The 72089-nt window shown below is 40.8% G+C and overlaps 1 protein-coding gene across 1 annotated transcript; it reads left to right on the top strand.

Moving 5' to 3' along the window:
* The first annotated feature begins 28127 nt into the window (after nucleotides 1-28127).
* EDNRB (endothelin receptor type B) lies at nucleotides 28128-45454 on the top strand. Its single transcript, XM_063336033.1, has 9 exons — nucleotides 28128-28426; nucleotides 28661-29201; nucleotides 37900-38012; nucleotides 38179-38383; nucleotides 38735-38884; nucleotides 39843-39976; nucleotides 40529-40637; nucleotides 42133-42278; nucleotides 42467-45454. The coding sequence occupies exons 2-8, from the start codon at nucleotides 28701-28703 to the stop codon at nucleotides 42262-42264; spliced, it is 1344 nt and encodes a 447-aa protein (XP_063192103.1). The 5' UTR covers nucleotides 28128-28426; nucleotides 28661-28700; the 3' UTR covers nucleotides 42265-42278; nucleotides 42467-45454.
* The last annotated feature ends 26635 nt before the right edge of the window (nucleotides 45455-72089 follow it).

Here is a 72089-nt window from a genome sequence, read left to right as displayed (position 1 = left end):
AATCAGGAGCAGATTTGAAATAGCCATAGGTTCAGACTGCAATCCTGTTTTGTTTGTAGCTTGCTAATATGCAGCATAAATGCAAATGACAAAACTTCCAAGTAATGGAGCATGTTTCTCATAAAAGCCAACACACACAACACTTACAGGCAGAACTGTACTATTGGCCAGCAATATAAACTTATTTAGCTCTTTTGTAGCCAGTTGTCCACTAGATATAGTGGACAAAGCGCCAAAGTTGGTATGGTGGCAATTCAGGGAACAGGAAAGGCAAGACTGATGTATGAATGATGGAAACTGTATGAAGATGCGTGTGTTTACAAGAGGAAAGAGGGAAGAAGCTGAAGAAAGAGCCCACAATAGACAGAGTATCTGGAAAATGTGTAGAATATCTGCTGAATATCTGAGTCTGAAAATATTTTTCACAACAAGCTTATCTGACACAAAGGGAATTAAAAATTTATTTCATTACAGCTGGCTTTCTGGCTTTCAACAAAGTATCTGAAACCACATCAGCCCTGGCTTGGGTGGCCAGGCTGCTTTGGTGGTCACTTACTTATTTTCCCATCAGAGACATTCAAGTTTATCTCAGATTAAAGTTCTACCATAATTAAATTTTATGATCTGCAATGGCCATCTATTCTCATTTAGACTGCTGATATATCACCCTGAACATTCTGACAAGACAGAGAAGGTCTTGAAAAACAGACCAAAAAATGCCGTGGATGTTTATGTACATCATACCATTCAGCTATTGCACAATGCATCAGCCTGGAGATATTTCTATTTATATTTTCATCGGAGATAAGAGGTATTTATTTTTGCCTCCAAGAACTTTTGATTAAATAATACTTGTCGTCTAAACTTTAAGTTCGCTTGGTTTTCATGAAACAATCTGACAAGTAGCTTTTTAAATGTTGAGTTAGACTTTCTTGTAAGACGCCAGAAAAACTGTAAACTGTTGTTAAGTGAGGCCTTATTAAGCACAGCTATGCTCAAACTAGTCTTAAAGTTGGATTGATTTTAGTTACTGGCAGAGACAGCCACCAGAAAAATAAGACTTCTCTGTGTTTCATCTGGAGATATCTGCTCATGTATGTAGCCCTCACTCAAACAAGATATGCAGGGGGAAGAGCTGGGCATGCCATCCAGCCAGGAACATTTTGACTGGTACCAATGTCCGAAATAGACCCTTGTATTTGCCAGCATACCAACACAGAGGGAGCCGAGTGACCCAAGTGAATACCGCTGAGCATGTAGTCACACCACCTTCTCCTCCTTGCTTTGATTACAGTTCTTACGCAGCAGATATCATTCATGCTTACACATTTCCTGGGTATGTATGGCTCCCAAACATCACAAGTTCAGTTTGGCGCCTCGCAGAATGACTTTACCCTTGTTTCCAGTCCCCCCTACTTTGAGAAACATTTCAATCTAACACATTCCCAGCTGGAAGATTCATTTCATCCAGCTGCCAGAAGAACAGCTCTCCATATCTGGACAGAGTCCTAGTACTTGATTATTTCCTAGGGACCATGCAAGTGTCACACAAAAACCATACTTCAGAGTACGAAACTCTTAATACATAAATCTATGTTTCTCAATTAGCAGTGACACCGTCACAAGGAAAACGCTCCAAATGCAGTGAAGAAAAAACCCCTAATGGGGGAATTCTGACAGCATTTGTTGGTGTGCGCACACTGAAACCGGCATGAGAAACTCATTGCCTGACAAAACGCACGAGCACTTCATTTTCTAAATAATTGGTGCTTGGTGAAATATTTGTGCACACTTACCATCGCGTCAGAGATGCCAAGGCCAATTGAACGTCTAAGGCATTCCTCAGCTGAGATGGCAAAGGCCCTCTGCCACGCAACTCGCACTACTGTGGCTCAGAGAAACCTTTTATGTCGCATGTCAGACAGACATAACCGCAGGTATCTGTTCTGCATGGCATTGGTGGCATTCCTTCCTGATAGCAATGGACTTTCATTTAGGCTGGATCTGATGAAGTTATGTGAGCAGGAAGGATATGAAGCCCATACTGAGTGCAGTTTACCATGTGATGTATGCACGGTCTTTGCTTAAAAAAGATTTCAAATATTTCTTGTATCTACGGGCCCCTACTCCACTGCATTGCCGTTTTAGTCTCCAAGGGAGATTTCTGATGTCTTAACATCCGTCCATAATTATCAGGGGGAGGCAATTTGATCAAAACTAAAATACCATGAATATACAACTAAACTGGATTTATAATTTTATTTCATATGATCAGGAGTTCTATTATAGGCAAGAACAAGCACCCTCTCCCTTTATCTCCAGCCCATCACTAAACAAGAGAGCACTCCCTCTGGTATGCCGTAATAGCCCCGTGCCATGTCAGATATGCAAAGCAATCATAAATCCACTTTAGCTTGTTAGTTTACTGCTGTTTTCTATCACCAGACAAGCACAAAGCAACTGGAATGTGTCAGTGAATCTGGCCCTAAATCACGCTTCTTTTTTTCTTTAAGTGGTATTTTTAAGCCGTGCCAAGTAATAACATTCCAAGACACCCAGGGAAGGGAGTTACACCACATTCACTGGCCTTTCTAGCATGGAGATGGCCTGATTCTCTGTAAAGTCCTGGCTGCTTGGCACAGTTTGGGCAAAGCAGTATAAGCCCAGCTCAGCTGAGTAGTTAAACAGAGTGTACTAGAGTAGTACGTACAAGTATATTATTCCTGAAAAAAGTGCACCAGAATTCAAGAATTCATTTTCTTTTTTATTTTATAAATATATTTTGGGGAATTAATTAAATCATAATTTTAGTGGAGGAAAATGTCCCAAAAATTTTCTAGGAGGAATAAGTGTCTTCCCCTTCTTACTTTCCTTTTATTTTGAACTACGGTACATCTATATTTTACTGTTGTTTTATCAAGACGAAAACCAGAGGTACATAAGCGACAGTCGGGAAGATAAAGCTGCACTATTAATCCAAAGTTAAAAGTCAAATCTGCAGCAGGGTAAAAGAAAAAATGCATAGAAGATGCAAAGACTGTGGCTGGGGAGCCTAGAGAGACAAAATGTCTTTCTTTAGCGAGATATGGAAGCACATAAAGTCTCTTTAACACCACATTCCTGAGTGACTATGCCCGTTCCATAGTCAGACTAAAAGAAATGGCAATTGTTCATCCATTACATTTGACAAGGATGCTGCTGTTATTAAAAAAAAATCTTGGTTCTTTTGTGTGTCATTCTATTCCAAAGAAAACCATGAGAGTACACCAATGGTTCATGAGACATCATGATGATACGAGTGCTCCAGTGACCAGGGAATGATTTATAAACATATGGCTTTTAAAACTATGGGACTTATATTGTTTTGCTTGATGTGAAAGAGCAACAATCTAATTCTGTTTTTCTTAAACCATGGATAAACAGGTTTAGTTGCTTTAGATAAATAAGTGGATCAAATTAGCTACATACAAAAAGAAGAAAATTCTCAGGAAAACCAATAGAAATACAATATACCAACCCATAGGGAGCAGCAATTCAAGTAATCTAGGGCAGGAGAGAGAATATTTGTACTGGGAGCCAGTTACCGCATTTGTCACTTGACTCTCCAGCCCAGCAGGGCTTCAAATGCAGACAGCAATTAAAGCTATTTAGGCAACCAAAGGTTACATAGAGACAAATGAGGCCATAAAGGGGCCCTGCTTGTCAAAAATTTTGATTTCTTTTGTGTTCATTCTTCTGCTCTTCTTCCACAGGAGATGTATTTCATAGGTATTTCAGGGGGCTAACTTAGCAGTAGATGCTTTCCTAAGGTAGTCTGAAAGAGAGATAGTAAATTAGGGATGTAGAGGTTGGTACGATTTAATGGCCTGATTTCACCGAGGTTCGAGGATGTGGTCATCTTTTTCCCCATAAGCCTGCACTTTTCCCTGATTTTTACAAAGCTAATTAAGTGCTGTCAAGTATTTCAGCTTATAAGAAAACATTTGGTGCTATGGCTCTGGCTATCAGTCTTTGATACAAACATCTTAAAAGCAGCATGGGAACGTGTTTCACTTTCAGAATACTCTATGCATGGCCACCACATGGGTCAAGAGTCCACCTATTCAAGCTGCAGCAGGGTAGGTTTAGGCTGGACATTAGGAAAAAATTCTTCACAGAAAGAGTGGTCAGACACTGGAATAGGCTGCCCAGGGAGGTGGTGGAGTCACCATCCCTGGATGTGTTTAAGACTCGTTTAGATGTGTTGCTGGGGGATATGGTGTAGGGGAGAACTTTGTAGAGTGAGGTTGATGGTTGGACTCAATGATCCCAAGGGTCTTTTCCAACCTGAATGATTGTATGATTCTATGCGTGTCCTTGTCTTGAGCATGTTACCATGCAGTGAATGCTTATGCCCAGAGGCTATATCTATACTAGATCATAAAATAGCCAGGAATGGTGCTCAGGTCAAGTGTCACAGTAATTTCCTTTGTCTGCGGTCTTCTGAAGGCTTGTCATAGAAGAAGGTGTAATCTGCGATGTGTAAAATCCAGTCACTGGATGTGTCTGTTTGCTAGTTTGAAAATAAAATGCCTACTGAGAAAAGGGGGAAGGAAGTCCTAGAAACCATACTAGTGATCCAGTATCTCAGTTTCTCTTTAGATCAATTAGTTGACATCAGTTGACATCAATTAGTAGACAATCAGATTAGTTAGTCAAATTCTCACAGAACTTTCTGAAATATATACCTTACCCTATTTCACCTGTAACCATGATGTTGCTATTTGGGAAGTAGCCATGGGATAACAGGATCACAGGATAATTCAGGTGGGAAGAGACCCTCACAGGTCTCTAGCCCATGCCGCTGCTCAGTGCAGGGGCAGGTCTGAGGTCAGGTCGGATTGCTCAGGGCTGCGTACAGTTTGAAAACCTGACAGAGATAGCACAACCTCTCTGGTCAACGTGCTCCACTGCCTGACTACCCTCAAGATATTGTTTGTGGCGTTGGTTTTTTTTGTTTGTTTTGTACCACTTGGTCTCTTTCCTGTTCCAATGTACAACTGTTATCTTGTGTTCTCCTGCCATGCACCTGCTTAAAGAGCCTGGCTCTGTCTCCTGATGACTGCCCTGTATGAGGGGGCTTCTGTTAGGTCCCCCCCAAATCCATCTCTTCTCCAGGCTGAACAAGCCTACATCCCTTGGCCTTTTCTCAAAGGGCAAGTGTGCCAGCCCCCCGAGCATCCTGATGGCCCTACATTGGCCCATTCTCAAGATCTGTACAATTGTACATTCTGCGCATGTGGCTGAGAACAGAATTTGGGTGGGAACAGTCCTTTTTAAAGCTATTTAATGCAGTGTGCATTTGAAATACAGTTCTATGATCCAGTATCTACAAGAGTCCTCACTTATACCTGACGTCACACTACAGAGCTTTCAGAAGTTTCTCCTTAGACTTTCACATCACAAATGAGCCTGTCTCCTATGGGACTCCATACTGTATTCCCTCACGCTGTTGGGACTTTCACCTCTCTCCTCCTCTCTCCCTCTTTCTCCTTCTTTCCTTCTCTCCACATCCCATCTTCATTTATACGGAAAAAAATTATCCAAATACCTTTTTTTAATACTTTTGGTAAGAGCACTTTCAAATTCACAAGGCTGTAAAGCTGCAGCACACCCAAAAGGAAAAGCCACTTAGGTTCAACTTTGTTTTCTCTGGTGGGTCAAGGCTTGTTTGGAAGAATAATAAGAGTAATAATAGCTGTAGTGCCCTTGAAGCAAGACCTGGCAATATGTGAGACAACTTGAAATTAAAAAGACGAAACAAAACAGAACACAAAAAACCCCAAACAATCACAGTAATTTCTGACAGATACAAAACATTTATTTTCTGTGACCATTTTCAAATTGTTATCCTGGAGGTTAGTTAACATTTAAAAAGAATTATTACCTTAAGCTGACAGACTAAACTCATTTCTAACATATCTGAAGTTCATTATTAGAATTCAGAAGATTTCAAAGAACTGCTAAAAATAGAAATATTATATTCTTATGAAACTAGTTTTTAAAAATACTCAGTGTTATTACAAAGTATATACTATTTGGCAGCTGGTTGCCCTTTGCTTTGGACAGGGAGTTACAATTCAGCCTTAGGCAGGCAAAATACATTCTGTAATGGCATGATAATTTTGTATTTTTGGTCCTTATTAAAATAAACTCTCAGGTAGTCAACAAAGCAGAGAATGAATCAAGGCACTTATCATTCCATTGCGACTCTGTGCATTCAGAATACTGCTCCTCAGTGCTGAAATCTTTCCTTCTGCTATGTGGACTCTTACGAGAAAAGTGATATACATAAAAATACTTCTACCATGTGTAGCCAAATCTTTAGGTCAGAAAGGGAAAGCATTACTACGAGCATGATGGTCTAGTTAAATGGTAAGGAACAGTGTCAGAAGAAGAGGCAAAATTTCTCATTCCTGTTCCCAGTTTACTCAGTGCGTGGATAAAAGTAAACACAACAAAAGTCCCGGTAGCCGGTGCCGAAGCACATTGAGTTGTTGTGCAAAAAGCATCATCATAAAGCCATGGGCTGTCCTTTTAAAGAAAGAGGCAGAAAAACATATCAGCATGTATAATACATGCCCAGAATACATTAGTTGTATCAGGTCTATCAGGGAACATAGGCAAAGGAATATTCACTTTTCAGATTGCAACTCAGTTAAGCTCAGATGCTCAGCTCTGTTAAAAAACAGAGTAAACCTGGGTGTGGTTGGAAACATGGAAGTCACAGGGCAAATTTTCTAAGGCACTTGAGTATTTCAAGTTATGTGATACCTGAGTGTAGTCTTATTTGTATGCGTATCACTTCAGCTTCAACTCTCCGTTACCCACATAAGTCCTGAGATGTGATCTAGCTCTTATTGTAACCACACCAGGTTTTTTGCTCTTTTTCCTTGCTTCATTTCTTTTTATGGCAGATACCTACAAAATAAGGATACAAATGGTCACACAGCACTAGGAAAACAGCTCCTATCTGACCTGGCCTCCCGAAGTCAGGAGTTCTTTTCAAAGTAGTAATTTCAAAGGAGCAAGATAACTTTAGATGAGCTGACCTTGTTTAAATATCTTGGACAAAACAGAATTTTTCATGCTGCATAGAATCATAGAATGTGTTGGGCTGGAAGGGATCTTTAAAGGTCACCTAGTCGAGCTCCCCTGCAGTAAGCAGGGACATCTTCAACTAGATCAGGTTGCTCAAAGCCTCATCAAGCCTGGCCTTGAACATCTCCAGGGATGGGGCCTCCACCACCTCTCTGGGCAACCTGTTCCAGTGTCTCACCACCCTCATTGTAAAGAACTTCTTCCTAATGTCTAACCTAAACCTACCCCGCTCTAGTTTGAAACCATTGTCCCTCGTCCTATCGCTACATGTCCTTGCAAACAGTCCCTCCCCAGACTTTTTGTGGGCCCCCTTCAGGTACTGGTAGACCGCTATAAGGTCTTCCCGGAGTCTTCTCTTCTCCAGGCTGAACAACCCCAACTCTCTCAGCCTATCTTCATAGGAGAGGTGCTCCAGCCCTCGGATCATCTTCGTGGCCCTCCTCTGGACCCGCTCCAACAGGTTCATGTCCTTCTTATTGTGGGGACTGCAAAGCTGGACACAGTACTCCAGGTGGGGTCTCACGAGAGCAAAGTAGAGTGGGAGAGCAGAGAAGAGGGGGAAAAGCATGCCAAAGCCCATGCCAAAAAGTGGTTCTATCTTACATTTGCTAAATCTTTTCTTATGAAATCTTAATCTATCAAAGCACATTTCTCCAAAGGATTTTGGTTTCAACTACAGTTTTCTAATAAATATCACTTTCCTGAGAAAGGCTTAACTGCTTCTAGCTACAAGCAGGACATGATTCTCTTTAAAGTTAGATTATGACATGCCAGTTGGCTATACCTTCCTGGGAAATACAGCAGACAGAAAATAATTCAAAGTTAGTTTCATCAAGCACCAAATTTGTCTGTTTTGTCCCGTTTGATGAGGGGTCAATAGCCAGTAAATTTGCTCCTTCAGTGCAATAACAAAAGCAATGTGCATGACAGGCTAAAGCATAAAAACCTTATGCAATTTGCCTCAGGATTGTCCTGGCAAATTCCTATCGATTCTTCTTCAAAGCCTTGAAAGAAGGTTGGATAAAAACGTCATTGTTTTGTTCTCCAGTCATGACATGGTCTTGACTCTCATTAGACAATTAATCTTTTACAGAAGTCTAGTCCTCTCCTAGTGGCCCCTTGAAAGTGAGACTAGCATGGGCAGAAAAAAGAGAGCATTATACTTCAGCGTCTTAAAAGGAATGATATTAAGAGAAACAAATCAAAACAACTCAAATTTAGGATTTTTTATTATTATATTGTCTCTCCTGGAACAAATTACAGCTTGTGTACAAAAATTGCTGTGGTCTGGTTTTAGATTACTGCTATCTTTGGGGGCTTGCTTATTAAAAACAGTAAGTATTATATAATAAAACCCACTAGGATACTCAACATTTTAGACTGATGAGGGACCTTTTGGATCAGATTATGAGCTGTTCATTTGTTCTTTTGCTTGTCTTGTTCTTTGGCTAAGACAGCATGACTTGTTTATATGCCTTGAAATGAGCTCGTTAATATAATGTAAGTAAGGATTTAGCCCAGCATACTGTCCTTAGTCAAGGGAAGTTCAGACAGGAATCTACTGGAGTATTCGTTTAACTGTTTTACTGGGTCAGGAAAAGAATGATCAATATATTGGTAGACCCAGTCCACCTGTGTGGTACTTTGATGAGAGAAAAACTTATATGAAACCTCTGCACATTACACATTTGGAACAAACAAGCATTCAGGATTTGTTATGGGAAGATAAAGGCAGTACTTTGTCTCCGGTATTACTGGAGGGATAGAAGAATAAATTGTAAAGATTAATCATGGGGAAAGAAAAATTGCCTGAGATCCCGAAGAACCCGAGTCACTTTTGAAGGATAAAGAATGGAGCACATGGCATCACCAGCACTTTATTAAGAACATGTTCTAACGTGTCCTTCTTGCCTCAGAAATTATCAATATCTAATTACTTTGGTCTCATAATTCTTTTGCCGCTTTCTGCATTTTAGCCACAGCCAAGGCAAAAAAACCAAACCAAACCAACCAAACAACCAAACAACCAAACAAAAAAAAGGCAAAAAAAAAAGGGCACAATCGAATCAAATACGTTTATAGGTTCAGAAGTGGAAACAGAAAGAAACATGCTGACTCATAGTTTTGCATAATAAATGAACTTATAAAATTGTGTACTTAAAAGACCATCAGTAATATGGAGGGTAATCAAGTCCCCTGGACTTATTTAGGCAGCTATTTTTCACTTTTAGCACGATTTTAACAGTAAAAGAGTAAGGGATTACTGGCATTATTTCTGGTGCTAGAAAAGGTTTCCATTAATGTATTGGTAAAAAGCAGCGTGATGTCATTGGGCACAGAAAGGATCTCTCAAATCTTCCAAACTTACCACTTGTCACTGCATGACTTTTCCCCTGGCAGCAAATTGATTACTGCTGCACAGACCCTGCACCATGTGTTGAAAAGGACCTATTAAGGTCTTACCTTAGTGTAATTTCCACCTATTCCACTCTGTCCACACATCTGCATATATTAAGAGGCTAACCCGAATTCTAGTTCAGACAGTAATTTCATACTGTTGAATCACCTAAAGTAGCCTTTCATTCTCTGTAGGGTAGAAGTCTTTTATTGAAGCCTTATTCTAAGGGAAATACTGCACAACCACATACGATGAGATTGCATCACGTCATTTTGGCTTCTCCTTAACTGCCTCCAAACATGGCAAGCATGAAAGCCAGGCTATTCCCTGCGTCTCCACCTATTCCACTTGAACATCGGGAAATGCTTTTTTTACTGTGAGGGTGATTGAGTCCTGGCACAGGTTTCTCAGGAAGGTTGTGGAGTCTCCATCCTTGGAGATATTCAAAAGCTGACATAGTCCTAGACAAACAGCTGCAGGTGGCCCTGCTTAGCGAGGGAGTAGACAAGATGACTTCCAGAGGTCCTTCCAACTTCACCCTTTCTGTGATTGTGTTATCTCCAATGCCAAAAAAATAAAGCTTTATGAGGTAAGACTTTCAAAGTAAGGACGATAAGGAACTGGGTGAGTATAAAAAAAAAGACTGGGACAGAATAGGGGATTTGCATAAGTTCAAATATTTAGCATGAAAGGATATCTCAAGCTATATCTTATTGTAGCTCTTCAGCTTATCCTATTCACCATAAATTTTGCTACATGAGCCTGCTAAACTTCAATCATTTGCATTTGCTATTTCTAATAATTGAGAGCGAGGGAAGGCACAGCAGAACACAGACCGCCTGGACTCCTGCATGATAAACCAGAGCAAAACTCACATCAAACGTGAAATACCTGCCACATTTATATTACACTTCTATCTTTGTGATTTGGTCCCTATTAAACAGCCTGGAAACCTTACCACAGCCACCAGGAGCACCCACACAAAGATACCTGAAAAGTGGCCCCTCCAGGTCTGTGTAGCAGTGAGATTTACCTATCAATGTCAGATGCAGCAGCTGTTTCAGATTCCCTCTTCTCCTTAATAACTGTCTTCTCTGGTAAAGCCATATTCTTCTTCCTTCTGAGTTGATTAGTGCTTCAGGTGAAAAAGAAAAGTCCAAACAATTCTTCACCCTATAGCATATAGTCCTTCTTTTTAGTCCACAGCTCTCAAGAAGCCCTTTTATTAAGGTGTTTCTTCGGCTGCCTTTCAGACAGGATCTTCCTGTGCTCAGTCCTGGATATCTGTAGGCATGTCTGAAGTCTCTATCTGTGTAATCTAAAATACCTTAGATACCTTTTTTTTTCAGCTTCCTAGTTATTTCTTAAGTACATATCTTCTGATACCACTCAAAGATATCTTCCAAGCCTTCATTCACACATCAGTTCAGGGGTCAGCTGCATTTCATAATCCTGGCATGAGTTCATCTCACTGGAGTTCACGGGAGCCCTCTGAGATGGAACCAGAAGATTTCCTTTATTTTCAGCACTCTTGTAAAGGAAATATCTTGCTTAATCTGCAAAACACCTTAAAAGCAAAACCCTGTGCTGTTACTTTCCCAAACAGCAGTTTAGTTCATTAGCAGCTGAATCACATAATTCACTATGGATTCACTTAATGTTACTTTGGTTGAATATTTAAAATCATTTATTACAAAGGTTTGTGACATTTCTGTCAGGTCACATTCACTTCAGACTTGGGAACTAGCTAAGTACTTAATGAAGTGTTTTCATACAGAAAATCATGGGCAAACTTTGGAAATCGTGGATAAACCAACAGATGTCCAAACGATTATTTAAAGGTCATTTGAACTCAATCAAGTTTCGTGACAACCTCGTGGCATGAGTTTGTCTCAAATACTTCCTAGCTTTGACTGTGCCAAAAATACATGAAAATAGTAACTTCTTAAAATATACTGAGAGACACATATCTAATCCTGCAGCAAATAATATCCTGTAACCATTTAAAACCAAAGTTGACCATATTTGATTGGTTTGATTTTGGAAATTATTTTAGTTCAATTCCGTTGGTTTCTGTATGATGGGTCCAACTATGTGTTTCCAATAATCTCACTTTTTTTTTTTTCCAAAGTAAGCTATTTTGTAAAAGTATCTGGAATTAAAATGAGCAATTAGCAATCAGTTATGCTAAAGTAAGACATTACAACATGTTTACAAAAGACTTTATGGTAACTGTATGTCCTCTTTGCATTATAGTTGAACACAACAAAAAGAATTGTTGAAGAAAGAAATGAAGAGAAAAGAACAAGAATAGAATAAAGATGGAAAGAGAAAAAAAGATCCAAGTGAATTTGAAAAAAAAGGAATTTGGAAGGGCATGACTCAAATATCTGGAATTAAGTTAGGAATCAGAAGATGATTAGTCGCATTAACAGCAAACTACCATGATGGCTTTGTTGAAGTCACTAACACTTTTGCAGCAGTTTTTTCCATCTTTAATTAGAATATCTATCAGCATAGAAGTAATGGTTAAAGTTAGATTATCTTTGTGAGATGAAAATTAATGCCTGGAATCTTACACCTTCAAAAGCCTGTCCAATTATTAAGTAGCTTATCTAATCAAAGGATTTTAAAGCACAAAACATCATGACAAGATTCTTTTAATAGATCACAAACCGCCAATAAAAATGTTTTTTCCTCATATGTGTAGAAATAAATCACTTGTATAAAATAGAAATTGCCTGCTGAGCTTTTTATGAAAATAACAGTGGCACTTCAGACAATGAAGCCGAGGGTGGGACTACTAACAGTTATAAATACAACATTAACAACGTCATTGTATTTCCCTTGACTTCCACACTTGTATCTCTGGGGAAATAAAGGCCCTGTTACTTACTAACTTGAATTCCTGTCATTGTACTTTGGGAATCAGTTGCTTGAGATGAAAACCTACAACGTATGCTGAAGGTTATCATATTTGGGGTCATTCACAAGGACTGAAGTATAGTTAAAAAAATGCTTTTTTTCTTTTTTTTTTTTTTTGAGAAAAGTACAGAGAGAGAGACCTGTAATAAATCAAGGTAAAGAATGAAGTATATGATGGCAGAAATTGTAGTAGAAAAGTGAAAAATGTCCCACAGCTTTTGTTTTATTAAAAAATAACCTCACTGTACTGTGATAATCATAATATTTGTTAATGTTTTCAGCCAGTCCAATGCAGTGATGTGTCAAGCTTTGCAAAAACACCAATTCATCATTTCCTTCCCAGTATCTTTTCTTCCCTCCTGCCACTTACACAGTTGAAGTGAGCTGATGACAGGAAAACCTTAAGCACAATGCTTGTCCCCTATTCTAGCTAATACCAATGGGTAATTATCTCTCAGCATTCACTGAAAAATCTACTCTAGGTCAGACAGAGCTGCTGCTAAACTACTTCCATCAAGCTGTAGCATTCCTTTCCCTCCGAAAACATCTCTTTTGACTGCATGAATGTCATTACATGTTAAATTGCATTAGACACATATACACCTTGCATTAGACACATATAGACCCTTCTTTAGTTGGTTTGGAAACCTGTTGCTCATGCAAATGGGTGACTGAGAACCATGGTGGAGCCAAGCAGAGTGTGGGTAAGGAAGGGTTGGATAAATCAGTTTGCCAAAATAATGTCACAAAGAGTCAGTCAGACTTCCAAGGTCCTGCAATCCCAATGCCATCTCAAACATGGTCTCAAGACTCATTTAAAAGAAATTCTTGGAAACATAAAAGAAGATGCAGTCACATAGGAACAGAAGAACACAAGTGCAATTGTCCCAGGCTGCTATGTGGTGCTTCTCCATAACTTATCTGTGCTTGTCAATATTATATACAATCATAGAATCACAGAATCAGCTAAGTTGGAAAAAATCTTTAAGATCATCAAGTCCAACCATAAACCTAACACTGCCAAGTCCACCACTAAACCATGTCCCTAAGTGCCACATCTACACATCTTTTAAAATACCTCCAGGGACGGTAACTCTTCCCTATATTCTACTTCAAGAAAGTCTGAAGTCCTTAAGAGAAATAAGGCAGCACAGTATCACCAGTCATTTATTTTGGGTTAAGATGTTATATATCTTGACAGACAGTTCTTTGTTGTTTTCAGTTGGTCAAATAATTTATAGCTATTCATTTGAAAGGGAATGGCTAAATGCTAGTGTCAGTTAGATGGTGGTATGGCAGCAGCACTTTCTTGTTGCAATATTACTTAATCGGTAGAGTTAAGACAAGTCAAGGAAGGGTTTTTTCAATTCTAGTCCATGGACTGATGCTACATCTATAAAAGTGAAATAAGTAGGCTCGAGGTATTCCCTGGCACGGAGGCTGAATGACATGGAACAGCCAACATCTGTAGTTAAACTCTCAGTTTACAAGACAGAATAGCCATATAATTGTTTGTTGGGATTAGTTCTTACCCCTGCTAACTCCAGAAGCATGTCCAGGTATTGTTTGGGAGGCTAATAACTAGCCACCAGAGCTACGCCATGGACTATGGCCATACTTTAACAGCATGGACCTACAAATTTCTGTGCCTGGGACATTCCCTGGGAATGTCTAGTTTAATTATTCTGCTGTAGCCAGATGTTCTTGGGATCCTAAGTGCTAACTTTCTGACACACCTGAAACAGTCCCCGCAGCGAGAATGAAAAAACAAAAAAGTCTGAAGTCGTCTTTTTTTCTTTTTTCTACCTTTCCTCCCTCATACGCTGCAGAAAAAGAGTAGATTCTAATCAGCTTCCTTTTTTTTTTCTCCATGCTGATATAGCAAGAAAATGCTTTAGAAGTAACCTTGTTTTCACAGAACTATCCTCCAAATAGAACAGTTGGGCATGTTTCCCCTCATCTTCAACAGTCTAGGACCGAAAAGAATGTGTAAGCTTTCTCTTTACTCAATTTTCATTAGTCTGTCTGAGGAGCTGCTTCGGGAAGGTGCTGAGCAGCACAGAAGAAACAAGGAGCTGCACCTGTGGAGTATGCACGTGAACAGATCTCACTGTGTAGTTTCTGTAGGTGTCACTTCGTCAACGTTGTAAGGAATATATCTGTCTGGGGTTTCAATATTTTCCTTTGCCCAACTGGAGAACAAACTTCTGCTGGTGTCTTCTTTATGCATGGCCCAGAAAAAGGGCTCTTGTTGTGACTTGAGGCCATTGTTTCTCAGATCTGGCCAGACACCCATCTTTCCTAGACATTTCAGACTTAGATGCAAAACAAGGATTACATATGCATGCCTATGCAGATGAGTATGCTAGTGGTCAGAGCACATTGATAAATCCGGAACAATGTATTCGTTCTGGAAAAACTGTAGGAGACAATGACTATAAAAAATGCGCATCTGTGGCTACAGCTTAGTGAGAGTGAATGAGGTTATCCTGTTTCAAACAGCAAATAAAAATACTGGGTGGCGCAGCAAAGGTAGGAACCTGTTACAATGAGAAGTAGGGTTTATGAAGACATTAGAAAAGAGCAGGTTTGTGAAACAAGCCAAACTTAGGCCCAAATCTTGTACTAAGCATTGTGAAGCCCTATTGTGGCCCTGTATTTTCCAATCCACATAAGATTGGGACATTTTGGAAATCTTGTAACATAAGTTCATCTCACGAAACTTGCAGCATCCATTGTGAAGTCAGGAGAAGCTGAGAGATTACCCAACACAGACCTTTGGAATTTACTTTGTTTGTCCATCATTATAAGAAAAGCTTTTTGAACACATGCCTTTGATGCCCATTTTACATTGTACTTCCAAACCCATTGCCCACTGTGTCAAATGCAGACAAATTGTAACGTGAATTTATTATATTGACAGAGCTCCAGTGGACACTAACTCTGAGCCAACAATGTATTTCACTTGGAACGAAGTCCAGGTTTCAGGCCAGTTTTCTGGAGGCTGAAGCCATTTTAACAGCAAGCACTTCAAGCACTAACGCTGTTGACGCCAATTGTCTCTATTTTCCAAACTGAGAACCTAAGTCGATGCAAGGCATAAAGGACAAAAAAAAGGGGTGAAATAATAAACATTGCAAACTCCTAGCATATAGTCCCCCTACAGAATTTGGAGAGCTCAGTCCTAAGTAATCCTATCTGAAATGCTTTCATGGGTGTCTAGGAAGGTAAGGCAAGGAAAGGAAAGGAAAGGCAAGGCAAGGGGACAAATCATTTGCCACGATCAAATTCTACCCATTTAATTTCACTGGTGGGGCCTACATGTCCTAATAGAAAAGCTTGGGCCTATTCTTCAACTCTGAGGCCAACAGACCTAGTTAGAGTCTCTACAAATTAACGTTTTCACCTTCCAAAGAACGGTGGCACCATTCATAGTACCTCTTGGGAACAGACCCTCAAGTGCACTCTCAAATGCCCTGACATCATATAAGTAGCTTTTGCTAGCCAAAACCATGCCAGGGACTATGCTAACAACTTAAATATATGGACAGCTGTGGAATAATGCATGAGCTCACATTTTCACACTGTTGGTGTTCTAGCAGGCATATGATGAAATAGACATCTTAATTAAGAGCATTAGTGCACTAAGTTTCCTTTCTTGTCAGTAAGAGAGATATGTCCTTCAGATTTCATGTGGTGCAAATCTCACTCTGCATATGTTGATCTTTTCCTTGTTTTCTAGGGGATCTGGAAAACTAAACTTTAAATACAAATGACTCGGTTAAGTTCCTACATTAGTTGAAACTTAACCAGTCCAAATTTGCCACTCATGTATTTTTCAAACTACTTGCATGGTAATTTAAAGATCTGAGGTCAAAACCTGTCTTCAGTGTTATTTGTGCCTAATCAACAGAGACAGCCTAGGCCATCAAATGCATTTAATTTAATTTTTGTACAGTAATAATTTTTACATTTTCAGATCTTCTAAATAGTTTTAATCATTTTGATTCTCTATATAGACAATTTCAGTTATCAGAGACCATTGCCTTTTACAAAATGTACAAAAAATGTTAGACTGCCAAAGCCTTCTCAATAATGTAGAGTATCCTGTGTCCTTTACTCATGACATATTTATTAAACCTGGATTTTGTCCAGAAAAATATACCACTGGTGCTAATTTATTTCTTTTGGTATCACTGGTTTTAGCTTTAAGATAACTGAATTCAACAAAGATATTTATTCTTAAGGACCCTATCCTGTCCCTCCAGAAGCCCAATGGAAGCTCTATTATTGATTTCCAGAAGAGTAGGATTGGGTCCAAATTATCCGAATCAATGCCAAGGAAAAGTTTGTTTTGGTCTGAGCTTTTGGCTAGTTCCTTACGCCAAAAATAGAGATAAAGGAAATGTTTCCTCTTGATCATGAATATTAACCCATTTGAATCAAAGTATGTGTTACACTCTGACTGTGATTTTAGAAACAGAAACTACAGAACATGCAATGAGATATTATCTAGAAAAAGCGATCTGAATTTACTAGGGGCTTAAATGGTGACTACAGTTACACATGAGGAATTAGCTGGTTAAGAAACAGATGTTAAGAAGAGGAATAAAACATAAAAGAGGCTATATGACATCACCTGCCCTTGAGTGGATGTAAAATTTGTGTGACAAGACACAGAGAAAGATGAGGAATCTCAAGAAACGCAACAAATAGATGTAGAAAAAGCTTGTCTTTTTGACTTGTTTATCCTATCCTAAACCTTCTTCCAGCTAAAACTCAGACACTGGGCTTCATCTCATCTAGTTTTAAACATCTAGAAGCTTGAAAATTAAAACTGAGCTAATCATTACAGTCTCACCAGGCTCAAAGTGGAGGGAATAGTAGATTACCCAGAAGACAAATCATTCAGAGACACCTGATTTAATTCATGCAAAGAAATCTTATAAAAGCTAGTTCAGGTTTAGCATCTTTCATGCAGAGGCCTACCTCAGAAATTACTACTCCCATGCAGAGCACACCTTCCAGCACACTTTTTGTGGGTAAACAAGGAGATCAGGCAAAACAGAGCTCCATTTAGCCAGAATCCATCCACTATTGCCTGGTCATTGCTGAAGGTCTCATTTGCTTCAGGTCTCATTTGCTTCATACTCTTTGAGACACAACACAGCACTCCACAGACTTCCTACGGCCAACCTGAAGAGACTCATTAAGCTATTTAGATAGTTCTCCATTTAGCTTTAAAAAGGGATGGACTTTTTTTTTTCCCCTGTTCCACAGATGCCAATTACCTTACAGTTCAGGCTGAAATGCTCCATTGTTTTGCCAGATGACCCTTTTCCACCAGCTGCTCATCCTCTCCACTATCTGCAGTAAGAGTGGATCCAGCTCTGACTCTGCGAGAGCTTTGTCTGCTTACATTTGAGGTGAGCGGCTCACTAACTGCACGACATTCCTCCCTGTGCAGAAGGCAGCTCCAAAGTCCACCATAACCCCGTCTTCAAGGTTTCCCTTGCAGGAACTTGCAGGATATGTCTGCAAATAGGATTAGCCAGGGACCCAAGGATCAGTGGTATGGCACAACTTACTTGCACACATCTAAACCCTCCTTTCCCTCCCAACCTCCCCCCTAACACACCCACACTGAAACAAGGCAGCTGCATCCAGATTTCTTACTGGAACAGTCTCTATCATGCCTTACCCTCATAACACACCCAGGCGTGTGGTGAATTTAACCCATCCATCAGAAAGAAATGAGTAAGAAATACCTGGAATTACTCTTTCCTGTTTGCCAAATCTTGGTCTTGCACAATAATGTTTAGATCCATAACTCTTCATGGTGTTTAACAGACTGGCATGCCCTTGAAGCAAATTACCTGGCAAGGGGGAGGCAATAAGTGGGACGTGAAGCCCTCAGAAATGACGGTTGACTTGCATTCTTAAGAACAAATTCATCACTCGGCCACAGGTATGGGGTAGGAACCACTGATTATACATTTGCAGCTAACATGAATAAGTTAGGGAAGGAATCCACTTCTCTAGCTGTTCCCTTCATTTTATTCAAGATGCAAGAAATATACCCCTGCTTACTGCAGGGGGGTTGGACTAGATGACCTTTAAAGGTCCTTTCCAACCCAACACATTCTATGATTCTATGCTTCTATGATTCTATGCTTCTATGATTCTATATACCAGTTTCCTGTTTCACCTATTGAGCCTGTTGGGGTTTAAAATGTTAAAAGAGGCAAAGGGGTTGCTTAAAATAGCAACTGCAAAAGGAATGATGAGAAAGGGAGTGGACTGTATCTTTTTTTAACAGTGAGGGCAAGCACAGAGATACATTGGCAGGCTCATTGCTGATCCGAAGTATAACAGCGTTAACCAACCCCGACTGCCTTATAATCAATAAGCAGCAGTAAATCTGCCCCTCTACACTTATCAGCCCATAAAAGAGGTTTATATGTAATGGGAATTAATTTTAACGTTGTTATGTTCGTACTGACAAGATACTTCTGGCAAAGTGGATGTTGCTTACAAAAACTATCATACAGCAGAGAAAATTACAATTGCATTCTTAAATGTTATGGCATCTTATCTTCTTTGCCCTAATTCTCATGGCTTTTTGCTCTTTGCATCTGGACTTCTGGCATAACACAACTATGAAAGAAATGTGCATTTCAGTCAAGTGATTCAAAGGAAGGGTTGCATCAATCTAAATGCACAGGAATCATGTCTGAGGGATGTAACTTGTATTTGACCAGGAAATTCCCACTAAAATAAAGTGTCTTGTTTGCAAGGGCATTCTGTGTCTAAAATAGAGGAAGGAGTGATCCTCATTCACGTCATTAGAGTGGCAAGGAAGGCATCTGTAGTGAGGACAGGGGCTTATGGGTTATCATTCTCTCATATTTAATCTAAAAATACAACTTCGGTACTTTATTTTTAACATAATAGGAGCAAGTTCATTCTGCTGACAATGAACAGAAATAGGGGAAATGGCTCAGATATAATGAAACCCCCTCTGACATTTCACCCAAATTAGAATGACCCTTTTGGAAGCTGCAATATTTGCACTTACTTTTCTTTGTTGTCATTTAATTTTTTTCCTCTAATGCAAACCAGAAGTATAAGTGATGAGGCATCAAGTGAAAGACAGTTATTGCACAATGTCAGCCCTGACTAGAAGCAAAAAAATGTAGAAATGGCCATAGACTGAATTTTCAGTGGGTTAAAGCTCCTTCCAAAAAGTACCCAGAGCTGCATTTGCTAACCCAAACTGAATGCACACTCCCGCTAACATGAGACAATAAAATGTTGTGAATTTCTGTTCAGTTACTTTGCACGTTTTACATGTTCCCATTCTAAAAGACAATTGCATATGAATGTCAAACACACCAGAGAAGAAGGACATGGGGCACAGGAGTAAATTCATGAACCATTTGATCTGCTATGCAGGTTAATGAACACAGGAAGACAAAGGTGTGCTACGGTTGGGTTTGTAGGCCACCAGGAGATTGGCATGGCGGAGTTAGAAATGAGCAATACAAACCAGGAATGGTGAGAAGGATACAAGGCAGGAGAATCCTGAAAACCAAAACATCTACTTGTTGTTTTTCAAGATGCTGAATATTTATGAATTTTAAGGACATTCTCAGTATCTGCAGGCGAAAAACCCTGGAGAATTTATTCCCTGCTTACAAAGAGTCTTTAGCAAGTCATGCTGACTGCAGTTAAGTTTGCAACAAGTTTTGTAAGACTTTCTCACCTGTTTGTATAGTCTTTCTGGAACCTAAAGCTGAAATTTCAGCACAGAATTAAAGACACTATATTCCGCTCACTTGCTATCGCAGCCCTTACCCAACTATGGTGAGATGACTATAAATATGTCCATAAGAAGATACTGTCTTTATGAAGGACTCAGAGGAGGTGCAAGATTCTGCAAACAGAAAAGGAACAAGTTTCCAGAGGTAAAAAAAATTAAACAGTAGAAGAAAGCTTGGCAAATTTCATCTTTGAAGGGCAGGTGAGAGGATAGCAGCAATGTTCGAATATCACTTTTGTCAGAAGAGATATCTGGGTCATGCTGTTAGCCTGCAAATCTCTGAATATGGAGGTCTCTCTGGGCCTTATAATACACTCATGTCATATTCAGATGCTGTAAAGCGGGAGAGTTGGAGAAGAAACCAGAGGGCTGGTCTGAGAAGAAACAGTATTCTGTGGCTGCGGCTTCCAGTAAAGTTCAAGTTCTTCTATAGAAAGATTTCAATAGATGAGGTCAAGGCTACAAAAAGTACATGAGATATTACAGGAAGAGAAATGCCAGAAGCAGGATTTCAATGCCTGGATGAAAAAGTCAAAAAGATCAGGGAAAAGTGAAGAAAGTAGCTATAGAGAACAGTTAACAAAGGAAAGGAGATAGAGCAGAACCTTGCAGACTACACTTGTATCTTATGCAAATCAGGGGAAAATGAAGTTTACACTGAGATAGTGCCATAATAGGGAAGCTTACTTGAAAAAAATTAATTTCAGGTAGCAGAAAGTCTCCAGCTTAATAAAAAAGTGGCAAGGGGAGTTGTAGAGAATTCATTTCTGACTGATGTTGAGGAGAATATGATTTTGCTGTCCTGGAAGCTTAAGAGAAAGAGATATAGATATTCTTCTCTAGCACAGCAGAGAAAGAAGGAAGGGTCATGAAGGGGAGGTCATGGAAAAATGATACCTGAAGGTCAAGGATGGGGAGAGAGCTAAAAACAAGTTAGGGAGAACTTTTCCCTGGAGAAATCAAAATGTAGTTTTGAGCAGGAAGTAGCTTTGGAGAGTTCCTCTTGAAACAAGAATACTCCATTTCCTGGAGATAAAAAATAGATTGCTGTTAGGAGAAAAGAGGTCCACTTCAGAGAATGGTGGCTTGATCTGAGAACAAATACATGACCAGGCACCTAGAGCATCTAAGGAGGCTTACTGTAGATCTGTAGACTCAGAAACAAGCAAGGTGATGTTCTGTTAATGGCTGCAAGTGGAGTGAGTGTCACAGGTCTGTGCAAGCTGAGTACAAGAGTTCTGGGATCCTCAGTACAAAAGAGATATGGAGCTACTGGAGAGACTCCAGAAAAAGGCCACAAAGATGATTCAGGGATTGGTGTAGCTCTCCTATGAGGACAGGTTGAGAGACCTGGGACTGTTAATCCTAGCAAAGAGAAGGCTCAGAGCGGATTGTATTAAAGTAATAAATAAAAAGTAATAAATACCTGAAGGGAGGGTGCAAATAAGATGGAGCTAGGCTCTTTTCAGTGGTGTCCAGTGACAGGACAAGAGGCAATGGGCACAAACTGAAACACAGGAGGTGCTGTCTGAACATCAGGAAATACTTTTTTACTGTGAGGGTGACTGAGTACTGGCAGAGTTTTCCCACAGAAGTTGTGGAGTGTCCATCCTTGGAGATATTCAAACTTTATCTGGACACAGTACTGGGCAACCAGCTGTAGGTGGCCTTGCTTGAGCAGGGCCATTGACCAGATGACTTCCATAAGTCCCCTCCAACCTCAACCACTATGTGATTCCATAAAGAGTAGTGGTGATAGTACCTGTGTCCACCAAACCTACTCAAGTGAAGGACCAGAGACAGCAGCAGCAGATGTCACACAAATTCACAGCATTTAGAAACCAAAATAGATTCCAGAAAAACAAAACAAAACAACTCCAATGCACTTGGGAGAAGAAAGGACAGCAAATTACAGAACAGTCCATTGTGCAGCAACAGAGCAAAAGCAATCCTGCTTTTATGGAGGACTTGGAGGTTGCAAGTCAGTACTTGCAAGGGTTATGCTAAAGCATTATTTTAATAGTGACTGAGCATCTGAGCAAAAGAACCCACTTCGGCCTTTAAGCCCAGATTCCCCAGTGTGTCAAAGTAATGTAAAACATGTCTGGAATGGAAGGAAAGATTTTGAAGCTGGAATCGTCTTGGTAGTATCAATACCAATGTCAGATTTTGAGGCTTCTCCCAGAGGCCACCTTCTCTAAACAAAACAACACCTGACAACAGAATTCCTGTTTTCCTCTGGCTAACAGGGTATGATCCTCTAGCACTAAATACAGCTGTATGTAAAACTGACATTGATAGTTTGAGCCTTTACCATGGAAAGGGAGAAATCGTGTTGCCCAATGACCACGTTTTTTTAATTGGTGGAGGCTAGATTTTGCTGCAAAATGTACAAGATAACAGTAACACGTGCCTGTTTTCAATACCTTAAGGACTGTATTTGATGAGGTCCTGAGAAGACATGCATCTATAGTAACTACAGAATATCTATGTAAAATACAAATCCTACAGCAGTACCTTGAAAAATGTAGTTAAAGTAGCCACCTCAGCAAGCAGCTGCACTGATTTGAGAAAGTGTGGTTTCAGTTCATTAGATCTGGGCCTTGGAAATGCCTACGAACAAAAACGTGGTGTCCAGCAGGACTAGTGTTAGGAGCTTCCTAAAAGGTATCAACCAGCTTCAGTCTTTGCTGACTTGCAGAAGAGAGTGCTCTGACCTTCTCTGCATTGAGAGCTGATGAGCTACCCAGCTGTTTCCATGGACAACAGACAAAACTGAGAAAATAGGCAAGCACCGTTTTTCATCCCCAATCCAGTTCGAAATAAAAGTGAGGAGCTTTTTCAAAGGTCTGATCAGCGAGGACCCGTTTGCACATATAAGATCTTTTTATGTCTTATAGGAGAAAAACTTAGAGGTCAGGGACGTGATGCAAATCTGTAGAAAGCCTTTTCTGGGTCTCTATGAACATTTGAATAGTTTCCAATCATCCACACAAACAGTACTTCTGCCTCTTGGGGTACATGGCATCTAAACACTGTCTCTTCCTTATTTCCCTGGGTAAATAATTACTGCATTCTGTCGGTACAGTTTGGTGAAAGTCATAGAATCATAGAATCGTTTAGGTTGGGAAAGAGCCTTAAGATCATCGAGTCCTCTCAAGGGAACAACGCCCACCTTAGAAACAGAAGTGTCTCCCTCTCCAACCCGAGCAGAAGATCCCTAGGATTAATGTAAATCGTTAGGAAGCACAGCACGTTACAGCCCAAAAGGACTCCCAGTGCCTCATGGCAAGAACCATCTTTTATCACCACTACTTAGGGCTGATCCCACAGTAAGAGATTTGGTTTGGAGCTAATTGGAATGTTCCTCAACAGAGCCAAGCGTGAAGGCAAAAAGGAGCCTGTGGACAGCCAGGTGTTAGAACCTGAGATCTCTCCCCAGCCCTCTTTTACTTCACAGCATGGATTTCTTTATTCTAGCGATTTTTAGCTGAATGGCTTTATTGATGTACGGCTTATCAGTGCAATTTAAAGGCACTACATGGTGGGGAGTTCATTCTATGCAGATGAACGCTGTGTTTGTGTTACATGGCCACACTTGCAGAAAAGCATGGATGAGTGAATCACCGCACCTCCTGTTGAGGTCAGACATTTTGTCTGGAAATGAATTTAATCCAGACTTGAAAGGCTCGCCTGGAGTGATTTCTGCGCAACAACATAAACAATGTATGGTCAGTTATCACCTCCTTTGTACAAGCGCATACATTTCCCAGCAGTTGAAAAATTTACTTTTTTTTTTTTTTTTTAACAACTGATCTTATCTAGGCTTCCTGGGAGATTCTGTTCCAAACTCCTACTACATCTGGAATTTAAAAGTAACCTTGGTCACCTTTATTCTGTTGAAGTAGCGTGGAAAGAAAGTGTCTCTAATCATTTCTGTAAAATTCAGAAATGCTGCTCTTTCAAACCTGCAGCTACGTTCTCAAACCCATTTTGGTAGCTTTTCCCTTAATAGACAGTGGTTCAGTGTATTTTATACCTCAAGTTAATTACATGCTACTATATATTAATTTCAGAACTTTAATTTACCTTGTGATTTACTTTGATGATGCTGAATATGAAGAATGAGGGGAATAACTGTTAGTAAGTGGCATAGTATTTTTAATCTTAGAGTTAGATGGGAAAATAAAATTTCAATTAGCAACCCGTCTGATTTAAAGGCTTGAACTTTATTCCATATAAAAGGAGGACTATGAAAGACAGACAAATTACTTTAGTAAAAGTTTGATTGTCTTTCACTGTTTTGCATCTTGCTGTTTTAAGAGAAAATGTGGAATCATTTACAGTGTAATCTACATTAAAACAGGTATCTGCATGCAAAGTTCATGTTTCATTTGTGATATCTACTGTTATTGTTTTGTTATAACCTTTTATGATAAAATATCGTTTCACTGGTTCAAGAATTAGCTATAATGTCAATACACTGCAGCTGACAGCCAACACTATAATTTATAGAAGTTGGTAGCTTTGTAGAAGAAGAGACAAAGCATAGCCACACACCACACTAAAAAGAATTTCATATTTTTGCATGAATTTAGACTAAGGGAAAAAAACAAGACCACTATCATTCTTCTCCATCATCTGTCCAGTACATAAACATGCGCAGTTACAAAACTGCAATATCCGAACTTCTCGGTTTCTCCAGGTACACCTATTCCTTTAAAGTTGCCGTTGGTAATGTTTCTGTGGTAACTTCTAAAACACAGAAAACTATTTTCTGACTTCAATTCACCTCATGCATCTAATGCGTGGCTCACGCTGAGACGGCTGTTCTTTCTATTCATCCCAGACTTGCCCCAGTTAGTAGGCAAATTTCCACCAGACTCAATAAAAGAATGGCAGATTTCCAAGGCTACTTAGTTACTCAACAGCGTAAAGAGAAAATGAATGAGATTTGCAAAAGTACCTGCAAGTTCGTCACAAACTTCACATCGATTCAATGAGTATAGCATGAATTAAAATATACAGTCCTGCAGTGTGTCTCGTGAGATTGTTAATGAAAGCATTTCTGATGCCATAATTGTGACCACTTCTCATGATCTGTACTCCATATAACAGAATAATCTTTAAAGTTTTTTTGTTGTTAAAAATCATTCTGGTGGGGATTACAAGTTATTTGTCCTATTTACTTTCTGTATGATACTACAAAGGAAAAAAAAAAAGGTCAGAGCATTATCAGTCATTGACGAAAACGTTCCATCTGACTTATAATTAAAGTAGTCACTGGCTATCATTCATAGAACTGCGAATAACCGGTGGGATGGAATGCAGTGGAAGCGCAGAACATAATAAAATGAGTGTCACACAGTCTGGAGGATCTTTCAGCTGGTGGTCCAACTTGCCCTGTTTTGTGAATTTTCCATAGGACAAGGAGTATTTCTGCTTTCTAGAAAAAAATAAAAGCCCAGATACACCATAATCTTATATAATGAATTCCATATAGTTCAGTAAGGAATTTATTCCATAGTTAAATTAGCAAAGGCCACTTAAGGGGCACCAGTCTATTATATTTACAGATGGTTTTCTCTTGTTGTAATCTAGATTAATCTTGTTAGTTGCTTCTTCATTTAAACTACTGTTAATTTGCCAAGATATCCACTATGTTCTCAGTGTTTAATACAGTATTATCTTAATCCTCACATACATTTCTATGAAACTGTGTTTTCCTTTACTTTTTCACTAATTAAAGCAATCATGCACCACAGCAAACACTCTTTTTAATTTCTCAAATACTCTAATCTCTGAAAAACCAGACTATAAACAAAAAGGGCGGTGAATTCAGCTAGTTTTATTTCCTTGACTATCTCATTGTTTCTGATGAACAGTCAAGTTTTTCATTATTGATTGTTCATCGTTACCACCCGTAATTATGGAAGGAGCTGGCCCAGACAAACTGCTGGCTTCCAGAAACAATTTGGATGCTTTGTCACATAGACCCATTTTGTGCAATACTACAGAGCAATTCTGCTTCAGGTACCAGCAGCTGCCTGGAGTTCTGTATATACTAATCTTATTACTAGAATTTCCTGAAACTAAATTGCTATTACTAAAACTTCTGTAGCTGAAGTAAATGGCAGCTATGCTGTTGCTACCAACAAGTAGAAAACCTATCTTGTGGCATTGCGCTAACAAAAGTGTTAGCAAATTTACCTGATTGCAGTCGCAATCTATTTCTTGATGGTCAGGAGCAGCTCAGGAGCATGTGAGACTTAGTAAGCACCTTGCAAGTAAAAAGCATTTGAAGATAAAAGCTAATGCCATGTTCATTGGCAAGGGTTTCTAATAAAAATCAATACTGCTTTTAGCAAAACATGGCTCACTTAACGTATCGCTGAATCACAAATTGAGAGAATGCAGAAGTGAAAACTGAAAAGGCTTTAAGTCTCCGGGACTCAGAATACTGTAGGGTTAATTCAATGCTCACACTTTTGTCACTGGGAGAAGAGTCAGGTCCCGGTGCTGCAAACCACAATCTAAGAAAGCCTGAACCTGAAACGATCGGTCTTCCAGCTGGAGTGTGATCAACCTCCAGCTCCCCTCATACAGTTTAGAAGTGACTCTAAGTGCCTTTATTTCACCAATACTGCAATGTAAAACAGCGAAGAAAAACGAGTGTGCCGGCTAAATTAGGAAATGAATGATTAAATGGGAAAGGTATCTGATATGGCAGACTTTAAAACAACGAGGGAGATGTGAAAAGGGAGATAAATGAGGACGGGGAAAGGCTGTCTGCTACAGTGGTTCAAGAGGATGTTAGCAGGAGATGCTGGAAAGATGAGATAGATCAGACCAGCAATTTTGGGGAAAGGTTTGAAAAAAACATTTGTGTTTCAGTGTTTTTGCCTACGGGTATGTCAATAATGTAGGTGAGTGGGTCACTTCTATAATGAAACATTTATACATTCATGTTCTGCATATGATTTAGCATGACTAAAAAAAATAATCAGGAAGATCTAGGTAGAGATGCTGAAAAACAGCTTTAAATTCAACTCTTTTTAGTTCAGCATGCGATTGTTTCCAACCTTCGGAGGCTGTTCCTCAAAATCCTGTACAAAGTCTCCACAAAATCCAGTACAAATCTCTTCGCTCCTTTCCTTAACACTTGACTGAAGGGCGCAAGGACTGGAAGGAGCTGGCTGAGATCGGCTGCATCGCTGAGGCTGCCCAAAGCGGCACCCAGACAGCCGAGCTCCATCCCTGCGGCTTCAGAACAGTCGAAACGCTATTTCTGCTACAAGAGGAGCATATAAAGTATCGCCTGGTGTGAAAAAGTTTGTGAAGCGCTTTAAAACTCGGCACTAATCTCGGACGCGCTGCACAAGCAGCTTCTCCAGCGTGTGTGCCGTGGATGTGTAAGGGCAGAGGGGGATGAAATCCGGAGGGAGAACCCCGTACCCAGCTACTGGGAAGGGCTGTCGGGTCGAAAGCCCTCTTCCTCCCCGCAGGCATCCTCTAACAACGCCGAAACCTCCCGTAACAACCCTTCTGATCTAAAAAAAAAAAAAAAAAAAAAATGTTTCGAAAATCCGCAAAATCACTTCTTCTTTAGGCTGCCCCTAAGTCCAAGACGAGACGGGCGGGCTGCAAAAGGGGCAGGTCGCCCGCTAGGACCCGAGGTACCGAGCACTTGGCGGCCGGGGGCGGTGGGTGGGGGGGACACCCCCGAGAGCGGCTGGAGGGAGGCAGGGCAGGACCGACGGGCGGAGGGGCTGGGCTGGGGGGGGGGGGCGTGTGGGGAGGAGGGCGCGGGTGGGGTCTGGCCGTGACTGATGGGCCAGATGCGCTTGAATTTTTTAGAAAAGGGGGGGGGCCCTGCCCCGCTGGCGCGGCTTTAGCCACCGGGGGGGTTCGGTGCGCGGCTGACGGCCGCCGGGTCCCGCCGCCACCGCTCGTCCCTCCCCGCCTCCGCGGCCCCCGGGGCGCCCATCGCCGGCGAGAGGCGGCAGCCGGCCCCGGGAGGGGACAGCCAGCCGGGACGCCGAGCCCGACAACCGGCGGAGCGCGTTTCCCTCGCTTGGCAAGGCAGAGCCCCGCAGGCGGCGGGCGGGGAGGATCGTCTCGGCTCCGCTCGGCTCGGCTCGGTGAGGGGGAGAGGAGCGGGGGGACAGAGCCGAGCAGCTCCGGCCGGAGGGGATTTCTCGCCCCGAGCCCGCCGGGCAGGTTTTCATCCCGGCGCTGCTCTGCCGGCTTCACCGCCGGCATTGCCGCCCGTCCCCATCCGGCTCCGTCCCCGGGGCGGCGGGAGCGATGGCGGCGACCGGCGAGGCTCAGTGTCCGTCCCCGCCGTTGACGGCCTGTCCCCTCTCTCCGCGCAGGTCGGCGCTGACGGCGGGGGATCGGCCGTGCCGCAAAGCCATGCCCGCCGCCCGACGGTGGCGGCTGCCCGCCCTCCTCCTCCTGCTCCTCAGCTGCCGCGTCGCTGCCGAGGGCGACGGCTCCCTGCGCCCGCCGGGGCCGGGCAGGCAGAACCCTCCGGCTCCGGGCAAGCAGAGCCCGGCGGCGGCGGCCGACGCCGTCCCCGCGACGGCCGGGACCCAGGGGCTGCGGGGGTCCGAGCCCAACGCCTCCCGCCCGGCAGCGCTGCCCAAGGGAGGCGGGGGGGCGGCCGGCGGGCGGCCGCGCTCGGCTTCGCCCCCCATGTGCACGGGGCAGCCGGAGATCAAGGAGACTTTCAAGTACATCAACACGGTGGTGTCCTGCCTGGTCTTCGTCCTGGGCATCATCGGCAACTCCACGCTGCTGCGGATCATCTACAAGAACAAGTGCATGAGGAACGGCCCCAACATCCTCATCGCCAGCCTGGCCCTGGGCGACCTGCTTCACATCATCATCGACATCCCCATCAACGTCTACAAGGTGAGGGGGGAGCCGGGGATGGGTCGTGGAGGTTCCCACTCCTCGGGGCTCCCCGCCGGCCCCCGGCAGATACCCGGCACAGCCGCGGGTGCTGGAGGGGGGTGGGGGTGGGGGGTGTAACGCACCCCATTTCTGTCTGGGGGACACCCAGGGGCTAGACCTTTTGTCAAAAACCTGCTGGAGAGTGGTGTTCTGGTCAGCTGTTGTCCCAAATGGCATCCCCTCTGTGCCCCAGTGCTAACCCCCTCAGTGGTCCGGGCTGTGAATGGGGTAGAGATGACCGGCTAGAAGTGGCCAGGCTCTGAAAGTCACCTGGAAACAGGTGCTGTCTCAGGGATAAAGGAAATAAATGTAATAGATAAACGCGCAATGGATTTGTCGCTTCGCTCCTTTCCCCCAAGAAACGGAGGAGGGGGCACAGAAGACCCTCGTGCTGCGGGTACCACTCGGTCCCTCCCGCTCAAGTGGGGCAGATTTAGTCAGGGATGTCACATGGGTCAGTACAGTCGCTGGTGGCATAGGGGCTTTTTGCAGGGGGAACGAGTCTCGTTCAAGCTGAGCGATTCGTATTAGGTTTACGCCTGGAGCGGTTGTGAGGCGTGATGCTCTCCCGAGCCGCGAACCCTCTCGCCAGTGTTGCAGCATGGGCAGCCGAGGGGGAGTGAGCCACACCTGCTGCTCTTGCACCTTCTTTACGCTGCAATTTGACTTGATAAGACTTGCCACGGAAGGATTGCAACTTCTGTCTCCTCTACCCAGCTTGCGCTGTATCCTTAGGAATTCGTTGGGCAGTGGAATCCAGGCTCTAGTTACGGTCGGCACTCTTGGGAGGGATGCTGGAAACAACAAGGCACCTTCTGCCTTGACTTTGCAGCCTGGGTCCCTGAGCACCCATCAGTTACTTTGCAAAGTGAACACGAGAGCCTTCAGCTATTCCTTCTCCTCACTTCATACGCGTGTTCGTAAACTCTGGGGTTTCTTACTTTTAGCTTTGTAAAACCACGTTGAAGGGACAGGTTTTGAATTTAGTCTGCTTTATCCATAGTGATTACTCCCAGAAGCTGCTGAAATAGGAGAATCCTGTATCTTTATCCTTTTAAAGCTTTGAAGTATTACAAAGCAGGGGACATCCTAACTGTGTTAAATTCATGAGCCAGATAATTTGGATTACACGAGAGTTCTTCGATTTGGAGTTTCAGTATTTTCCATACTGTACATTTACTCTTGTTAGAGGTGTGTACTCTTCTGAGTGAGAGCGGAATTTATGAAACAAAATACCTTTAAGTTGCTTTGAAAAAACGGTATTTTTGTAAAAAAAAAAAAAAGTTACTGATCAATAAGGTCTTTTTATCTGTTCTGAGAAAAATCAAAGAGATAAAATCAATAACAGCTGCTCAGTACAAGACTTTGCAATCTCAATGACACTATTTCAAAATAGAATAGATGATAATATGCGATAATATACCACAGTCCTTATCTTGATTGAATGTCATCAAGTATATCATTATGAGTAGGTTGGAGCGGGAGGAATAAATGGTCAGACTGCAAGCAGATAAATATTCTACCAGCTGCAAGTCCCAAGATTTTTATTATGCTGTTGGTAATGCTGGGAGCTGAGCAATAGCTCTCAGGTGCTAAATTTCCCACGCTGCTACTCATCTTAATGAAGAGCCCATAATAAAATTATATTGTCCCTTGCAATAGTGAAATATTTGCTGTTTTCAAACAGGACTTTTGAATGGATGTAAGTTTAAAAAAAAAAAAAAAAAAACAAAACCAAAGCAAATCTTAGATATTTTATTTATTTAATCAAAAGTAAGAGCTTGAGTGTGGTTTGAGTTGATGATAACTTTTTATCAGCCCTACATCCCATTTAATTCTACCCGCAGAGCAGTTTAATGAGGGAGAATACAGTAATGCAATCGGAAGCTGGCTGTAATCACCCAGCAGTATGGGGAAAACCAATGGCTAGCAAAGGCTTGGTTTGTAAATCAAGTATATTTAGCAGTTGTAACATGCAATTTGAATCAATTTTTAACTGGATGAAACCGAGCTTCAGAATTGCTACCAGATCCTCAGTTAGACAGCCGCATGAAAAAAAAAAAAAAAGAACGTGAGAGAATTTTTCATGTTAATAAAGTGCCAGCAGTTTACTCAACAACACTTGTAGTGGAAAGTGTGAAAGTGTCTGTGAGCGCTTTCCAGACAGACTCATCCAAGAGAACTCGGAATTCACGCTATGAGCAGCATTTTATTGTTAAAAGTGATAACTGCAAAAGATGTCCCCTGTGACTGTTTAAGTGTGTATGTAAGTAGCTGAAAAAATACAGAAACGAAAATTTACATCTCTTAAATTGAGGGTATCTAAAGAAAAGCAGGTGTTATCTAGATTGTGAGGCAAATGCAGTCCAATGTGTAAGATGTTAATTAGTCCACTGCACTTGATAGATCTGAATATCAATCCATATGCTCAGTAGAAAAGGGCAAGTACAGGAATCTGTCACACAGTCAGGAAACTGGGTATGAAATGGGGGCTTGAGGAGCGTTCAGTTCCAACATGCGGAACCTGGAAGACCATTTCGGTTTTGGGGTCCTGGTAAACGATCTGGCTTTGGCTGAACCCCCAGAACTGCAGAACGGGGAGTAGAGAAAAGTCAATCACTCCGCAGTAAGTAATGTTGTGGCAGTGTAGATTCTTTGCGAAAGTGCTACTAATCGGATGTGAAGGTGGTCCTATGCCCGGTCAACTGCTTCACTGAACAGACCTAAGTAAGAGCGTCTTCATTAATTTGAGGCCCCCAAACAGCAATTAAAAGTGTGAACATAAGGAGCAGAAGGATAGAGTTTAGTGGTCAGTGAGCTTTTTATGTCCTCTTCTGCACTTAATCTTTGGAAAACAAGACAGCGGCAGCTTGTACACACTGTACAGGTCTGCAGTTCTGGAAGGCTTTTGCTCAGTTTCCCAAATCGATAAAGTCGGCAACTCCCACGTGTAAGACACCAAAACAATATCAGGATTGGAAACTCCAAACTTAACATTAACTCTGCCTCTCATGCATATATGTGTAATGAGATAGGAACAGAGATTTTAAAAAGTCATAATCAAATAATATAATAACATGCTTTCTCTTCTGATATATTCTCTGCTGATATATAGACAACATTGTGTAATTTCTATTCTCTTACATTAAATCCAATTTATTTTCACGTTCCAATGGATTTTTAACAGGGAACAACTTATCCTTTGCACATTCTGAACTCTGACTATCAATTTGCTATGACAGAAATGACTGAGGAAGAACATCTGCTTGGAAATACTGTCACAGGTTGCTTTATCTCAGCACAATGGACAAGCAGAGAAAAATTTCCAGGGAACAACAAAACCTGGTCTTTATCCAAGCCAATGATCAAAGGCCAAAGTCAGCTTTGTAGGCAATGATTTTTTTTTCAGTTATGTATTTTAGGGATTATATTAAAAATATAGTTAACATTATGTAGTATTATCAAGCAGTGGAAATACAAGAAAGACCAGATTAGGGACTGCGTATCGCATGCAGATGCAAACCGGCCCCTTTGTTAATCCAGCTGTGCTCTAAAAAAGGCAGGATTTCCATGGAAATGTCTTTGTTGATGACCTTACTAACTCCTGTACTATGAGGGTGGTGAGACATTAGAACAGGTTGCCCAGAGCAGTTGTGGCTGCCCCATCCCTGGAAGTGTTCAAGGCCAGGCTGGATGGGGCTTTGAGCAGCCTGGTCTAGTGGGAGGTGTCCCTGCCCGTGGCAGGGGGGTTGGAACTAGATGCTCTTTAAGGTCCTTTCTAACCCGAACCGTTCTATGATTCTATGATAAAGCCAATCTTTTCCTAGCTTTCCAAAAAAGTCAAGGTGCTCATCTTTAGAAAACGTTACTATTCCACATTACATCTCGTGGCCACTGGTCCTTCTGATGTTAAATGTAACAGCCATTTTATTGGGAGAAATGCATTATTTCCTTTCTTTCAACATCTGAACCACATATTTAAGGTCTTGCGGAGTTCATTTCAGCGTTCCTTACGCAACGTTTATTGATCTCTGACCATATTAAGCTAGAAGTCTATTTTGCTTAGGAACCCTTTATGATCAGCAAATGCACGCACCTTATAGGCACTTAAGGATCTGAATTGTCCAGTGGAGGAACCTGTCTAGACTCCACAGGCAATGGAGGGGTAGTTTTGTTAGACGGGAACAATCTACTCTGAAGTTCAATATGTGGGGTACTGGAAACGACTGGATGTTGTTGAAGATATACATACAGAGTTTTCACAATGGATCTCCAAACTGAAATATTTTAGATGAGGTCAGTGTAGATTTGTAAATTTAGAGTACTTTTTTTTCATTATGTATATACATTTATTGTGCATACATTCACTCAAAAGGTGCATGTGACAAATTTCAAAACGAGTTTTCATCCTCTCATTTAATTTTTTTTTTCTTCTGGCTTGTGTTCATGCTTCCCCCTCTGACAGCAGCACGGCTTTCTTAAGAGCTAATTTTGACGCAGTCCTTTCCCTGGGACTGTGAGATTGCAGAAGCCTTTCACTTTGACAAGACACTAAGAGGTTTCTGTCATGTCCAAGAAGTCTGTATGATATTACTTCATCTTAATTCAGTATTTTTTTTTTAAATGATGCTTTCTAAGCAGAAGTTACTAATAAAGACACAGGAAAAGAGACTAATTGTGTGCCTCATTAAGATTTACGCTGTTTATTGGATAGATCAGCAAAACATTCTGAACTAGGAAGAGGGAATTGTATTTTCTTGTCTAGAGGGAAGATCCCCACCCTGACCTCATAATTATTGTTAAGTATTAATAAGTTTTGTAATGTTGTCTGACTTATCCCTCAGCATAAGCTTAATTTCCTGGGCGAATTTCCTGTTTTGAAAAAACGCTTGTTCCTATGAAACTCTGAAAAAAACTTTAGCTGCGTAACCCCCCTGTCTCGAAAGTACCAGGTGAAAATCTGCTAGTTATTCCACAGATATATTGAAAAAATGGTGCTTGTGAATTGGGCGTACAGTTGTGCAGTTCGTAATGATGGAAAATCAAGCCCCGTCATCCTGTGAACTAGACTTGCTGTGAGTGAACACACAGCGAGGAGGAAAAACGAATTCCTGCTCTGCATTCCCACCTGCAATGTAACCTCGATGTAAAAAATCACGCACTTTGCCACTTTTTCGTGCCTGCCCGGCTGCAGAAAGTCAACAGTAGTGGGTTGGAGCCGTGGCGTCGGCCTTCTCGCTGGTGGCCGCGGCAGCTGAGCCACGGAGAGCGGCGTATCGTGCTCGGCATGCTGGCGTGTTCTAGCAGCAAATTGCGAAGGTCTTTCTGTTCCTACACAACCAAGAGGAAGCAGGGCCAGGAACTGCAATTCACAGGTGTGTCTCTGAGTCACAACATCTCTTGGGGCTACTTTCGTAGCTGTGCAGCTTTCACATCAGTTTAGGCTCAGATCTGTGCCTGGTCTAAGGAAGTCTTGGCTAGGACTGCATCACAGAGTCACAGAATCGTCTAGGTTGGAAGGGACCTTTCAGATCACCGAGTCCAACCATCGACTCGGGTGTGTTGGTATGTATTAAGTATGATTTCATTTCATTCTGCACCATGTTCCCTTTCCTTTCGTTCTATTTCATTTCACCTTCAACACGTTTCTGTGGCTTAGCAGTTAAAACTTTGCCCATGTAAAATAAGTGACTATAAAACATCGGAAAAGGTCACTCAGAATACAGCCAGTGGTAGACTTCTTGGCATTGTACTGCCGAAAATGCAACATTATTTTTCTCTTTGCTGCCACTTGGCAGCATCTCATGACTCTAAGTCGTTTATCATTTGTAAAATAGCACTCTTTGTACAGACACCCTATTATGAATCACAAGAAAATCGTTTTACTCTTAAAAAATTGCATGAGACTACATCTATACTTCACTAAGAATAATCATTGCTCTTGTCTACAAACGCGATGCTCCTGAATACTTTACAATGGATTTTCACCGTACTTTAAGGCAGTGTTTTGAGGTGATGGCAACACAGAGGACAAACAGAAACAACAAAGAAGCATAGTTCAGCAATTAAAATATTCTACTTTTACTTTCTTTGTGTTTTCACACTTTTGCTGCAAAGCATACCATTAAGCTCTAGCAACACCATGATAGAGAAACCTATGACTCATGCATTAAAATGCTCAAATTTCACAACGCATCAGCTGCAAGAGATAAAGGACGTGTTTTTCCAACACGGCGCAGACAGCTGTGTGTCCATCCTGCCCCCGATTTAAGCTGGCTGAATGCAAGTAATATTTTGATGTTATGCTAAGCCCAAGCTAATGCACCCCTCCTTCCCGTAGGCTGCATTCGCTCGCGTGCAGCCCCATTATAATCCAGCCCTATGGCTCCCAAACTGGAGCTGGCTCAAGTCCAGTCAGCTAGGAGCACAGGTGTGACTGTCTGCACCTGTGAGATAAGCATTAGTTCAGGGAAATTTCTTGTGTGCGGCTGAGAGGTTGCGATTTTAGGGAAGAGAGACGGGGAGCGTCTTGCACGTACACCAGCTAGTTGTAGCGGTAAGTCTTCAGCGGAATCTGCCAACAGAAATTCCATCGAAGTTCTGAGTTTTAGTTCAACAAAGGAAAAAAAGATTAATTTGAAGTGCTTTTTAAATGAGTCATTTCTGGTTTAATATATACACATGTACTATATACAATAGATACTATAAAAAAGTATGCAATGTACTTGCTACCCAGTCCTTGATTTCTGTAGCAACTAGGTGTGGTAGGCCTGATCACTGCCTGATTGATATTAATTAAATTAGTCCTGGTGTCATTTGATTCTGTAGAGTGTACATTTAGAACACCTGTAATTATTCACATTGCAATTTGAATAGTAGTTTCTTACTATCACCCCCTTACAGCAATTCAAAAGAAGTCTCAGGGGGAGGCTTTACTGAAAATACTTTAATTACAGACTGAGTTAGTTTCCCACATCACATGAGCAAAAGACACTCTGGTTATTACAACCTCATCCTTACTTCCTCTGCTTTATTTACATTCCATAAAATTCCTAAGAAACATAAATCCTTAGAATTTCTTTTTCTGCTTCATTTCTGCAGAAGCATTATACCCTTTGTCTTACTTAAGCAGATCATTGAAGGAGGAGATCATAGCTGGACCATATTACAGTTTTCCTGTTGCTGTCCTTACAGAGATCCCATTTCAGTACAGGACTAAAACAGATTTTTGAAGGTATTCTGGTGTCTGAAAATACTGGTGGGCACTTCTTAGGGATTTCCTAAAGCACATGGTCATGAAATGTACATAACTTCTTTTGTGTTAAAATAAAATTATACTTAAATTATATCAGGGCTTTTCAAAAATTGTTGTGGACCATGTAACTGTTTATCCTTAGATGCACAGATACATGTGCTTAAAGACTTTGCTGAACCAAACCAACATGAGCAGACAGCTCTGTGGCGGTCTTCAACCACTTTGGACTCCGGCAGGGTCTATACATGATGATCTATTCTTTTCTTACATCCCTGTGAAATGACATTTGAGAACACCTGAGCCAAGGGAAAGATTTTTCACTCTCTTTTGGGTGGTTAGCGTCCTTCTTTCCTCTCCTTTTCCATTTTGTAGCCCTCTGTCTGCAACAGATCCAAAAGGCCTCATTTGAAGAAAGCTACGAAAAACAGAGATGGGCTTAGATAATGTAACTGATTACAGAAACTCTGAAAGTTTACTTTTGTATATAATGGTTGCAACTATTTCTTGGCATAACGTCTGTTCTGAAGAGTCTTGTTTTTATGAGGAACTGGAAGATTTGGCCGCTGCTGGGGTGTATCTGAGCCATTAGAGCAGCTCACAGGAGAGTACAAAGATTAAATGTTTCTAAACTGAAGCTACAGGCGAACAGTTAATAGCATCAGCTGTGAGGAAGGTGCTTCCCGCGTCCAGTAACACTTGTCCCCTAAATCAGCTAAAATGTACCGCTGAGGATGTGACAAAAGATTTCCATTGAAGTGTGTGACCCAAAGTGCAATTGAACCAATCTAAAATTCATTGGGCTGTTTTCTCTATTCCATAGCGCTTACAGTGTCCAGTGTGTCCCATCCTTCATTATCAGATTGTTAGCTAAAAACTGTGGGATACATTGCTCTCCAGTGTTGCCTGACTTCTTGGCTGATGGAACCTAGGCACCAAGCTTCAAATAAACCCTACCCCAGCTGTGCGCATGTTAGCTTTGTCCCTGTTCTAATGAGCCTCAAGTAATTCTCTGTATTTCTAGTAAATGGAGAGTTACTTGGAACTTAGAAGAAAAACAATGAATGCTCAAGATGGATAAAACCAATCAAAAGAGAAGTCCTCACCTGCTCAGTCATTTTTCACCATAAACACTGGGGTGGTGAAGTTAGAAGCAAAATGAATGGAGTTTGCAGGGCTTAAGAAGTCGGGTCTGAGCCTTTATGCATATCCTTGCCCAGCCAGGGAGTGACTGTGAAGCTACTGCCGAGTTTTTAGGGCACACACCTTGGAGACTCCCTTCTGAAAAGGTTCTGACTAAGTGTTACATGGTAGGAGAAAAAAAAAATAAGAGAAAAGCCTATGCTGCATCTGTAGGAATTATTTTTTAAAAATTATTGATTTCTAATTGTTTTCTTTTCATAGCTGCTTGCAGAGGACTGGCCTTTTGGTGTCGAAATGTGCAAATTAGTACCCTTCATTCAAAAGGCATCAGTGGGCATCACAGTGTTGAGTTTGTGTGCCCTCAGTATAGACAGGTGAGACCCATTTATTCTTTTTCTTCTAATTTCTTTTAAATATAGGCATTGGCTCAAACTCACCTTTCCACTCAGCTGATATAATATGAATAAGCTGAGTTTAAGCCAGTTAAACCAGGTGGGTTTTCTCATATCTTTAATCTGCAAATGTGTGCTCTTGCTTCAGGTACCGAGCAGTTGCTTCTTGGAGTCGCATTAAAGGAATCGGAGTGCCGAAGTGGACTGCTGTTGAAATTGTACTGATCTGGGTTGTATCGGTGATATTGGCTGTTCCAGAAGCTATCGCATTTGACATGATTACGATGGAGTACAAAGGAAAGGAGCTTAGAATCTGCCTGCTTCACCCCACGCAGAAAACATCCTTTATGATGGTAAGACACTGACGTTTATAAAATCACAGCTCTCCAGAACAGGTCCTCGAATCTTCTCAGTGTTGTGTGGATTGTAATGTGCACAAGTGTATGTCAAATGTAGGTGAATATAATGTTCAAATGAAATACTGACAAATTTATGAAGTCTATTGGTTAGAAGAAGAACATTCAGAAACTTTTGTCTTTATGTGGGCTTCGGGCATATTACTGTCTTGTCCTATTTTCTCATCTGTAATGTACACCTTATAGAAATGCTTTCCAGGACAGATCGACCAATTAGTTATAGCATACCTCCCCCAAATGCGCAACATTCAACTCCTAACAATGTTTTTATTTTTGTTTTCCTTCCAGTTTTACAAGCAAGCTAAAGACTGGTGGCTGTTTAGCTTTTACTTCTGTTTGCCACTGGCTATCACAGCATTTTTCTATACTCTCATGACCTGCGAGATGTTACGAAAGAAAAGTGGCATGCAGATTGCTTTAAACGACCACTTAAAACAGGTAAAAATTTATCCCTGATAGCTCTGCTGGTTGTAGAGAGAATGACGGTAATACCTTTACTGACTTTACTGACACATCATTATTCTGTTCTTATATGACAACTTCAAGATTACTAGTAAGGAGAAGTTTCCTGGAAGTGGTGCTGATGAACTCATCTATCTATCTATCTATCTATCTATCTATCTATCTATCTATCTATCTATCTATCTATCCATCCTAAGATTTTAACTGACAATCATAAAACTGTTTTTTTCTTGTTTGGTGTTAATCTTTCAGGATTTATAGCTTTTATTTCTTCTTTACAATCATGGGAGGTGGATATTTTGTAATGAAAACTGAAGTCGTGTTGTAATGTGAAAGCTGGTGCTGTAAAATTGTTAATTACTTTGAATCAATTGCATGCAGAACTGTCCTGAGGTTAGCAGTATATGTTAGGAGAACAAAACACATTCCAAAATACATTCCAAGTTAGTAGTGCACCAGAGACAAACATCATACGTCACTAGAATTAAAGTATATTTGTACTATAAAGTATATTTGTGCTCCTTCCCTCTTACCTTGACAAAGCTGTAATTGAAATCTCTGGGGCATTTAAAATAAGGCCTGAGATCAAAGCGCAGGAAAATGCAGTTGAAAGCAAGCTGGTATTTGAAAGTGATTGGGGAGATGAATACGTTCTTCATTTTAATTTAAATGACTGTTTTCCTGTCCTTGATTTTTCATATTATTACTCATATACCTTTTAAAATTAGAGATACAGAGAATTAATGCAAGACATCCAAAACAATAGAAAAGATTAAGTATGTATTCCAAGAAAATAAGATATTCTTATGTTCTCCTAACTCCTATTTTGGTAGGGGTTTTACTTTGTTTATTAAATATTTGGATGTTAGAAGACAGCAACAGTCAAGAGAGAGACAGAAACTATAACACTGCTCTGTCCAATTTTCTTTTTCAGAGACGTGAGGTGGCCAAAACTGTGTTCTGTCTAGTACTTGTTTTTGCCTTGTGTTGGCTCCCACTTCACTTAAGCAGAATATTGAAACTCACTATTTACGATCAGAAGGACCCCAACAGATGTGAACTTTTAAGGTGAGACTGTAAAAATACTTGTGGGCTGCTGCTGACGTTCTTCATAAGTGTAGCTGGATTTCCTAATGGACTAGCTTACTCTATCTGAAGTTCTCCCTGCAGCTTTATCCAGGACACTCTGGTTTCCCTCCAGTAGCAGAGTCAGAAAATTATGAGGAATCCCCCTGTTTGTCCTCCTTATGCCTTTTCGGAATCTCCTACCGTCTTGTGGCGTTATGTGGGTGGAGAGGGAATTTCTGTCCCCTTTTTCCCTTTCAACAGAACAGCGAGGATTAAATCTGTGAGGAAAACCTCATGAATATTTCCTCCCACAAGTTACCATGGTTGGATCTTCTGAAATTACTTTCATGAGAATGGTCTACTGATGCAAACTTTATTATTGACCCCAATTGTTACCTCCATGAGTTAATCCTGTTGATATAAGCCCCTTTAGTATTACATTTAATAGTCTGGTTGAGTGAAGCTGAGTCCAATTTTCATAGCTGTAAACCTTCACTAAGCCTTTTCAGCTAAAATTAGAAGTGTCTTGCTTAAACTTTAATTTTCACACAGCTTTTTTCTTGTGATGGACTACATCGGAATTAACATGGCTTCACTGAATTCCTGCATCAATCCAATAGCTCTGTATTTGGTGAGCAAAAGATTCCAAAACTGCTTTAAGGTAAGAGACTACTGGGAGCTGCTCCTCTGGTTAAAAGGTGATGTCAGCAGTGAAATTAATTCCATAACACGCACAAAGTGTTTTAAATGGTCATTACATTTTGTTTTACATTTTAATTGGGTTACGGCGGGTGTTCTCTCTCTCTCCTGCTGAAGCTACATAGAGTTAAGGATTCATGGGGACAAAAAGAGAAAGCAAAAGAGAGGGGCGTACAATAAACCCTCCCGGCACCGTGCTAATCAGTGCTGCATCACTTCCCGGCTGGACCTGGCCACCAGCCACTTCGAGAGCCCTGACAAAGCAGGCTGGGACCGCGCTGCAGATGTTCACGTAGCCATATCCTCTGCAACCCAACGGGGAGGGCGCTGACCCTGGGTGCCCCCCTATCCTGGCCAAGGGCTTAACATCAGTAGGCAGAGAGTACCTTAAATCTAAGACGGAAGGTGCAAGTATCCCCTCGTCCCTTTCCAATGCCGACATTTTATGAGGCAGGCCTGTTCGTCGTTTCACCTTGTTTTGAGTGAATAGTCCTGGGCACTAATTCTCCGCGCAGGATTTGAGGCCCATCAGTCCTTCTTGTCTGCTCAGAAAATGTCCAGATTTGGGCTTTTTTTGTGGTCCCTTAGCCATGTTCAGATGCTGTATCAGGGTTCTTACACTGCCTACCACAAATTCCTAGGTTTTTATTTTCTTGCCGAGCATTTAAGTGTTGGCCACTGCCAGGCTTATTGCCTGGCTTTGTAAATTCCTTACTGGCTATGTCTTTCCATCAGAAGCCAGTCAGCTCTACATCTAGCAGCACTAAGAGTATTTCCCACATAATTGTGACAGCATAGGTTGCGGGTGCTTTAGAGTCGGTCTCATCTTCCTTGTCTACATTGCCGGCTCCCTGAAAGAGTCCCTGGAGCTGAGAGCACCTAAAACGATCTGTAGCACCCTGAGCGTGGGTGTGAGGGATCCAGCACCCAAAGGCCAGTCAGTAGCTTGAGCAAAAGGTCTGCGGTTCATCCGGTGAACGTTTGAACTGTATGTAGGTTTTTATCATTCTCCTACTTACTTCTCTTCCCCCCCCAAAATCAACTAAATCATAGCATCTTGCTTAGAAAGTATGGATTACTGTGCATACGTTTTTTCCCAAGAAAAACATGTCAGAGAAAGGACAACAAGGAGTCTTAATTTTATTTTGAGATGCACTTAGAATTGCAGACCAGACTCGGAGCGGTATGTTTGTGGCCGTTATTATATATGAAGTCGGTATAACTCTTCCTTCCCTCCAGCATTTGGGTTGGTTGCTAATGGGGCATCCCAGAATTTAGGGGCCATTCCAGCAATGCAGAGCTTCACTTTGCGTCTTTCCTTGCGCTCTAATGCCAAAATAGATAGCAGCTTGCACACGTGGCGCTTCTTACTGAAGAAGGGCAGCGTTTCAGTGCGTTTTGCCGCATGTGCAAACCAAAATGATGCATAATGTTTGTTATTCCTTTCATTTTAACAGTCATGCTTGTGTTGCTGGTGCCAATCCAAAGATCTGTTGTCCCTGGAGGAAAGGCAGTCCTGTTTAAAGTTCAAAGCTAATGATCACGGATATGACAACTTCCGCTCCAGTAACAAGTACAGCTCTTCATAAAACAAGCATAAAAGGTATATTCCTTTACATTAATGCCGGTGCCTTTTTAAGTAGAAGTGGCAATTACTTTTAACAAGATGGTAACGTTTAGAAAAATCTAGTTTTGTGTTTGCACAAAAAAAAAAAGAACATTATAAGAATAATTGCCCCAAAACTGTGCCACATTCAAAATCATGGACATTTATAAAATCGTCATTTACAGAACATGAAGAAAAGCATAGAAGGAACAAGCACTTGAATGAATACTTCTGAATCAGCACTTCCAAATGATCCCTGCTTCCTGTACATTAAACGATCATTTGTATTCACTATAACAGTTGTAGGAACTGAAATCACAGTAATTACTAAGCAGTATAACATAACATTAATTGGATCAAAGCCATTATTATATATAGCTCAATATATTATCTTTTATAAAGCAGATTAACCACCATCACTATTGTGGGGGTTTTTTTAAATAAAACATGAAGTACTTTGTAATAGAAGTTTAAATGTAAAAAAGTAGCATTTTTATCAGAGGTGTTGTAGAGGTAGCTAATGAAAATATTAAAGGATGCAGTCAAGTCAAAAGTGCATATCACTCTGATGATTATTTTTATCTGTTATTGTTAGAAGGAACCTCCCAAGGTCTCTATAGATACCATTTTGTAACCACTTTGTGTGTTCAACGCATTTGGCAGGACTTTGGGTATGGTCCGTTTCCCTGTTTCCACGTTATTCGTGTTTCATGACAGCGGAGGTGAGAAAAACACAGCAAAAGCAAAAATTAATACTCCTAGAACTATACTAACAATGGCTAGTATTGGAAACCAGCTATTTTTAACTGAAAACAAATTGTTTGCATCCCATGTCACCTGTGGGCATTGAAGAGCCTGATGGTTCTTTACTCAAGAACCTGCGACAATTTACAACTGTTCTTGCAATCCAAATACTGTCTTGGGGCAAAATTCTTTAGAAATAGCAGGTGGAAAAAAACTGTAACCAAGGAAAAGAGAGGGAGAATTTGAACTTCTATATTAATTTAGATTGAAATCTTCATAAAGAAAGTAATTGACAAATTGTACTTCTAGAGAACAGTACTGTGTAGCACACTTGTCTTCATACTATTTTAAAATACGTTCTACTTCTGTGGTTCCATACTTATGGGCTTAAGAAGATGTGTGATTAGTTTCTGCTTCTGTAAATAGTTTAGCGAAGCATAATTAATTATAAAGTATTAAAATATGGGCAGGACCCTGTGAGAAAACAGAAAAATAAAGATGCCTGTAGTAAACATGATGTGTGTTGCCGGGAGCAATGCACGTTTTATACATACATGACAGGTCATTCTTTGGCTTTTCATTTCCTATTAATTTGTTACAGATGTCCCCAAAGACTTATTAACATATTTTGTGCACTAGGGCATGAGCTTTTCAAGAAAAAAAAGTCATATAACATGCCTTTATAAAAGACATGTTTTCAATAGGCACGGTATTTTATTATAATAAAAATATTTATCAAAACTCAGGAATTCAATTTTTTTTTAATTTCCAAATTTCACACGTAAGGGTTTTTACCTTTTTTTTCCAGTGTTGGTTAACTTCAGATTTTTTCATAAAGTGCCTTAAATATGCTCAGGATGAAAACAGTTTTCATCAAAACGTTGGGCTGATGTTACTTTAGGTGAGTTTCATCTCATCTGGACTTTAGGTAGCTACAGCTACCTTGCAGACAGCTCAAAACAGGAGAGGTGAACCCCGTTCCTGGTGTTGCCCCACCAAAAGCTAGTAAGCATATGCTTGTATAATCAAGCTGAGGACCCTAAGCACATGCATTTGAGCATGGGCACGTGTGTGTTTGCGTGTGTGAGTATGCGTGCAAGTGTGTATGTCTACCATTAGGCCGCTGTTACCATCCTTCTGCAGCACGTGCACCCAACCACTATGATGCTGAAACTTTTTATAAGTAGAAGTCTACTTAAAAGTTTTCTTCTTTCCGTTTTTACCTTAACTTTCATGGTAACTTTCTCACGGTAAGCCATGAATATCACTTCACTTCACTCTGCCTGCCTCTTATTTCTGTGAAATGCGTTTCGTCTGTTAAGGATGGATAATCAGTTAAATCCTAAGTTTGATACTGATCAGTGTTATTTTCATCAAGTTATATCATTACAATATTGTACATGTATATTATTGTTATTTTTATTTAAAATATAGCTGTTGTATTGGCAAATGTGTAACATATTTTTTCATTATTTTCCTGGACTAATTCTTTGTTCAGACAAGTCCTGCTAAGTCAGACATGTAGGTTTTGCAAACAAGGACGATATATACTGCCCACTTTTTGGAGTTAATATATAGGTATTAGTACACTTCTTGTCTTTTTTGCAGTATTTCTCAAAGCAGGATTTTTACTGAAGCTCTCATTTCCTGTAATAAAAATTTGCAAAAGTCCTGCTCTTGGGCAGTTAAAAAAATACACAGGAGAGCTCCAGTGCATCTGTGTTCTAGCTAAGGTTAAATCTTTTAATACTGAAGACGGGTGTTTTCTAAAGTCCTCCGTAAAAGTCTATTCCTCCATCCACTGAAATCAATGAATGTTTAATCATTCAATTCAGTAGCAGGACAACGGCAGAGAGGCACATGCTTCTTTATAGGAGTTTGATGTGCTTGTCCAGAGTGGTGTGACAGAGCGAGGGTCATCTGTCCCAACAGCCTGAAGAGCTGACACAGAATGGCTTGAGACGAAGAAAAGAACCTTGTAAGACACTACGTCGCATCTCTGTGTTTTGGCCTTCAGGTAGTAGCTAGATTTTACTTCCCCAGTAAGTATTTGCTTCCCCCAGCTCTGAATTCTGCCTGCACGCAGCCTTCTTGGAGTTACGAGGACGTTTCAGGCTGGGTGGACTGAACTGATAACACTGGTACTACACCTCAGAGAACCAAAGGCAAAAGTTTGATGGTTTTGGAGCATCTGCTGTGAGCTGTGGCATTTCACTGTCCAGAGCAGCTCTTAATCAACACACAGTTGACTTGGCAAGAGACTGTTGTATGTACTGAAATAACGTTAAAAGGATTTTTTGCAATTGTTCTGTATAGCTGTGTAAAATAATTCTGTATTTCATTTTCTGTGGTCAATTGAATTAGCAACTTCTGCAGTTCAGGCAGTGTAAACATACTAAATCACCAATAAAATATTTGTAATTTTGATTCATTACAAAAAGGCGTGTGGCCTTTTTTCTTCTAGGGCGTCCCATTTAATTGTTAAACAGTGACAGTGATGTAAAAAAGAACTAAAACCCAAGGCTTTTCAGTCGGATAGTTTTATATAGCTGGAGAGAGTTCAGACTTGCATACGCGTTGCAAAATTGTCTGGTGTTTGTTGGGACAATCAGTCATGCCTATCTTTGCTCTGTTTGTTTTTGCTCAAAATGTCAGTTGCAATCTCTTCTCTACACACCCATATATAGTCACAAATCCTCCCGTGTTAGGGACATTGCAAATAAAAGGCAAGAATCTTTTAGTTCATTAATTTAGAAGTGCATGCACTCGATGCCGGAATATGCCTCATGAAAACCGTGATCCCTGTGTATGCTGACAGTGTAATTTTGTGCATATTTCCATTTACCTTTTTATAAAGCGGTAGAAAACAGTATCAGACTCTAAATGCTGTAGCTGGTCAAGTACACAACTTTATATGCTTGCAGTATCTGTACCTCCCAAAATGTGTTTGCTGCTACTGCTGTCTTATTCCAAATACTTAGGTTTCCTTCTGCTTGGTTGGTGGCCTGCTGCGTCCGTATAGATTTGTCTTTTTTCATGATCCCAGGACCTTTAGCACATAATTTCATGTTTCCTATGCCTAGAACACAAGAACCTGTAAAGATGAGATCCCTTTTAAGTAAATATTCTACTCAATATCTCGCAGGGCCTCTTCGCTTCCTTTCCCATCATCTTTGGTCTTCAGCATTGCTATGATCTGAAGTCTTTAACAACCACTCATTATAAAGAAGTATTTTTTGCATATTTCTTCTGAGATCCTACAGCTTGGTACATGTAGACCATAGTCTTCACAGCTCAGTTAACTTAATCCCCAGCCACTATCCACTTTTCTAACTATTGGTCTCATCCACAGTTTTATCTGCTGCGGCCGTGGCTCTTTCATTTAGGGGATTAACTGCAGCTTGTTGTCAGTTTTTTAAACACACTAGAACTTACATAGCAACATGGATATACATGTAGTTTATGCTCTTCAAACACTGACTCACTCACTGACCGTCCCGCTGCGCTCAGCCCTGGTGAGGCCCTACCTCAAATACTGTGTTCAGTTTTGGGCCCCTCACTACAAGGAAGATATTGAGATTCTGGAGCGGGTCCAGAGAAGGGCAACAAAGCTGGTGAGGGGACTGGAAAACAAGTCTTATGAGGAGCGGCTGAGGGAACTGAGGTTGTTTAGTCCGGAGAAAAGTAGGCTGAGGGGAGACTAATCGGTACAACTAATCGAAAGGAGGTTGTAGAGAGGTGGGTGTCAGTCTCTTCTCCCAAGTAACAGGTGATAGAACAAGAGAAAATGGCCTGAAGTTGCACCAGGGGAGGTTTAGGATGGATATAAGGAAAAGTTTCTTCACTGAAAGAGTTATCAAACATTGGAACAGGCTGCCCAGGGAAGTGGTTGAATCACCATCCCTGGAGGTATTTAAAAGATGGGTAGACACGGTGCTTGGGGACATGGTTTAGTGGTGGTTTTGTCAGAGTTAACGTTGATGGTTGGACTCGATGCTCTTAAAGGTCCCTTCCAACCTAGACAATTCTATGATTCTATGATTCTAACCACTCTTGAAAAGGGTAGATTGGGCACTCTGGTGTTTGTGGAGTGGGATGGTCCAACTGGCAAGCTATGACTGGGTCTGGTCCATAGAACATAATGAGCCATATCTTACTGCACCTTCCTGCAGCCGGCTGCTCGGACCATCGTGTTCTTGAAGTTTGCTCAAGAAGGCCCAAGAGTTCTCCATGTACATGCTGTGCACTTCTGTTCAAATTTCTAATCCAAATTGCAGAATGGGTGTCCACATCAGGAGATCAAGGGGCTCAAAAGGACTCGAAATGAATCTTCTGTGTTCTGCTGGTCACCTTTCTTCTTAGTCAGCAGTGGTAAGATTGCTGTATTACATAGCACCAGCAGTCAGATGGTTTATTGGCTTGCAATTACTAATTTAAAAGTAGTATCATTAAAACCCTGGCACCAGCAGTCAGATGGTTTATTGGCTTGCAATTACTAATTTAAAAGTAGTATCATTAAAACCCTGGCACCCATTTGGTCTTGTCAGTGTTTTTAAATTTTGTGTTCATAAGCATGAATAATAAAAGCCCCTGAGCCCTGACAGAAATATTTTTGTTGTTTTCTGACTTGGATATCAGTTCGTAATAATAAAAGTTTGAAATACTGACAAATCATGCACTACTCACACTGAATGACAAAATTATGAAATGTAATTAAAATATGTATAAGCATTGAAGTGGTATTCATAAACCTGAAGTTCCAAAGAAAAAAGGTTACGAAATAACGTTATACTTTTGTTACTTTAATAACTGGTAATTTAAATACTTCCTAACTTTGAGTTTTGTAACTTTTATGATCACTATGATAATAGAAAAGCTTCTTTTTTTTCCCTCAAAATTTTAGAATTTTATATTTTGATAGGAGATAGAAGCAGTCTGTGAAATGTGAAATGAGTCATGAAATTGATACTCTGTTTCCACCACCTCCATAGGTTATGAAGATACTTCCTGTAGGACTAACTACTAAAATTCTCTTGTTAAATTTGTTTATGCAAATTTCATGTTAAAGAACAAACAGACAAAGAATATGGCAAGCTCATTAATATTTGCAACTCATTCTTGGCTATCTTGGAAGCGTTTGATCTTTATAAAAGTGTTCACACCCAAGCTGAGGTATTTCACTTACAGAGGTCTTCACAGGAAAAACAATGTGTCACAAAGAGGTGAAGACATTTGACAGTTGTTTACATATGTATGTAATTTATGCGAGAGACTTCAACATTAATTATTTTTTATTTGACTGAAAAATAAATTTATATTTGTAATATTTAATATACAAGTCAAATGCATTTAAAACACTGTTTATAAACACATCTAAGCATATATGTGTTTTTATCTCTGTGCGTACATACACAAATATACGTATATTACATAAGTCAAAATGTTGGTCACAGTAAAAAAATCAGAAAAACTAGAGAAGGTATAGTTGGAAGCCAAATTACCAGAAATTTCTAGTATATATGATTTCCTGAGACTTCCACTGTGCTTCTGCCTGCTCCAGAGCTTATGGCTTTCATAGAAATAACCAAGTTTTCCAACTGTTCAAGGTCTGACCAGGATTACTCCAGTCTTTCCAAGGAGTTGGAAAACCTGGAGTACAACCATGTTTCATGGCACTCTTACAAAAAAGCAGGATTGCCAACTGTGGGCTCTTGGCCAAATTCCAATTTAAATAATTACAATCTGCTTCCTCGGTTCCCCTCTCTTCCCATTAACTGCAGGGTGCCTTAGAAGAGCATACTGCCCTGGTCTGCAGTTTCGCACTTTGCACGGAGACATCTGCTCTGTCTCACGCTGCAGGTGACTGCGTTTCAGTGCTAGAAAATGGGAGCCTTCCAAATCCTTTGTCGGTTTGTAGAGTATTCGGGGGTGTTTCAGAAGGAAAAGCAGAATTCACATGTAAAATCAGTATCTTAACACTCGGGGTTTCTTTCAGTATGTCAATTCCATGTTAAGTGGATCTAAATCACTCCTTTTTTTTACTGACTCTGTTAAGGAGTTTTATAAACATACATTTTAAAAGGGTTTTAAATCTTTGTGTATCTTTTACTTGTATAGTTAGAAAGATTTATTATGATCTGGAATCCATTAAATAGCACTCAACTGCTTTGAATACGCATTAGGCATGTCTACAAGGTTGAGTGTAGAAAGCCAGGAGCTGCAGAGCTCGAGCTGAGGTAGTTGCGTGGCTTCCAGAGCAGACCAGGGTAACTTCTGTTCGACTCAAATCTTGGGTAGAGACAGCTAGTGTCAGTCTGCTTCCATCCATGCAGGTGGATCCTAAGCCATGTGTAACTACTTACTAAGGCAAGACCGTACCATTAGACTGTACAAGTATAACAAGATCATCACCATTCGTTGTCTTTATTAAAAGAAAAAAAAAAGCTTGTTGTTTGCTTGTTTGCTTATATTCAGAAAATTGAGAATTCATAATGGAAAACAAAGTATTTTCCAACCACTGATGTTTGTGAAGTAAAAGGTGGCTTGGAAATGAACTGGATTTGATTGTATTTCTTTGAAAGAATCAGAGAAGAACTGTCAATATTGGTTTTTAAGATATTTCATTACTTGAATGCTCTTTTGGAGCATCTGACAGATAAGGAGAGGTTGAGAGGGCTGGGACTGCTTAGCCTGGAGAAGAGAAAGCTCAGGGAGGATCTCATCGATGTGTATAAATACCCAATCGGGAGGAGTAAAGCAAACAGAGCAAGACGCCTCTCAGTGGTGCCCAGTGAACAAACAAGAGGCAGAAATTGAAACCCAGGAAATTTCATTTATAAAAAAAACATGCTTTAGTGGAAAACTGGAACAGGCTGCCCAAAAGTTCTGTGGAGCCTCTGTCCTTGGAGATACCCAAAACCTGACGTGGCACAGCCCTGAGCACCCTCCTCTGTAGGTGACCCTGCTTGGAGTGGGGCGTTGAAGCAGATGATCTCCAAAAGTCTCTGACAACTTCAACAATTCTGTGATTCAAATGTAACCTATTCTAAGTATGTAATTCCTATATGAACCTCAAAAAGCTGCCACTCTTGGAGAATGGGCATTATGATCAGACAGACAGGCTACTGCGTTAGAAAAAATTGGAGATCCCATTTTTGCCCTCACCTGTTTCTGTTTCAGTGCTGGTCAAGTCTTTTTGTTAGTCACTTTTCTTTGACTAAAAAGATACTGGGAGATTGTAGATGAAGAACAGATGTTTTGATATAAGTAAGAATCAAGTACTTACGAAAACAACAGTCAGTGGACATGTTGGAAAGCTTGTCTTGCAGTGCACCAAAGCTGACTTCCTCGTGGGACAGTTGGACAGCTGAAGTCAATGGAACTTTGCCAGGCAAAGATGTGGTGATGTGTAAGAGAACTGACAGGATCTTCTTAGAAAAGGCCCTTCAGGGCTGTAATTTTTTTAAGGGTACCATGGGAGAGCTAAGTTGTAGTTGACATGTTGATTTTATGAGAGATGAACAAGTTGAATTCCACTGAGTAATTTTTCTTTTCATTTCATTTCATTTCATTTAATTTCATTTCATTTCGTTTCAGGCAAATGCATGTCAGGAGTAGTGCTAATAATACTGGGTAGGTGTGTTTACTTTTCAGTTTAAAACAAATATTCAAAGTCTGCGTGTCTTCTTTCTGTAGACTAGCATATCTGGGGTTTGTCTATCCTTTTATGTCCTTCAACAGGGATTAAGTTATGATTGTGTCTCTCGTTGCGTTAATTCATTGTGTGATAAATATGAAGCCCTGATCTCTCAAAATGTTCTGAACAATTTTTTTCCATAACCTGATTAAATAATATGAACCTAGTGCATCTTTTGGAGGGTAAGAAGCAAAAGAATTTCTTATTTGCAAGGTGACACTAGTGGTAATGTATACACTTTCCTCCATTTTGTCCCATTAACAATTGTATGCATTTAGGGTGACCTTGAAGTAATAATTCTGTTGTTCAGAAACATTTGACTTTGCTGGGCTTCTTGAAAAGCAGGAAGGAAGTTGTGAAACACACATCACACATATATACAGATGTCAAGTACAGTTAATGAAGATAAGCAGATGCATTCCTTAATAGTAATTAAACACAAGGAGGGAACACACTGTCCGCTTCGATTAAGAATTTTCTCTTCAAGGCTCCCCACCTGAGAAGGCTTGCCAGTTGCTTCACCTCATTTATATCAGTGTGCTCTTTAAATTATTCCTTAAAATATACACCACATTAAAAATAACACCAGACTTCTGTGTAATACAGGGTAATAGATTTGCAGCTGCAACTGCAATGTAAGTACTTAAGGTTATGATTTATTTTGCTGTAATAGACACACAATAGACACTGATAAACTACTACACAGTATTTGAAAGACATTAAAATCAAAGTTATCTCACACTGGAACTCTACAAAATATTTATCATAAATATGAATCTCCTTTCAGTATGTCCCAGAATGAGATTTTTCTCTTTTTACAATGCTAAAAATGTTAAATAATCTTTGTACATTGATCCATTACCACTCGCTGATCTTTCCTCCTTGTAGAAGTGCACACTAGCCTTTAGAAAGTTTCATGCTGCTGACCGCAGACCACCTTACTGGTCTCTCATTCATCAAGACAGTTTTGAATTCTAATACCATCTTCCAGTGTGCTTCCATATGCAATTCATTAAGTGTACGCTATCTAAAATCAGTCCAATTGTAAAAATACTGAATGGAACCATGTCTGCAAATGATCTTTGTGAGGTCTTACTTGAAATGGCCTACCAGATTGACAGAGTTAGCTCCTACTTCAGGATGGTTTTAAAACCATGTGAGTTTAGAACAACCTTATAGTGATTACTTTTTAGATAAATGTTCTTCAGGGCATTCATGAGGACATCGTGTGAGTCAAGGTCAAAAGTCTTGGAAAAGTAGAAGTCTAACCTCTAAGCTAGTCAGTCCTTATTTCTGTCCCACATAAATCAAATACGTCATTGCCCCAACCACCACTGCATATAGAGGTCTCTTGTACAGACCCTTCTTTCTGTTCCTGTTCATGCTGTTTCCAAGTGAGACTGTGGTGCCTCCTGCCCAAATTACCTTCCCATTTTTGAGTTTGGACAACATGGATTGTGAGACACAATAGGGGAGGAATGGAAACTTAATCCTGTGACTGCAGTATCAGCGGTAACCAATCCTATCCCAGCAGGACACGTCTTTCAAAGGTCTGTCCTCTGGGATCTCTCTTTCTCTGAAGCAGAAGACAAGCAGAATTGGTGTCCTTGTCATGGCTTCTGTCCACAACTGGAGGTTCTGGGCCTGAAGAAATAGCTTCTTGTTTGTGTGTGAGGGACAGGATCCACAGTGCTGGACTAAGCAGCACCCAAAGGAGCTGTGTTCAGGGAAGGGAATGGACCTTGGAAATCTATTTTCAGGGCTGCCACATGGGCAGCTCACTCAGCTGCAGAAACTACAACAGAAAGACTTGCTTGAACAAAAAAGACAGGAGGGAACAGTTTCTGATGGAGCTAGTTCCTATGTAGATTATATCCTGTAGATCATAAGTCCTCAAGCTTTAAAAGGCACAGCAGCCCTTGCAGTCATGACACGTGGCCCTTAATATAGCACAAAAACCGCTTTGGGGTGCCACAGGATTTCTCAGTGGCATTCTACTGCCACATATCTGTTGGATATGCTTTGGGCACTATGTGATGGTGTGGATTCCATAGGTTCACACAGTAATATCCCCATCAGACATTGGAGGACACTCCAAATGGAGAGGGATTTAATCTACTTTGAAACCACTGAAATTGCTCTAAGAACTGAACCAAATCCCAGCAAGTGAATAAAATCAAGAGGTTTATTTTAAAACCCACCCTACTGCTCTGAGCCAAACTGCTGTAGGCAGACAGAAGCACTTTAGGAAGACTGATTCATGAGGGACCTAAAATTTAGATACAGATTACTCCCTTAGCCCACCTTGATTTAACCCACATGTGCTTTCACTGTTTTTGTACCCATCCTCGGCGTTCTCTCCTCTCTACTATTTATGCAATTCCTTTTTATTTTTCAGATTATTAAAGTGTTTCTACACTTGCATTTAGAGAGAGAGCTGTGATTTTAATTCTTAGTTTTCATTGCATATTTGTGTATTGGGGTTGTTTATTTGTGGCAATGTTTTTAGAAAGGTGCTTTAAAGTTCCGAGTGACTATAACACCTAGGAAATAGTTGCCTAAGGCAGAATATATAATATACACCCCTAGCCCACATAGGTATCATGAAGGTCAAGGGAGGTGATTCTGTCCCTCTACTCCACTCTCATGAGACGCCACCCGGAGTACTGTGTCCAGCTTTGGAGTCTTCAGTACAGGAAGGACATGGACCTGTTGGAATGGGTCCAGAGGAGGGCCACGAAGATGATCCGAGGGCTGGAGCACCTCTCCTATGAAGACAGGCTGGGAGAGTTGGGGTTGTTCAGCCTGGAGAAGAGAAGGCTCTGGGGAGACCTTATGACAGCGTTCCAGTACCTAAAGGGGGCCTACAGGAGAGATGGGGAAGGACTCTTTATCAGGGATTGTAGTGGTAGGACAAGGGGTAACAGTTTTAAACTCAAAGAGGGGAAATTTAGATTAGATATTAGGAAGAAGTTCTTTCCTGAGAGGGTGGTGAGACACTGGAAGTGTTCAAGGCCAGGCTGGATGAGGCTTTGAGCAACCTGGTCCAGTGGGAAATGTCCCTGCCCATGGCAGGGTGCTTGGAACTAGATGATTTTTAAGGTCCCTTCCAACCCAAACCATTCTGATTCTATGATTCTATGAATCAGAAAATGTGTCTGTAAAATTCCAGGGATGAGATCCAGTAATGCAAATAATTACTTGCATGTTGCAAATATTTATTTGGAGTAAATAAAGAGTGAGAGAGGTTCCGGTGCAATGACTCACCTACTGACTGAGATGATAAACAATTACAAACAACCATGAAAAGGTCTCCATCAGATTTTTGCTATATCCCAGTTTTTCACAGAAGAGTTATCCATTTTCTTGTCATCTATTTCCTCTTCTCAGTATAAATAACATTACAATAAACCCTCTGTTCAATGTTTCTCATTAAATGATACAAGTCGGGACATCACTATCATCAGAGCCAAAAAACAGCTAAGAAAACCAGTAATAGTGTGTCATAGTGTGGCTAATACGTTAAAAGAACCAGACACCCTGTAACGTCTCAGCTGTCACTGGTGTCCAGATACATAAACCAGTTTAAAATACCACAATGCAACTTACACTAATGACTTTACCTTCATTAAAGAGATGAGCACTTTATTGCAACCATTTTTTTTTTATTACATGAAAATGTACTTGCTTAGAGTCTATATTGAACTGTACATACATCAAACAGCTGCACAACCCTCGTTTGTGCCGCGCCAGCTCCACAAAGGGAAGCAGCGCAGTCGCATTACCCCAGATGATTGACTGGCCCTTGTGCATGACACGGTTAATTAGCCTGAGCTCATCACCGGAACAACAGGGCTGTACTGCTTATCAGATCTAAGGTAGCATCATTCCTATGTCATGCCATACAGACACAGATACCCGCTCCCTCAGACAACAGTGTACATATCCACACAGTCATAGATAAAGGGCAGAAGGGCTCAAATTCGTTATCCAGTCTGATCCCATCAATGACAGAGTCCACAGAGTTTCACGGGGTTATTTCTGCTTCAGGATAAGTAGCCTCCTTCAAATTTAAAACTTGTCTTTAGACGAATGTCCAATCCAGATTTAAAAACTGCCAGTGATGCCACGCTTCTTCAGTGAGGGAGTTTAGCCACTAATTTCATGAATTGTTAAGAAAAAAAAATGTGTTATTTTTGTTTGTATTTTTAGCTTCACCTTTTTGACAGAGGAGCTTGTCAGACCTCTGACTGCTGCATGGAACAGCCCTTTGCTATTTGTCCTGCTTTTGTGTACTGTGACCAGTTATCCTTGAGTCATCATGTTGATAAGCAAAGTAGATTGAACTCCTGGAGACTTTCCAGGTCTTTAATATTCCCATGGCTTTTCTTTGACCCTTCTCCAAATTATTCACATCCATCATGAATTCTGAGCACTAAAACTGGACACACTCTTCCAGTAGCAATTGCTTTTCTGCCAAATGAAGCAATGACTTAACCTTCCGCTCCTGTCCAGTGGATAAACCTAAGGATAACATTTGCCCTTTTTTTGTCTCTGTGGTCTCAATAAAGGGTTATAACATGCCCTCTTCAGAACCATTACTTCACAGGAAAGTCCTCTCTCCTGTTTTTATGGCTTAGATTTTTATTCCTGTATGTTAGACCCTCTATTTGGCTGTACAGAAATGTCATTTGTTTGTCTACTCTTGCTTAGCCAGTGTCCATGGGCACTCTTTGTCGCTGATCTGTCTCTTCGTAGTTCTTCACTCCTGTTATCTGTGTGTCATCACAAATTATGTCAGACAAAATGTTATGTCCCTTTCCCCAGTCATTGGTAAAAATGCTCAATGACACAGAGCCAAAAATAGCCCCTCTGGCATCTCATGGAAAACATAGTTAATCAAACAAGACACAGACAAACTCTTATTTACAATTACATACGGAGATAAACAGTTTTTCATCAATGTAATGTGTGCTACGCTGACCTGTTTTTCTGTAGTGTGTTAATGAAGATGTCACGCAGTGCCAACTCAAACCTCTATCAGACGTTTCTCAGTTCTCCAAGCAAAGTTGGATCTTCTTTCAAAATATTTAGTACCTTTGCAAAGATCTATTTCTCTTGATTTCATTGATTGAAATTAATTATATACAGCTTTCTTAATATTTATTAATCAGTGTATGCAAACTTATACATTATTTGGCCTAATACTGTGGTCTGGCAGTCAGGCCTGCATTATCCAGGTCTGCTTTTTATCCATTTTCGGTGTTAAAGTAATGGCACAGTGTTAGCTTCTCTCCAGTCCCCTGGAGATTCCAAGGCTTCTTGAAAATCAACACCAGAGGCTTTTTATACTCATCTCAACGCCAATCTTGACAGGGGTTTGCTTGCAAGGTTATTGGAACTGTTAACTTAAAATCATGCAATGTCTTGCACCTGCTAGCTATCCTTAGTACCACTGAAGGATACTAAATCATCATCACCACCCAACAGGAAGACATCATTCATTTTTCTCCCCAGTCCATAATACAGAACTGAAACGTTTATGGAATGCTTTTGCCTTTTCCATGTCAGCCATTGCAATTCTGCTAGGGTCATCTAGCCTTTATGATTGTTAATATTGGTTTTGTTTGTATCTACTCAGGGAATATTTTATCTTTAACACAGACGGTTACAGGCTTCCTCTTCCATTCCTTAATCTTCTTTCATTAATTTTCTTTATGTGCTGGCTTCTACGCTGTTCACTGAAGTCACTCAGAAGTATGTCTTATTTATGACTTGTTCTGCCCTGCTTTCTCTTACATCCAGACTGCTTCTTTTCTTAGATACAACCCTCTGTCATCTTTGGAGAACTGTAGCTCCTCTTTCAACATCTAGTAAAATATTTCTAAGCAGGTCCTAGTTATCATTCATATTTCTTTTAATAATGTTTCTTCTAACTATATATACGTATCAGGTTGGATGATAAGATACAGTACTGTGCATACAACTAAGAGATGCACGGACTGAACGGCAAAGGCTCTCAGGTGAATCAGGTGTCCTGCCACTTCGACCATCTGGAAACGGGCCAGCACAGGCTTAATGGGAGCAAAGAAACTCAAAAGGATCTACTTATCATTGCTGTGTACGGAAAGCAGTGAAAGCATCCCCATCACCACACAGCAGTACCACCGTCATGTAAGCAAAGACATACAGAAATGTTGTGCTGTTGAACTGAGGAATTAAACTCACAAATCCATGGCATTCAACAGCTACACCTTCACAACAGTATGCCCAAGACCAGTGTCAAACACAAAAACAATTTTTATCTCTACTAAAAGGTAGTTGTTGTCATTGGTAGTCTTTTTAATAAAATTTACTATTTGTGCATGCAAAAATATGTTTTCACCTCTGTAAGAAAAAATTGGCAACTTTGTTATTTAGATTTATTGCCTGCTTTGAGCCAGTGAGAGGCAGCAACAAAAAAGAAAGAAAAATCTCTCATACAGTATTGGGTTTGTTTTTATTCTGGTTGTGGCAAGAAGATGCTTTTAGCGAGCATGTTTGGACACACATCTGAAGGCTACAACTTACCTTGTTGTCTGATCCCAGGAAAGGGCTCAGTATCATTCCGTTCTTTTTCTTGGCTCTACATACTAGGCTGCCAGCACGTACGTTTCCTGCAGCATCTCTGCAAACGTACTTTCAGGCGTTGCAAAATCCCAGTTGTCCTTTCGACGTGTGACACTAGCGCTCTTCCAGTTAGCCTTTCATGCCAACTTGTGTTCTCAGCGCTGGCTGCGTGGCAGACTGGCACGGTGACAGAGGCCAGATGCACCAGGTGGAATTCACCTCCACTAACTTTAGATGTCTGCCGTACAGATACCTACATTCAGGATAGTCATACTAGGTTTGCTTTTTTGCCAGTGGAGAAAAAGAGGCACCCTCAGACTGAGGTCCATTTTCCCTCTTTTGGGGACCTGCATTAGAACACCGGAGGAGGCCTTCTGTTCTCCAACGATAGAGTTCATACTTTAGCAGTGAAAGGAGTTTAAGGGGAATAGCTCAGATGTAGATGCTCACTGGTGCCGTCTTACAGCTGCTCTATAGGTAGGTGAATGATTTGCTTAACAGCAACAGAGCCCTGAGCCTTAGTTCTCATTGCCTCAGTGTGTCAACGTCTTACCTAGCCCTGCACCTGAGCTTTCGTGTGGAGCTTGAATTTTACATTGAAATGGAATACAAAATACAATAGCCTTATTGACAGGGGCAAAATATGTTGGTGCTTTTTTTGTTTTTTTTTTTTTTTACATGGATGTAAGTTTAAAATCATAAAAAATGACAAAACTAAAATCAGACTCCGTGCTACGATTTTAAAATGTTGTCATATTTTCTGAAACGTAACCTGTATTTTCCTTCTCACACCTCCAGCTATAATGAGGTATGCCTCGAATTTGCAGCTTCAGCAGTTAAAGTCCTAAAACCACAGCTTTTGTTAAACCAGGAATGTTTTATTTTGAAATAAATGATGTGTATGTACAGAAACTCTGAGATCCTGAGGACAGAATACCTATAGTGATAACTGTCACTAACTACTAGGACGATTTGGCAATTAGCTGATAAGAAAAATGGAGAATAAACTGAAACATAAATACTTACTCATCTCCAAATAATAAATTTAGAAAAATAAAACCCCTCTTCTTTTCTGATATGTGAAATCTGTCAATAAAAAAAAAAGGCGCATTAATAGGTTTTAGAAAAGTTATGTGGTATATTTTTCTTTTGCCTTTTTATATGCCTCCTGTCTGCATGCCAGTACCTCCAGAGATCCCTTCTTCTTTTTTCAGGATTTGTGGACACCTACAGCTCTCCCTTTGTGCACATAGCCAGTCATTTTATCACAGAAGGCAATCAGATTTGGGCAGGCATGATTTACCCTTGGTAAATCACATTCTTGTCCTCCACGTGCCTGGAAATGGTGTCCAGGAGGATTTGCTCCATAACTTTCCCATAGACTGAGGTGAGACTGACTGGCCTGTGGTCTCCCAGATCCTCTTTCTTGCATTTTCTGAAGACGTACGTGGCATTCGTCTTTTCATGTCTTCAGGAACCTCCCGCATTCTCTAGCACCTTTCAAAGATGATGCTGAGGATCATCACAATGACATAAACCAGCTCCCTCAGCAATCTTCCATACATTCTGTACAGTCCCATGGTCTTGAGAACGTCCAATTTGCTTAAATGGTCTCTAATTCCAGCACCCTCTGTCATGGGTAGCATTTTTCTACGCCAGACTCTGCCACAGAGATTCGGGAAGCCTGAAAGCAGACCTTGCCAGTAAGAACCAAGTCAATCTGTCTTTTCTACATCCTTCATCATCAAGTCATCCATCCCATTCAGCAGCAGATCTGCCTTTTTATTGGTCTTCCTTTTGCTCCCAATGTACTTACAGAAGCTTTTCTTGTCTTTCTTATCACTTATCAGTTTAAACTTCAGCCAGGCTTTGCCTTTCTTAACTTCATCCCTTCAGGCTCAAGCATTGCTTTCCATACTCCTCCTTGGTCCATCCCTGCCTCCGCTTTCTGTATATTTCCATTTTGTGTTTAAGCTCGGTCAGGAGTTCCCTGTTCAGCCAAGCTGGCCGCCTGCCACACCTGCTGTTTCCTGCACATCCGGATGGTCCTCTTGTGCTTTGAGGAGTTGTCCCTGGAGATCACTGCCCTGCCCTGCGCCTTTGAAGGGAGGGCTTGCTACGGAAGGCACTGTGAAGATTTTAGCATTTCTACAATTCTGCCAGAAGAACAGTTTATATTAGTGTTTCCTAATCCACTTCAGACAAAGCAAACCAGGTAAACTGCTTAAACTAAAGAAATCAGTGCAAGTAATTCTTCCTGAGATGAGTTCGGGAGTACTCACAAATCACTTTACTGGCGGGATAAAGGGCAGTAAATGGTATAAAGGTGGTAACAAACAACTGGAGGAAAACAGACCACTGAAACTCAGTGAATGCATCTCTTCAGCCCAAGATACTTGGGGTATTCTGATACTTTCTCTCAATGTCTCTTCTTGACACTGTTTCATTTTCTATTAAATACTTCAACACTAATTCACCTGGGAGAACGAAAGGTTATGAGAATAATTTCAAACACAGTTTTTAGGCCAGATGAGCAGCAGGAGTTGAGATCATCTCAGACAGGAGTAATATATTGAAGTTACAGCTTCATGATCTGGATTATGGCATAAGCCCTCAACTTTCAGAAAAAAGTAGAATCACTTTTTCCTTTCTTTTTCTAAAGCCCTGAAAATATCTGCAAACCAAAAATTATTCTTATAGTTACCAACTGGTCTTGAACTAATTGTGTCCCTTCCTCATCATCCTACTGGATATCCATAGTGCTGGATGTAAGCGCACAACTGCTCCAGCAGTGATCGTGGCAACTTCTGGTTGTCCTCACCCTGCTAGTGGGCTTGGAAGGTTTGAAGAATAGTAGAGCTGGAAGAAACTCTCTGCAGTTACAGGTGGGCCTTGTCATTGTGCAAAATCACAGTTCCTTGCCTTTAACATGCCTTTGCCCTATTGCTAAAAATGTGTCACTAAGTGGTGTGTCCTTTTGACCATCACTGCCAATTTTGTGGTTGAGATCCACTTGGGAAACAGCTTCTCCCATACCCTTACCAGGCCTGACGTAGAGTCTGTATCAAACCCTTGTTGGTGCACCTTCTCCATGAGTGATCTGGGTCCCGGTTTATTAGGACTATGAAGGCTGTCATGGTAGGCAAAGGTTGAGGGTTGGTCTCCCTGGGTTTGGTTCTGTGATACACCAGAGACCACTTCAGCACATGGGGCCTGTGAGATACCCCTGCCAAAATCTCATGAGATGGCCAGGGTCCTGACCTATCTGTTACCAACTAAACAATGACCAACCAAATTTTGTATTTGCAAATATACGTTAAATTTCCAGTTAATTTCAATCACATTTCTGACAAATAACCAAACTGATAGGGGACAATATCATTCAGTTCCGGCCTTATATTTATTATAACAGCTTTTATAAAATTCAACCACAAATAAATTATAAATATCTGTGCTTTGGAAAACAGTTAAATGCAGAAATTTTCCTCCTTATTTCAAATGCATACACTTTTTTTTTCAGTTATTCCCTGTCTAAAAATTCTAATGTTCTCTCCACTGTTTGTTTTTTCACAATGATTTTGCCATTGTTAAGTCTCCTCCCCTTTACTGGAAATAACATTTCATTTTTCCCTCTCTTCAAACATCCTAGTCTGCAGATGAGCAGGATACAGAAAAAGGCACACCTACTTACTGAATCTAAACATGCCCGAGTTATCATGACATCTTCAAAGTGCTCCTCTTCCTTCCACTCTGCCCCCCACCCTTGTTGCCACATACATATTACAATTGCTTTTGATGTCAATGTGTCTGGATTCCTGGTTCTAGTGTCAACCACCATCTAGGATACTTAAAAGAAAAATTGAAAGAGGAAGAACAAGTCAGACTAGGCCTATGTTTTGTTGTAGGAAGCCTTAAGAGCATGAATCATTTTAGACATGGGAATAATTGGATTAAAATCAGAGGGTTTTTAAACCATTTGTCTTAAGAAGCTGTGAAAATACCTTACAAGACCAAGGATTAAGAGCCAAATCTAGATCCATGGTTTTGTATATATAGCATAACTTGGTACTTCAAGCAACGCTAAAAATCATGAACAAAATAGATACATTAATGGGTACCCTAATCAGGTATCAGCCACGATAAAGCCCAAGTGGTGTTTTTCAATTGCCTAAACACAGGTGACTAGAATAATTTGAATTGTCAATTTTGAATTGTCTGTTTCCCTTCAAGCCCTTTGTAGAATAACTCAACAGATACAGTGCCTTCCAAAAACCGGGGCGGGGGAGGGGGGGAGGGCACGGGGGCGGGGGGGGGGGGAGTGAAGGCAAGGCGGGCTGTTTTTAACTGCCAGTTTGCCTTTTCTCACCTCTAAAAAGTATACCAGACATCAGGCTGCAGGCTGCTAGTGTCAAGAAGCAAAGATTATCCATCCCTGCTGTTCATCTGTGCCGCTATACGAAAATTAAAAATGCAGCCAAGATTGATTAGTCTGGAGAACAAGCAGAAATCTGATTACTCTTCAACAGCAATTAGGGCACTCACTCACAAATGTGGGAAGCTGGATTCTCATTCCTACTCCAAAGTCTGCATTTGACATGAAGCAGTCGCCAGCTAGCATTGAGTGCATTCATGATTTCCTCTTCTTGCTAAATTATGCAAAGCCCTGAATGTAAAGAGAAAAGGCCAATGAAATCGATCTTTCTTCAGCAGAAAGAAAATGCCTCCTCAACACATTACAAAAGTCATCACGAAAAGGCTGGGTTTGTTTTCTGTGACTGAATAGTATCTATTCAAGTCTTTATTTAGAACTAGGAGGGTAAGGTCATTGCAAGTCAGTCGTCAGAATTATTTAAAACAGAAATCAAATTATTTTGGATTGCTATTTGTATTTCTTGTTGTGTATGAATAAAAGCAGAAATTCACTTATCTTCAACTTGTGAATTGGTTCTAAATTCATATTTTTAACCTGGTATAGACAGCAAAGATGCATCAATGTTAACATTGCTACAGATACCCACGAATCTAAAATTGCTGATGGACAGTGTCTTTTACTTTTCCTCAAACAAACTGTAAACAAGACTGAGTCTACCTGAATGTCATGTGAAAGATTGCCTTGCACCTGGGATTTCTGTCTTTGTACTCATGTCTGTTTGTTCTTCTGCACTTAGAAGATTTTCTAAAATACTCCTGGGGTTTTTAGTATCTTGTGCCTCCACAAAAATATTTAAATTCTATTTAATTTCCAGTATCATATATTCTCTTTTTCCAACTTTAAACCAAAATAAACAATAAAGCATGTCTTAAATTTCAAACCTAGAATTGCAGACATGGGTTCCTTTTCTTTAAGTGAACTTATTTAACGTTATTAAAATTTTAACAAGAACTGTGGAGACCATTATGTCTTCTTGGTACATTGGTTCATTGGACTCTTTTAAATATAATAATTAACTTAATTTGACAGTATGACATAATGGGTATTTTCCGTCCCAAATCCCAAATGTAGTCAATACATATATGGCACGCAAATCTCTCCAGAACACCATGCGAAACCTTTGAGAAAACCTACTCCCTGCAACCGAGGGAAACTACACTCTTATCATCACATTGGTAAAGCCAGCAATGTCCTGTCCATGCTGGCGTCTGGTCTCTCACCAGTGTTGCAGAGCAGTCCACAAGCAGCAGCCAGCATTCCTGCTCCAAGGCAGAGGACCATTACCGCCCAGGCTACACATTACACGCAGCTTTGCCCCGGTCCAGGCAACCAACAGAGAATTATGCTGGATTTTTACTGTTCTTCAGAATTCCTGAAAAATCACACAGTCATCACTGGCCGTGGATTGCTTCCACGTGGATTCATTTTCTGCCTGGAAACTTAATTATGGGAGATCTAAGAGAATTTTGAATATTCCTCAAAGATTCAGTTTTTAAATCCTGAATGATATCCTGATCTTCTGTCTACATAACCTGGACTTGATTGCAGCATGACTAGAGATCAACTACACAGGAACAGGAAAACATGTCCCGTATGCAGAACATTTCGTGTTTACTTTCACGTTAATGGAATAGCACCAAAAAAAAAAAGAATAGGTGTTCATTGTCTCCTCCAAGCATGGAACTAAAATCCCTATAATACTCAGTACGTGTAAATTTGTAAATTATTAGTCGGTCCCCATGACAATTTTGGCCCGTGCAAATCAGGAGTCTTCCAAACACTTCCTAGATGTTAGCATGGGTCAGGGACTCCACATAGACATAGTGTAGCCACACTAGTTGAGGGCTAAGGGAATTCAGCTCTATGGATGTAGGCCACTCCATGTTGGCAAATGCAATGCTTACAGGCACGTTTAGTTTATGTGCCTAAATGTAGCATATGGCTACATCTATACTACTAAGTAGAGAGAAACAGAGAGTGGGGGTCAAACATTAGACCCTTTAATGATAGCCACTTATTACTACCTATGTATTAGCTTTCCTGGACATGTTTTGGGTTGCTCATACTAGCTCTCTTCAAGACAAATCTGTAGAGAAGGGCTAACTCTAAGCAGCTTGGATGCTGGACCATCTCTGCCACTAGTCTTCAGAACTAGGAAATAGCCCATGGTCCAGTTTAACTAACTGAGGTATAACGTTAATTGATCAGGGATATCAGCATCCTATAGGTATGATGGAGGTACTGATAATACCTAATAGCACACTACAAATCAGTCCCAGAAAAGTCAGTGAGATATGCTCTTCGCATGCAGCATAACAAAGGAAGACAATGTGAAGCATCTTAGTCTCAGAGAACAGAGACAAAACAAGTGATTCCCCACTTCCCAACAGACCATAACATAGCCAGAGAAGATCGTGCCTTCTGTTCTCCATGTTGAAGCTGGACCACTGTGCAGAAAGGACCACAAGATTCACGCAGCCAGAGACAGTACAGGAAAGAAAACACCTTGTTCAGTAGATCAAGGACACAAGGGCTCCCCCGGGGAGTTTGTGTTGTGGTGCACGCATCAAGCACCGGTGTAATCCCATAGGTTATTAATAAAAAGTGGTTGAGCGGTCCCAGCAAAACAGAGCTGAAGCCAGGATGCCCTCCTTCCATTAATTTCTCTTCTCACAGGGATTCAGAATCAGGGACCTGGTTGACACTCCATTACCCCACAGACCATCTTTCATTACAGAATGGTTGAGGTTAGAAGGGACTCTGGAGGTCATCTGGTCCACCGTCCCTGTTCAAGCAAGGCCACCTACAGGCGGTTTCCCAGGACCATGTCCAGATGGCTTTTAAATATTCCCAATGGGGGAGACTCCACAACCACTCCGGGCAACCTGTTTCAGTGCTTGGTCACTCTCACAGTAAAAAAGCATTTCCTGATGTATCAGTTCGTGCCATTGCCTCTTACCTTCCTCCCTGCACAGTGAGATTCAGCTTTAACAGCAAATGAAGACCGTCCCTGCATCTTTACTTTGGCAGTGATTATGTCAAATAGCAACTATGGATTCAAAGCTCTTTATAAAAAGAAGGACTTGAAAACCAAAGCTTCAACTTTCTAACTACTCCATGAGAGCTGTGTCCTGCTTCCAGCCACATAATGGGCTGAACCCCCTGTTGTCCATATGCTGAGTGGAGCCTAGGCACCCATCAGCTCCAACTGTGTTTCTCTTTATTTCATGCAAGTACCAATGGACTTCCCAGATATATAGGTGCTTAGGGTCCACAGGGGTCACTTAGGTACTGTCACAACTGGTGGGCTTAACAGAGCCCTGCATGTTTTCATTGGCTTGTAAATTGTTCAAAGAATGTATCGGCAGAACACAGACATTCCTTGACAGTATCAGATGGCAAAAAGTACCTTATAAAACAAATTGTTACTAGTATCTAGTAAACACATCATGTCTTGAACACTACCTTACTTTATGGGAATGTAACAAAGATTAGAAGACATGAAGACAACTAGCAATTATATTCATAATTTTGTTTATTGCTCACTGAGTTACTTTAGTCATCCTGAATGAGACTGAATGACCAGTTTGGCAAGTCTCTCTGAAGAATGGGTACTTAACATTTAACAGAAGCATTATTAGTTTGCCCTTTAATACCCCCTGTACTTCAAACCTGACAGCAGTTCAGCAATCAGCCTCCTCTGCACTCAATCTAAATCCCATTAAAGTCAATGCAAGTCTCTCCCATTTTAATGGGATTTAAATCAAACCTTTAATCCCCAGTGTCTGTGTCACAGAGACAGAAAATTATGAATGTGGGTTTGTGATGTAGATACTGCTGCAATGGGAAGTGAATGGTAGCAATCAGTGCAAGTTACTATGAAAAAATCCATCTTTATGTATCTGTCTTCCTCATTGATGAGAGCATAAGACCTCATATCCTATAAAAAAAGCTACAGCAAAGTAAATATTTAAGATGTAAAATCTTAAAGCCCTGCACTCTGCCAAATCTACACCTCTGAAGGGATTCATCTGCCTTAATGAACTTGCCTAAAAATTGGAAGCTACTCCTTCAGGTTCCCTTCACAGTAAGCGAAGAGACACCTCCAGAGGGCAATTCATTTGTTCTGTCTTAGGTGTGTATTTTCAGCTGAGATGAACAGCCGCCTTCTGATGTTTATTTCTCGCTGTGGATCATACTGGGAAGCTCGAATGGCTAACTCAGACTTACATGTCTAATTTTTAGCCATCTATAATCAAGGCAGGTATATCTCACTCCTTACTGGATTTTTTGAAAACTGCAAGAGCTGCCCTTTAAGCCTGGAAAGGAGGTAGTTCAGTGCTGGTGTCCAGTTCCATTTCTAAGTCTAGATGCAACGAGCATAACACTCTGGTTTGACTCGCATGAGAAGGTTGGGAGTTTTTTGGTTGAACTAGAATACATATTTTAGGTGAAAACAACTGCTCCTGTGTACGTATTTTGAATTATGGAGATACCATCACATCTCTCATTAGGTTTTTGCTATGATTAATCATCCTTACTATTACACATATTATCCTGACTGTGGTAGAACTTCATCATTTCTTCAGTGTCTGATGTAAATCCTCTCTAATTTTGTAGTTCATAGTCCATACGTTCAAGGATTACATTAGCCCTTTTAATCACAGCAGTATGTGAGGAGCTCATAGATAATTTGGTGTTCACTGGAACTCCTTTAGTGCTTTTGGGAATGTTGCTTTTCAAGGTACATTATCACTGACTAGTAATGTAGTCTATATTCGATTTTCCTACAGTGAATGCTTCATAATTAGCTGTATTATAAACCTGTTTCTCTCCACTAAAGAGATTCCGTGAATTTGCTCTGCTGGCAGAACTATTTTAGCAAAACAAGATACTAAAGGAGTTTTTCCACTAGTGTGTCTACCACACCTACTTTAATGACTTTAGCTAAGCCAAAATTAGAGCTGCATTTTGTGTGGACAGATATATGAGGTTAGGGTGTGTGATTCTTTTCCCCCAGCTCAGCTGAGAGATTATACTGACAGAAAAACTTTCGTTCGTAGACCAGACCCATACTTAAAATTTTGCCTGCAGAACCTTGTTGATATAGTTGTGCCAGGGCAAAAAAAAAGACCAACCAAACAAAAAGAAATCTTAATGTACACATACCTTTCCACAAAAAGCGTTTTGGGGATACAACTTGGCAAGGTCCACTAGCAAACACACTTATTCCCCTATTAACATGTTTACACACTTCCATACTGCCTCATTTCTAAGTCTTTTGTTGCTATAGATGTGCCATCCCCCCAAACCAGTCCCTTGTTGCTATCACGGTGCTGGAAAAAAAGTGTATACAAGCTGTTTAAGTCTTGCTTGCAATATGAGCTGCATGAATGGTCTTTCCTCCTCACTATTTACCTGTTAATTCTCAATGTTATTGGCAAAATATAACTACTATAAAAAATTACTATTATGACAGTTCAGTTATGGACTATGTGATGAGGTTGCTGTGTTACATATGATGGAGTATTGAACCATGGCTGCTTTTTGTTCTTTTTCTGCCTCGTTTTTGAGAAAAATAAAAAAAAAAAATACATAAAATTAAAGTTCCAATCGCATAGTGGGAGGTCAGGTTTTCTTGTGGATTTTTCTGAAAGTGTAAAAAATATGTGCCTAGGACTAAATTCCCACTTGTAAACTATAGAGTTGAACACGCGTCAAAACAGCAGAAATGACATAAACCTTTGAATCACATAGAAATGTACAGCTGTGTTTGAGCAAGAGTATTCTTCAAGCCACTGAGTTTTACATATAGTGCATGTATTAATGGGTATGGTTTGAGCTAGGGAAAGAGTTATGGTGACATAGGAACCTAAGGATCTTGAAAAGTGAACAACTTTACTGGTATGAAAAAGACTTTTATATAACTCAGGAAAAAAAAGAGTTGTATGCAGCTGAAAGCCTCTAAGACCTTTGTAGTGAAATCATGATCAATCAAGCTACCCTCGAGGAAAAAAAAAAAAAAAAAAGAAAAAAGAAAAAAGAAAAGAAACAAGTAGGAAGAGTGAAGTATTACAGAATCAGGAGTCAATTTTTAATTTGTTTGTGGGACCACTGGAGTGCTCGCAGCTACCCAACCGGCAGAAGTAACCACAGCACCAGCACTAGGTTGCTTGTGTCTTGTCATTACAATGCTTCCTTTTGTCTGATGGCTGCAAATGTTTGACAGTCATTAGAAAGTCATCCAAGGAAATACTTCCTTTCCATGTACAAGATCCTTGTCGTGGATTTTTAACACTGAGCTTTCTCAGTAATTCAGCTATCATTAGCAAAAGAATAGTTTCTTACAGCCTGCCTCTGCCCTTAAGGGTCTTTTATAAAGAGGACAGAAGCTCTTTGTTGTCACTCCTTCACACGTTATTAACAGAGGTTTAACAGAAAGAAGAGGGGCTTGTTACATGCCCGGTGCAATTAGTCTTTTTTCCAGTTCATTCACATCTCCATCATGTCCAACCAGAAGATGGATTAACCCAGATCCAGGGTGACTGTTTCCATACTAAATAGAAAATGAATTTGAAAAAGGCAGACAGAGTAATCTCTCCCTGCAAAGAACCAAATCAGCTAACGAGGCAGTGAATATTCCTGCATGCCGAACAACATTCTTATAAAACAAACTGCTGCTCAACAAATGAAAGCAAAGCTCAGTAACATGCAGATATATCGTCGTGACAATTTGATATGATCGCCGCTTTGCCTAGGGGATGTTTTGACTTTTCGTCTCCGCCGCCTAATTCTTTCCACGCTACCTATGCACACCCGCTGTCCTGCGCAAAGCAGTGACCTGCAGTGATTGCTGCTACGCCCATTGCGTTCGGGTCTGCAAGCTGCTATCTGTGGTGAGGCTGTCAGCTGCCGTGAAATGGGGTTGCTCCACCGATGACAGCAAAGCCAGGCTGACTCAACGCTAGCTGAGCCCCAGCTTCCCCCCTTCTGCACCCACGATGACTTGCCACTTTTTACAATTCTAGCAAGGCTTTTGGTGAAATTTGGGACCCCGCCCCGTCTGAATCACAGGCGACTGTCCAGCAGCGCTGCTGCTCAGGGCAGGAAGTGGCAGATTTTTCCATTACGGCCCAATGAGTCACTCGGCTTTCTGTGAAAATTTCTCTCGGTTCAGAATTTCGTAAAGGGATGATGAAAACCAAGGAAACACACACATAAAAAAAAAAAAAAAAAGGGAGTTCGCAACACGGGAGCTAGTGCCGTACCTCATGCCAATGTACCAAAAACCTCTGTGAATTCTTGAAAGTCAAGAGCTCTCAGCCTAAGACATATTGAGAGTGTCTGAATGCTGAAGCTTAAAGTTAACATTGCTTAAGTGTAGCATATCCAGGAAATGGTATCTAACCTGTCTTTTTCATAGAGCTCTGGTTACATCTTCCATTTTATTTGGTAACAAAATTAATTACTGAAAAGTCTATCCCTTCTATCACCTGTTCCCACTCCCGCTTGTAGTCCTCCACCCTGTGCTGCACTCAGGAAACATCATAGGCGTGTGCCAGGTCCCTGCAATGACCTAGGTTAAAAAAAAAAAAAGCCCTACCCCCTGCCAAACATAGGTACTGTGGCTTTGGAAACAGTTGAAGTGGAGGAGCAAGCAGCTGTGAGTGGACAGGAACCTGTCAAGACAATTTCAGCACTGAAAAAAGAAATCTGTAATGTGTAACTATAAGTAAAAAAGAAAAAAGCACATGGGTACACAGGAAGCATTTAAATCCTCTATATCAAGAACAGTGCAGTGCAGGTTTACTGGTTTAATTCACAGGCAACAAGTAGTTAGGGGATTCTCTCTCCCTACAGGTAAAGTTCTTCCAGACATCTGATCGATTTGAACAACCTCCTTAATTCAAGGAGTGTAACAGTCTCAGAGCTGGCATAAGTTACGTCAATAGGATAGGATAGGATAGGATAGGATAGGATAGGATAGGATAGGATAGGATAGGATAGGATAGGATAGGATAGGATAATTTGGGTTGGAAGGGACCTTTAAAGATCATCTAGCCCAACTTCCCCTGCAATGGGCAGGGACATCTTCAACCAGATCAGGTTGCTCAGAGCCCCATCCAACCTGACCTTGAATGTTTCCAGGGGTAAGGCATCTACCCCCTCTCTGGGTAACCTGTTCCAGTGTTTCACCACCCTCATCATAAAAAGTTTCTTCCTTATATCTAGTATAAGTCTTCCCTCTTTTAGTTTAAAGCCATTACCCCTTGTATTAAGCTTGTGCAGTTCAAGACGTTCATAAACAGCCTAAGAGAGCCAACAGTGCAGTGGTGGAGCCTGTGGATGATATGAAGTTATTTGAGGTAGTGTGAGCAAAGGGAAAGCGTGAAGAATCACAGAAGCACCTTAAGTGACCAAGCAGTAAAACGGCAGGTGGAATTCAACACAGATAAATGCGAAGTCATGGGGGAAGCTATTTGGAAAAACAGATCTAGTATCACATGTAAAAAGCTGATTACATATAAAATGAGCTGGTGTACTCTGCGAAAAGATCTTGGGGTTAGACTAGATAGTGCTGTGAAAGCACCAACTCAGTGCTCAAAAACCAGGTAGAACATTAGGAAATGTTAGGAAAGGAAAGGAACCAAACGGAACAGAAAGCACCTTTATGTCACAGTTTAAATCCATTGTTCACCCACGCCTTGAAAAAATGCTGTGTATGGCTTTGATGCCTTCATCATAGAAAGGAAATTAGGAACTGGCAGCAACTCGCCCTGTTTTTTCCCTGCCCTCCATGTCCACATACGGACACTGGGTACTGTGCTCAAGAGACTCTTTGAACCATTTCTATGCCCTTACATGTATGCGGAGATTATTTTATGACCGAGAGCTACTGCTAACAGTTCTGAGAAGTGAGTGTTGGCAGCCGCTTCCAGCTGAAAAGCATAACTTGGCAATGGTTTACCTGTTGGATACTCAACACTGTACTTCCATGTGAGGGTAGAAGGGATGAAGACTCGATTATGAAAAGAGCACTTAAAACACTATGCATATGAGATGACCTCAAGTATAAACAGCAATCAGTCTGACTAACTTGCTATCCCACCTATACAGATACAAAGTTGAACGCTTATGCACATGGAAGTAGCGCTCTGTAATGCAATAATTCCTCAGTACTGTGATCAGGGTTAAAATATGGCTCAAATATAGCTTCAATGTCTGTGACCAAGCCATGACAGGTACAGACACAGATTACAATTGTCTAAAGCAGTGCTCTAAGTGGCTCATAAAATAGCTGAAGGCTGCTACACAGACAGGGCTTTCGATGCCACTCTCCCATGCCGGGTTCAAGCCCACCCCAGCTTTCCCACAGCTGCATACAATGCCAGCAGCGCACCACCAATGCTGGAAAGCTCACAAAATTTATTTGAATGCTCAACTATGAGCGGTTGCAAATCCCACGAGCAGCGGATTATTTCCTCTTTGTATCAGCAATATTTACTACATGGGAAAGTACAAGCAATTCAAATGATGTCTTTCTGCTGCTGAAAATAAAATGTCATTTTCAGCTCTCTGAAAACATGACAGGCTCTGGTAACATCAACACTACCCTATTGTTGGTAACAGTTGCAAATAACACACACCCCATTCACTTGACTGGTGGAACACTAAGGGACGTATTCTCTTCCTCGTTCTGCTTCCCCTCCACTCAGCTGCTAAAATGACAAAAGGAGGCCGGCTGAACACTACGGGCATTTTTTTCATGGAGGATAAAGCTAATGCCTTCACATGGTCTTAGGAAAGGAGTACTGCAGACACACTCACCTGCTTCAGAGCAACTGAGCGATACGGAGGTACAAGTCGGACTACGAGACATCAGCATCAGCTCCCATCAGCACCGTGTCTACGCTGCTTCCTGGCCATGACAACAAATGGAGCTGAAGACCTAGATTCCGCTGACAACCTCTTCCTCAAGTCGGTTACTTGGATTAGAGCTCACAAGCAGTTTGAGTAGCTGCTCGCCCCAAGTACTGATATTTTGGGTGTCAGCTGGGAAGAATAGGTTCAAAGTTAAGCAGGACCCTGATCAAAGCAGTGGTGAGTTCTGGTGGAAGAAGGTCTAACTGATGTTCAGCATCAAGGAGAACAGTATGTCTGAAATGGGACCTGTGTAATGTATTTATTTCAGAAGAAAGGAGTGTACACAATATAGTCACTGTGGCAGTAACCATGAAATACCCTCAGGTATATATTAAGAAAATGGCCTACTGTTAACAATAGTAAAACATTCATAGTGAAATAGTTGTCAAAAATAAAACATCTT

The sequence above is a fragment of the Chroicocephalus ridibundus genome, chromosome 1, assembly GCF_963924245.1.
Source record: "Chroicocephalus ridibundus chromosome 1, bChrRid1.1, whole genome shotgun sequence".
In the NCBI taxonomy this organism is placed as follows: domain Eukaryota; kingdom Metazoa; phylum Chordata; class Aves; order Charadriiformes; family Laridae; genus Chroicocephalus; species Chroicocephalus ridibundus.
This window is presented reverse-complemented; position numbering and strand designations above follow the sequence as displayed.

Bases quoted from the DNA above. Each gene is read 5' to 3' on its own strand.
- EDNRB (XM_063336033.1), top strand. From the start codon at position 28,701: ATGCCCGCCGCCCGACGGTGGCGGCTGCCCGCCCTCCTCCTCCTGCTC. The intron at 38,013-38,178 runs GTGAGACCCATT...CTCTTGCTTCAG, and splicing joins TGTGCCCTCAGTATAGACAG to GTACCGAGCAGTTGCTTCTT. The intron at 38,384-38,734 runs GTAAGACACTGA...TTTTCCTTCCAG, and splicing joins AGAAAACATCCTTTATGATG to TTTTACAAGCAAGCTAAAGA.